The sequence below is a fragment of the Homalodisca vitripennis genome, chromosome 4 (assembly GCF_021130785.1).
Source record: "Homalodisca vitripennis isolate AUS2020 chromosome 4, UT_GWSS_2.1, whole genome shotgun sequence".
NCBI classification, from domain to species: Eukaryota; Metazoa; Arthropoda; class Insecta; order Hemiptera; family Cicadellidae; genus Homalodisca; species Homalodisca vitripennis.
In genome coordinates, this window is record NC_060210.1 from 55,744,903 (window position 1) to 55,816,991 (window position 72,089).

At 33.0% G+C, this 72,089-nt stretch overlaps 1 protein-coding gene across 1 annotated transcript; it reads left to right on the forward strand.

Annotated features, from left to right (window-relative positions):
* Nucleotides 1-31,734: 31,734 nt before the first annotated feature.
* LOC124361029 lies at nucleotides 31,735-54,461 on the forward strand. Its single transcript, XM_046815065.1, has 3 exons — nucleotides 31,735-31,740; nucleotides 32,323-32,491; nucleotides 53,674-54,461. The coding sequence occupies exons 1-3, from the start codon at nucleotides 31,735-31,737 to the stop codon at nucleotides 54,459-54,461; spliced, it is 963 nt and encodes a 320-aa protein (XP_046671021.1).
* The last annotated feature ends 17,628 nt before the right edge of the window (nucleotides 54,462-72,089 follow it).

Genomic DNA, 72,089 nt, shown 5'->3' on the forward strand with positions numbered 1-72,089 from the left:
TTTTTACAAGCTGATGAACAACTCAGTTTTTGGAAAATCTATGGAAAATGTGCGAAATAGATGTGATATCAAACTAGGAAATGAAGAATTTTCAATGAAACAGGGCCAAGAAAACAAACTTCAAATGCTTTAATATCTTTGACGACAACTGTATAGCGAGTCACATGTATAAACAAAAGGTTAAATTTAACAAACCGATCTACATAGGATTTTCAGTTCTTGACCTATCAAAATTGTTAATGTATGAGTTTTATTACGATAAATTAAAGAAGTTTGACCCAGATTTGAATCTGTGTTACATGGATACAGACAGTTAATTTCCTAGAATTGAAAACGAGATCCTTTTAAAATTATTAAAGAAAATATAGATGACTTTGATACAAGTGATTATCCAAAAGATCACGAATGTTTCACTACTAAAAATAAGAAGGTAATAGGAAATTTAAAGATGAGTTAAATAGCGAAGTTTTAGAAGAATTTTGTGGATTGAGATCGAAAATGTACTCGTACAAATATCTAGACAAAAATCCAGTAAGATGCAAAGGGATTAAGAGAAGCGTTGTAAATAAAACAATAAATATCGAAAACATGAAGAAATGTTTGTTCGAAGATAAAGAAGAATTTAGAGAGATGGACAGTAATCAAAAGCTTACAAACATGAGTTGTACACAGTTACCATAAACAAGCTGGCACTGAACGCTAAAGATGATAAGAGAATTGTCCTAGAAAATAAGATCGATACAGTACCGTATGGATATAAAGGCGAAATTAAAACAAATCCAAACAAACATGCAGAAAGGTATGTATTTGTTGGGTAAAATTAGTCCAACATGTTAAAAAGAATAGAAAGACGTGTTTAGAATTTTAAATGTTGTCTTAATCCACTACCATACTTAGAACTTCTAAATCTGTATTATAGAGTCTTCCTCCAGAAACATTTTGTGTAAATCGTTAGAATCTACATCAATTGTGCTGTTAACAACTTTTTTAATAATCTCTAATATTTTTATCTTTCGTCTTCTGTATCTAGTGTAAAAGAATCTGATTCTGTATTGTTTAAAATATTTACAGAGCTTTTACTATTTTTAAACTGTATTTCTACGAGTTCTGGCTTATATTTTTTTCATCTAGAAGATTGTGTAAACTTGCTCTTAAATTCTTAAAATCTGTCTCGACATTTTGTATTAATTCTAAAATTTTATTATTTCTTTCTTCTTCGATTTTATCTTTTTCGCTTTGTAATAATGTTAGTGCTCTATCCATTTATTAAGAAAAAAATTTGGAACGCGGAACGTGAACGTGGAACGTAAACCATGAACACGAAACGTAAAACATGAACGTGAAACACGAACGTGAACCGTAAACACGAACGTGAAACATGAACGTGAACGTGGAACGTGAACAGATTTACGTTTCGTGTTCACGTTTTTACGTTCCACGTTCATTTTTCACGTTCATGGTTTACGTTCCACGTTCACGTTCCGCGTTCCAAATTTTTTTCTTAATAAATGGATAGAGCACTAACATTATTACAAAGCGAAAAAGATAAAATCGAAGAAGAAAGAAATAATAAAATTTTAGAATTAATACAAAATGTCGAGACAGATTTTAAGAATTTAAGAGCAAGTTTATACAATCTTCTAGATGAAAAATATAAGCCAGAACTCGTAGAAATACAGTTTAAAAATAGTAAAAGCTCTGTAAATATTTTAAACAATACAGAATCAGATTCTTTTACACTAGATACAGAAGACGAAGATAAAATATTAGAGATTATTAAAAAAGTTGTTAACAGCACAATTGATGTAGATTCTAACGATTTACAAAATGTTTCTGGAGGAAGACTCTATAAATACAGATTTAGAAGTTCTAAGTATGGTAGTGGATTAAGACAACATTTAAAATTCTAAACACGTCTTTCTATTCTTTTTAACATGTTGGACTAATTTTACCCAACAAATACAAACCTTTCTGCATGTTTGTTTGGATTTGTTTTAATTTCGCCTTTATATCCATACGGTACTGTATCGATCTTATTTTCTAGGACAATTCTCTTATCATCCTTAGCGTTCAGTGCCAGCTTGTTTATGGTAACTGTGTACAACTCATGTTTGTAGCTTTTGATTACTGTCATCTCTCTAAATTCTTCTTTATCTTCGAACAAACATTTCTTCAAGTTTTCGATATTTATTGTTTTATTTACAACGCTTCTCTTAATCCCTTTGCATCTTACTGGATTTTTGTCTAGATATTTGTACGAGTACATTTTCGATCTCAATCCACAAAATTCTTCTAAAACTTCGCTATTTAACTCATCTTTAAATTTCCCTATTACCTTCTTATTTTTAGTAGTGAAACATTCGTGATCTTTTGGATAATCACTTGTATCAAAGTCATCTATATTTTCTTTAATAATTTTAAAAGGATCTCGTTTCAATTCTAGGAAATAACTGTCTGTATCCATGTAACACAGATTCAAATCTGGGTCAAACTTCTTTAATTTATCGTAATAAAACTCATACATTAACAATTTTGATAGGTCAAGAACTGAAAATCCTATGTAGATCGGTTTGTTAAATTTAACCTTTTGTTTATACATGTGACTCGCTATACAGTTGTCGTCAAAGATATTAAAGCATTTGAAGTTTGTTTTCTTGGCCTGTTTCATTGAAAATTCTTCATTTCCTAGTTTGATATCACATCTATTTCGCACATTTTCCATAGATTTTCCAAAAACTGAGTTGTTCATCAGCTTGTAAAAATCTTTCTCAAAGTCACTTGTAGCTTTGGTTCTCATGTTTGTGTTAAAATCAATGTACTTTTTCATAAAAGGCTTCTGATCGAATGCTATAACTCTATTCACATGTTTCAAAATCATACCTTGTTCGAGGTAAAATTTAAAATTTCTTGAATGAACAACGTATTCAGTTTTATCCAGTAAAGTTGTGCAAAGTTTGTTTTTATAATGTTCGGGAGCAAGAGGTAAATCCTTGTGATGTTCATGTAAATTTGTTGGATATCCTAGATCAACTTCGAGAATATAGCCATAATCTTCGTCGCCAGTGAGTTCCAAAATTGTTTCTTGCCACTCTTCTTTTGTATATGTTTTCGGATCCATCCACTTGATTTCGTTATATGGTAAATTTTGCATAAGCCCGTAACCATAAAGGTTATTGGCATCGACGTACAACAGATAGTTTTCATGCTTTGATTCATCGAAATCTTTCAAATATTTGTTATTTGCTTTAACATATCGCTTAATACATTGAGAAATACCTCCACGAATACCTTTTTCAATCATTAAATACATATTATAATCACTAATCAATTGTAACTCTATTTTCGTTAATTTTAACATAGCGTCCCATGCGAGACTTGGAGCTGTTAGATAATGTGCTGGATCAAGTTTGTAACAATTTAGACAAATGTTTCTGAAGTTTTCGAATATATCAGCGAGCAATAGTACATCTTGGATATTGTACAAATCAGAGTAATTTCCAAGATTTTTATCTTTTAATTTGTTCCATACACTCAAGTAGTGTTGATAATCTTTCTCAGATATGCTCTCGTCTGTCAATAGTGAATAGAAATCTTGAATTTTTCAGCTGTTCTGTGTAATCAAGTTTTTCAATACTATCGATAAATTCGTAAGGAAATATGCCTTTTCCAGATAGAATTTTAAAGATTTCTTCTTCGTCATTTGGTTGTCTATCTAGAATTGCGTTCAATATTCGTCCATCTTGTATAAAATGATTTGTATGTTTGAAGTCTTCTTTCTTTAGATTTTTAGCTAACTTTTCAATAGACGATGCCATGAATCTGAACGTATCTACGAACGAAAACTTGATGAATTTTCTAGGCTTATCATTGTCAAACTCATAGCCATATCCAGAATTTACAGAATAATTTATATATTTTTCATCTGTGTTTGCGATCAAATCAACATTTCCATATTGTTTAGCCAATTCTTTTATGTACAAATGAGTATCGTAATTTGACATATTATGACAGAAAACTGGAATATTTTGTGGAAATTTCAAATTCAGATTACAACACGAATGAGCTGCGCCTCGAAATTTACCTGTTAAATGACAATGATCTCTTACTTTATTATAACTCTTATCTTTCCAACTATCAGGAGTAAAACCATACTGAATTGACTCAACATCATAAGCAGACCATTCGCAAATATGACAAACGTTTGCATTTTGGTATGAAATTTCTTCTTCTTCAGTCAATTTCATAGGTTTTTTGTTCTTAGAATTATACTTTTTAGCTATGTATTTCGATTATTTATTAAGCTCTTCAAACAATTTTGCAGGAACATTAGGCAAATCTGCTTCATTTTTGGCTCGATAACATATAGGTTTATACATGCGATTGGTTACGTTCGATACTAAATATAGAGTAAACCCGTAAGGAATATGCTTCTGAATCTTGATTGTAGTCGATCTTTGTGGATTGTTCTTGCATGTCGGAATTTTTTCTAATATGCTCTCAAAATCCATATAAATAACGTACGGATGGCTAAACTTCTTTTGATAATTAGTAAATGTTGTTGTTTGACCTGGAAATGGCATAATAGGTTTGCATACTTCGTGATTTTTACAAATTTCCAAATGCTCTGCTAAATCTCCAGATTTGTAGAAATGGCTTAAACATCTTCTACATAGCAATTTTTTATGTTCGTGTTTAGATAACTGAGAACTCACGAGCTTATTTAAATCGGTTATCAAAACATAATGAGATTTGTCTTCTTGTTTAACATACAATAAGTCAATGTTTAACTCAGCGTCGTACTTTTCAGAAATTTGTAATGGAACAATATTGAGTTTCTCATCAAAGCTATACACATTTACAGACATTTTTGGATAATTGTACTTCGAATTATAACTTCGTTTTTCAAATAATTGTATATCTTTTAAGGACATTGGATACTCGAAACCTGAAAATATCTCGTCATTTACAAATTTTTCATATTGTTTTGATCTTTCGCAGTCTCTTTCAGGTTTTTCAATAGCGCATCGGATAGAATAAATAAAGCAATAATCATCTTTATTTTTGATATTTATACAAGCTTTCTTATCTTTGATTTTCTTTGGCAAATCGATATATGATCCTGCGTTCATAAATTCGTGTTTATTAAGGCTCAAAACTAATTGTTTACAACTTTTAAATGTCCATCCAGAACCTCTATTTGGATGATTTGTCTGTTCTCGATGTGTTAATTTATTAAATTGCTTAGTAATAAAGTCGTTTATGTCAAAGATTTCGTCTGCTTTTATAGTAAAGTACATTGGACACGTTTGTGTTTCACCGTTCACTAAAGTTCTTTCATATTCACATTCCAAAGAGAGATAACCCTTCATATTTTTAACATTTTCTTGAAATTTTTCGATTAAACTTTTAATTTCTGGCCTCATACTTGATAGGTATTTGTAAATTGACATGGAATTGTCGTTTAAGTTTGTTAAAATGTATTGCTTGAAAAGACCGTGAATTGAGGATAAAACTTCTACATCAATGATATTTTTATGTTTTTCGTTAAGAGTTTTGTCAATTTCTTCGATCATTTCAGACTTAGTTTTATCGTTTGTTTCTATGGACAATTTTTCAGCGATTGATTGAATTTTTTCATCATTAAATAGATTGAGATCTTTTTTATCTTCCTTAAAGTTTTTCATTAATTCTCGTAATTTTTCTATATTGTACATCTTTTCATGATCGACAATTTGATTTTCTTTAGCCCAATTCCTCAAATAATCCAGTTCACTTTCGTAAAGTTGTTTGTTTTTTAGATGATTTTTCGAATTATAATGTCGGGTATAATGGTGTTCAAAAATGTCTTTTTTGCAGTATGGACATGATACCTTTTTCCTCTCCATTTAAATAGGGAAAATTTCTTAACTAATAATTTGAAAAAGTAATGATTTTTACTTCAATTTGACAGAAATCAGCACAATTTCTGCTGAAACAGTGATATATTCTTCTATTTATTATAGAAAAATCTGTAAACTAAGACTTAAAATTATTGAAAAAATAGTATAGTTATAGAACAAAATAGTACTTTTATTACTATATTGGTTTGTAGGAGGCAATTTAAATTCTTTATACTATTTTTTCAATATTTTTTTCTTTAACTTTTCCAATATTTTTCATTAAGGTTTTAATATATTTACAACAGAATTTTCGTTGATTTTAAGCAGATATGAGATCAATAGATTGATTCGAAGCAGATTTGACTAAGTTTCAGCTCAAGAAAGTAGAAGCAAACAGCTACAGATTCGGTAATTTTTCATTCGTGAGTTACAGATTTGTTTATTGTCCTTTAAACAGTATTTTCTATTGATTTTCTGACTGTCCCAAAAGTGCGCTAGGACCATATTCATATCTACTTATTTATATATATATATATATATATATATATATATATATATATATATATATATTATATATATATGTCAATCTTTCATGTTTAACCTCAGCAGGATCATATAATGTTTTGTTAAGAAGCTGTGCTGTGTCAAAAACTTCAGTCTTATTGTCATCATGTGAGAACTTTACCACGAGATATCCAACTGACTTCCGTGTGTAAAAGCGGTATGGGGTGAATGCTACCCATATCTTTGTAAAGAAATTTAAATAATCTTCAGATTTTTGAGTTTGCTTTTACAAGTTGACAACTTTTACAGCTTCATTAAATACTTCTTTTAATAAGTTTGGCAACTCTATGGATGATTTTACCGGTAGATGCAGCAATGGTTACATGCTCCATGGGGAGTAATTTATTGAATGGATTTTCCTCCAACTGTATTCCACACAATTTAGCTGAATCTATATCTTTTTTACGAAGGTGACCAGAAATTATATTGAATATGTCTTCTCTTGTAGTTCGTTCCGTTATTGGATTAAGAAAGCAATTATGTTCTTCAAATTCCTTATAGATATTATTATACATTACGAGGAAGAGGATTAGGATTTTCCTCTTCTCCATTAAATAAAGAAGCATATTTTAAATTTTCGATTGAATATTTTAGTTTGTCTGGGCAAGATCCATTATTTGTTTTTTTATGAATAATATTACTCACGAGTGTAGGTACAACCAACTGCTACATCTATGGATGAACCGGTTTTGTCATGTACTGTCAGGTACTGTACTGTCCCTGCCGTCATAAGCGTATCCGGGAAGGATTTGGTGGTTGTATCCTTAATTTCTATATTATTAACATTTAACATATTCCGAGGAGTTCTCCCCTACTCCACTGCGAGGTACGGAAAATTTAGCCACCCCTTACGGTAACACCCCCTTCATTTTATTAGCCCACCCTACATACGCCTACGCTTGCTGGATGGTGTTTTTCACTGATCTAGTTTTCAACCACTTATCCATAATTAATACACTATATTTGTGTATTGTAGAACTCAATCAAACAAACACTTGTAGTAAATTGACAACACTAACATTTATTGTTGAGTTCAGTAAGTAAAGAACACGCCAAATATGTGCAACGACTGACCAGGAATAGTCACGGCAGTTTCCCCAAGCATGCACAGACCAACGACGTATACCGTCACACAGTAGATATTCTGTACCAGCGAAGTACGGCTGAAAGCTACCGACAGGCACTGACACGTTTGGGAAAGTAGATAAATCATGACAATATGAGAGCAACTATGACAGGGACTGGTGGTGGTGAGGAGACGACAGGGTCTTGCACCCTGCGGCTTGTGTCTGTGCCAGTATTTATGACTTCCACCCTTGATTATGAATCCGTCAGATTCATAAACTATGTTAATATTTGATGACAGAAACAAGAATTAAGGTGAAAAATTAAAACAATTTTGACTACCTAAGGCTAACAAGTCTCTATAAGAAGTCTTTCAAATATCGGATAGTTAAATTATTATTAAATATTTATGATGTACCTTTTATAGCGTACAATACGAGACGATTGAAGATGGAGCTTTTATTGGCAACTATAAACATAATCACTCCATTTAGAACACAAACCAATACTTTTTGCCAGACCTTTCGATAGCAAGGCTATCTTCGTCGGACACATCACAAAAATGTCTACTTTGGTGACGAAGCTATCGGAAGGCCTCACAAAAATGAAAATTTAAGTATTGGTTTTTGCTCTCAATGTAGTGGTTAAGCGTACAGTATTGTTTATTTATTGAATATTATTGTAAATAACAGGTTTTGCCAATTTAATATCGTTGTAAAGAAACATCCTCATTAAGAAATACTAGGTTTTATTCAACACAATTATAACAGGTTTATAGATCAAATTCTCTAATCAGCGTTACATCACGCGTTACTCCGTAGAATCTTGATCTCACTAGAATAGGTTTGTAGTCTCCTGGAGCCGACAACGAGCATCAGTTCAGTCTTACAAGTAAACACGTAAAAATACCTGCAATCGAATCCCTTTTCATTGAATTAAAAAATGAAATATAGACTAGCATTACTAACTTGGAAAAGCGAGAAAATAATTTTCTTCGACACAGAATTTAGCAAGCACAACATCCTATTTAAGTCCATAGTATATATATATTAAGTTACGCGTTAACTTTCTTCCGTCAACTTCAAGTTGTTGTCGGGTATCGTTCCATTGTTTAGGGGCAGTCCATTGCCGCACTTGATGCACGTTTACAAGGACGTTTGAAGGTTGTTTGTACCTAAGGACGAAGGCAGATTACTACGAAACCTAGTGTTACACATTTTGTAACATAACTGTGGTAAATGTATAAGCTTATCTTATATTCACAAATTTTAATTTTGCATTTTCTGACACTTGTGTATTACATGATTTACTGTGATGTCTCGATAATCTCGTTTGAGACCAAACGTCTTCTATCATGTGACGAAAACATTAATTCTTGACTTCAAAGCTTATTGTTTCTGTATTTTCATTATTTTTAATGTTTTGTTTCCCTTAAACATACAAAATGTATACCGGACTTGATATATACTAATTTTTTATTATATAAATTTACGTGAAACCTCAGATATATTCCTTTTAATCTCTATCTTCAACATTTACAACCATCGTAATTACTCAACTGTTAAAACTGGTTCACTCGCAGGCTCCAAGTTAATTAAGTGTTATATGGCGTTATACGCTAGTGCAGGATTATACTAGTAGCTGTATTTACGCTTCATTAACAATTGTGTTTAAGATGCCTTTGTAGAACTTTGTTAGGTCTACGTTTCATACTGAATAGCATTAAATATACATACTCTCTTTGTGGTATCGTGATATGATTATCTATGGGTAAGCGTTATTCTTGGAACTGTGGTTATGAGACTTAAAATTTAATTCAACTTGGATTTTAAGAATGTAACATAAACGCAGCAGCCATTGTTCCTTAAAGCGTTTCTTTTGCGGTTTTGAGAGAATTGGTGAGAAGTGACGATAAGATGGAACGATGGTATTGGTGATAACCTACTGGCGACGGTTAGATCGTTATGTGTCGTACTATAACAATATAAATTCATTTTTTCTCTTTTAATAAGTTATACGTAAAAGATAATAGCTAATACAGGAAAAAATTAAATATGTGAAGGGATTTCAACATTTGAATTAAATTATTAAAAAACCAATTCCTAATTTATTAAGTTAACAAGTAATATACTTAAAATGAATAAATAAACGTACGTATGAATAAATAAAAATAGGTTCAGCGAGCGAAGTAAGATTGAAACAGGAAAATATTTTAAATTATATAATACACTGTCTATAAATTTATTTTGCTTTACGGTCTGTACACCTTCCTGGTGTAGCCACAAACTTCTGTCCTTCGCCAAAGTGTGTCTCTCTGTCTCTCTATATCCTTATAACAGTACTCTTTAATAACCTTGGGATGAGGTTCCGTAGGCCTACATCATATCATAATAGATGTTATTAATTAAAACATTATGCTGTTTAATAATTGACAGATTAGTTTTATTTCCATACATGAAGATCTTTCACTTATCTCTTTTAATATTTCTCTTTTCTCTATTCGATTTTTTTAGAAACCTTTCACGAAATCCACATTTCAGCTGTTTCTCAATTTTCTCAATACCTTTTGTCTATAATACAGTTTCGTGTCTATATTTGAGTACGCTTTAAACTAATTTGTTATGCATATGTTATAATATAAAAATTAAAAGTATTAATAGTAACCGTAATTATAAGCATTAATATAATTAGTTAAAGAATATTAATTTATGAATAATAAACTCTTATTTTATGGGAAAAATGATAAAAATAAGTATATGGAAAATAAATTAATGAAACTTATAGCATTATAAAGGTGATGAACTTTCTAGAAGATACCTAAGAATTTTGTTTAATGTAATGTTTAATTTAAAATATTTGAAAATTATATATTTTATTTTACCCGCATTTTATTTTACCCGCATTTTATTTTACCCCTCTCATTTTACCCGCAGTTTTTTTAATATTTAATAAATAACAAAACGATACCACGGGGTATTAAAGGACCCGGCAGAATTTAACAAAAGTTCTATCAATTAGTCTAAAAAGATTTCATATTATATCCATCATTCGAAAAGTCCATCAAATTTGTAACTGTGAATTCATATTATAATATGAATATTTACACATTTTTACTTCGTTAATTTCTTGTTGTAATCATTGTTACGGTACTCATAAGATCAATGTTAAAAACTGTTAACCTTCAACGACCTTTTTATCTAAAAATAATTACCGTCTGCATTAGACCAACAAGACTCTATACACCATGTTATAGTCTATAAGAACTTTTGAACAAATCTATCGCACGGATAGATAGATAGCCTGGCAGGCTAATTGAATAATATATTGTTGATTATCACATAGTTCATAAATAGTGGCAAAACATATTTTATTTTGTGTGCTTTCAGTGTTTTACTATTATATGGCAATTAATAATAATATTTATGTCAGTAAAATTCTGCCAAATAAATCTGTTAATATATATTAAAATAAATACAGTAATAAAACTCGCAGTTGGTGAGATCAGGCAAGGTAAATGGCAAGCGTTGTCTTGTTGCTGACTTCGACTGTCATAAGTCTTGTGAGATAAATCCCTTGTCTTGTTACCTCATTAACGCCATCAGCGTCAAAGTTTTGATTTTCAGAGCTTTGCTCTAATCACGATCTCTACTGTACTGATGGATTGATCTTTACAGGCTGATAATTGACTTCATAAACGTCAAAATTTGTATTGGGGGTTTTAAAAAATCGTCAATATTTGGTTTCTCTCAAAAACTACTAACATGTGTTTCAACTATAATAAGTGGACTTACTTACAGAGAATTTTTATCCTGTGGCTAATTGGATATAAATACATTATTAATTTACAAGATATAAATCAGTTGAGGGACTCGTGCTTACACTCTATTCTTACGCGTACTTCAAGAAGTGACACTAAAATGTTTAAACTTAAGAATGAATCATTTCACTTTTAAAAGATTGTTATAATAGTTTTGTCTGTTTATAAAAACTTCACTGCTTTTTAGATCCGTGTAAATGTGATTACATTAGAACTGTGAATCCTATTGTATATCAGCAGCAGTAGAGTCAATAGTAATGTTTGAGGCTATCACGCATGGATGCAGGTACAGGATTGATTATCCTTCTCCCTATTGACAGATAATTAAGAGATTGGTTCCACCTAGTACTTGTGTGCTAACTAAGTACACGAGGTGTCCAAGTGTTGCTTGTCACAATTAACTTGCGATGACAGCTCTTGAAAACTTGCCTGCACGACTCTCTGAATTTGATTTTTGCGAAATTGCAGCTGTTGACTCTGCAATGTCTCTACATATTGGAAACCACTATGTTTTGTATGAATAAATGTACCTTAATCAGAGGCCAAGACATACACATGTATGAGACACGTGGCAGAGCAAACTACCGAACTGGTAAACACAGAACGGTGGTTTATGAACGCCTGCCTTCACAAGCGGGTGTTCAATTCCTCAACAGACTGCCCAATTCAATCAACGATGCTCCAACGCCAAAGGCGTTTAAGACTCCCCTAAAACGCTTCTTGGTGTCTCAATCATTTTATAATGCAGGTGAGTTTTTGGCTTTCAACTGGGAGGCCGCCCAATTAGAATACTAACACCGGTTTCGAAGTGGGTTGCATTGGCGATGAATGAAAGAGGTGTGATTGTAAACATTGTATCTCTGTATGTGTATTATAGTATGAACGACTGAAATTTTAGGATATCATTATTAATTTACGTTTGCCATACGATTTATTATTGTCTCAGAAATAAAACAGATTTGATTAGATTTTAACACAACATACATGGTAATCTCTATAGAAGACTCTCTATACAGTAATTTTCAATACATACAGTATTTAAAATGTTTGTTTACTGAAAATTTAAATATTTTTTATGGTTTATTGCAGATGATGAACTTAGTATTTGAAAGGTAAATTTAATTAGTTCAAATATGTTATATAGGCTCATCTTGATTCCCAAGTCGCAGAGACAATTTATTCTTCATGAGAAGTGCATTTCTTCGCGTGCCAAATTTGGCTTTATTGAGGTTGAAGTATGAATGTATTTTGTATAAATTGTGAAAGAGTAATTTTACGGTAGTATTTATAAACTCATATTTGCATAAATAGAAGGGAAATGTTCAAATAACTGAACTGTCAAGCACCGCTGCTAATCCGTTACTTTTATTATACACAGAATAATATCTATGCTCAATTATGATGAATTAAATCTAAAAATAAAGTCTTTAAAGATACAATTTAACATTTCCATTGCATTTTAATTAGATTTAAATATTGATAAACAATATTAGTTTTGGTAACAATACTTTACACAAATATAATATTTGGAGAAATGTTAAGCAATGTAATTGTCTGAGCCGTTTGTAGCTTCCTACTAATTTAGTTCTATCCAAATTCAACTTTTGACATTTTAAAATTGTTGCTGTTTTAAATACGTTAAAATGTTCCCTTAGTTCGGTTATATTTTATACAATACTCACAACCTAAAACTTCATCCTATAGTCTACACAGTAGAGCTATCATCGCAAGTTGATTGTGACAAGCAACAAGTGGACACCTCGAATTTTGAAGAATAGACTTCGTCCAGTGTGGAGTCAGCCATGAAGATGGCAGGTCCACACTTGTTGCTCGCAGTGCGCAAAGAAAAATTTAAAACGTTGGTTTTTGAAGAGTTTATTGTGAGGTTGAGGCTGTTGAAGTATTGGAAACAGTTATTGATATCAACAAAAGCCTGTTGTTCCAAAACTTCGCTTGATCTTGCATTGAAAAAAAGAGTCGTATCATCTGCAAACTACACTGTTCTTCCATGCAGAAGCGATGATTCTATGTCATTGACATAAAGCAGGAAAAGCGCAGGACTGAGGATAGACCCCTGGGGGACTCCATAGCTAAGATCTATTGGTTTGGATGATTTATTTGATATCTGGACAAATTCGGATCTGTGGCTTACAAATGAGCTAAGCCATTTAAAAGGCACGCCTCGAATGCCGTGGGACACAGGTTTGTCGAACATTATATTGTACGCAGTAGAATACTTTTGACAGATCCACGAACACATTCATTGTGTGGTTCTGACATTCAAACCCCTCTACAATCATATCGACAAGACCAACAACTGCGTTGGTTGTCTATTTACCCTTTCTGAACCCAAACTGTTCATTTGAGAGCTGATTGTATTTGTCCAAAAAGTGAAGCATTCTTATAAGAAAACGCTTTTCAAAAATGTTGCTGAATACTGGCAAATTGAGACAGGCCTGTAGTTATTTATAGAGGGTGGGGGTTTGCAAACAACTTTTGCAATTTTAAGGAGAGTGGGGAACACTCCTGTTTGGAATGTCTGGAATTTACTAATTCAGTTAAGGGTCTCACTAAATACTTGCAGCATATTTTAATGAGCCACGGGGACATCACATTGAGTTCGTTTGATTTTTTGGCTGGGAGCTGCTGGATAATTAGGTGAAGCTCATCCTCAATAACAGGCGCCAACACCATTGATGCTGCTGGGCTCTGCCTTCGCGAGAGGCGTACTTTAGGGTCAGATGGCCGAGGACCTTGCCCGTCAGCAACGGATGCGAAAAACTCGTTAAACCGACAGGCAATCTCAGTCTCATCCTCGACAAGCCTATCGCTAACTTTAATTTTAATTTGTTTTTGTGCATTCGTTTTATTTTTTATGATGCCCTAAGTTGTTTTCTAAACGTTTTTTGAAGATAAAATTTATTTGGAGACATCGAGTGCTTTCGCAGCTTGGATAACTTTCATATATACTTTTTTATAATTCCAGAAAAATATTTTGAACTGTTCATTAGAGGTGTTTTTATAAATTTCGGACATAAATTTCTGTTTCTCTCTAGAAACTAAAATTCCTGGTGTAATCTAATTGTTTTTTGAATTTTTGTCACAGGCATTAGTTGTTTTTGTAGGGCAGCAGGTGTTAACGTAGAAATTAAGAGTGTCGTTAAACCATTTAAACTGTTTTTCTACGGGTTGAGATGAATTTAGAAAATTCCATCTTTCTTTAGAAAGGGAATCGTTAAGGTGAGCGATGTTTTCTGGCCTTATGTCTCTTATTGTTTGTTTAATTTTGGGCTCCCTTGTAAGTTGTATCCAACTAATGAAGGTCTCTTGCCCGTAGTGGTCAGATATAGCTGTATTCACCACAGACACTGCGACACTTGGGTTATTGGTGATTATGTTGTCAATTGCAGTTTTTGTTGTAACACTCTCGTTGGAGATTTGACTAGCAAATCAAGCTCAAATGACCTAAGTAAATCGACCAATCGAATTGTTGCATGGTAAGTATTGTCCAACGCGTCGATGTTGAAATCCCCCATAATGACAAAATGCTGACGTTGGTTAGTCAGACATGTCAGTAGTTTTTCGAATTTTGAAAAGAAGGTGTCTTCGTTTCCACTGGGAGACCTGTAAATTCCGATCACAAACAATTTTGATGGTTTTGTTTGAATTTTGATCCCGACTGCTTCGAAATCTTTTTTGATTGAATCCTGGATCGGAAAGGGGGCAGACTAGAAATTTTGTTTCAGGAAAATGGCAACTCCTCCTCCTCTGGAGTGGGATCGGCAATACGCGGAAACTAATTTATAATTTGGAATTTCCGTTATTACAAGAATATCTGCTTTCAGATCCTCGCACATGAGTTGGATTTGATCTAATTTGTTGGTTGCAAATTGGGAATTTTTATGCCTTTCTTCCGTTTGTCTGTGATTGTTTGTGTGTTTCTGATGGTTTTTAGTAGTTAATTTTGTCCGCTGATTCAAAGTGGGGTCCCTAAAAAAACCGAGTCAATTCCAGCTTTCACAAGATCTGCAGACCGTCCATTGGTCGTCAATGGTGGAGATTTTACTGCCACCGCGTAGCGGTTGTAAGGCAGCGTCCAAGGCCCATCAGGACTAAGCGGTACACAGGAGACCGCGACGTTGACAGCCGGCTCCGTGACGGCGATTTCCGGAGATTCAACATCGGTAGCAGATGCTGGTAGCAGCAGCGATGGCGGCGGCGCGGCGGCGGCAGTGATGGTGATGGAGGCGGTGGGGGTTGCGATGAAGACGTTAGTGGTGATGGCGGTGGTGGTGATTGTGACCGGTCAGCAGTGACTAAGCTAGCATTCCTCAGGCCGGCCACCACCAGTTCGGCAAGCAGCCGCTTTCCCCTCATAGCCAGGTGCTGGCCTTGGCGAGTGAAGTGTCGCCTCTCGATGGCGTCCAGCAGCTCAGACCCCTTACTCCTAATACACAGCTTCCTTATGTAGTTGTTAACATAAGTCGTCTCTTGGTTAACAAGGTGGGAGGGGGGAGGTCGTGGCGATAAGGTACTGTTGACACCATGACCTTGGCTGTACGAGTGCGCATAGTGATCTGGTTTTCCAATTGCTGGTAGATGGTAGACGACCGACCGGCTCCGATGTCATTCGCTCCAGCAATCAAAACGCTACAGCTTCCCGGGGGAGGAGGTTGACTCCCCTCAACCACTCCGGCTCCAGGCTTGCAGACGCCGAGCACAGCCGTCTCCGCGGTCACTAGGGACTGGACCATCCCAGCCATGAAGCGTGCATGACTATCACCCTCAATAGTTACTGCACGAAAAGCCACTGGTACGGTAGATGTTGTGATATGAGGGGGTTTTTTAGATTCGTTTTTGTGACCAGTGTTAATGTTTTGTTGATTATTAATTATTATTATTATTATTATTATGATTATTATTGTTCTATTTGGATTACTTATAATTAAAATGTGTTCAATGATAATAAGCAGTTAATGGAAAAGATTAATTCATGGTTCCACGTTTAATACGAACATAGTGTTTCAAATCTTTGACTGTTAATAGAGCAGTTTTGTTTCGAATAACAGTGATTTGTTTTTTATTAAAACAGTGTATATATAGTCTATTCTTCTTTAAAACTCTGAGAAAATTAAATTTACCATGTTTTAATTCAGAAACGGGTTACTTTTAAATAAAAATCCTAATTTTTTGTCAGTATTGCAACACTACAGGAGGAACTCGTGTTTCCGTCTGCAGAATACATTAAGTGGCGTAACAAGACCGACATTACGGAGGAGGCTCATGAAAGCTCATCTCTACACGACAAGTAGCTAGCTCGAGGGGAAAGAGAATCTTGTTAACCCTCATTTAGAGGAACCGAGATGTGGTTTCTCTGTTGTACACATTAACACGGTGTGTGAAGTTTACCCAGGAAAACTAACAGCAATTTAAAATGTTATTGTTCATCTTGTTTCAGCACCAATGTTCTAACATTAAAGACAAATTACTTTTATAGTGTGGTAACAGTTATAATTGCCAATAAATTTAAACAATGCTTCTTAAAACTCATGTAGCAACCATTGCAACAAACATAATTTATCTTAATTTTCTGTTTGTTCATCATTAACTGTTATTTGTATTGAATGTAAAACTTGTTTATACAAAACGTATCTTTTTACTCTGCACCGACAGAATGTTTTTATAAGAACACTTAAAAATAGTATTTACCTCATAAAAATTTACATTTAGTTTTAAATAATTTGTACATTCTAATTTAGTTGAATAATAATTTGGAAGTTTTAAAAACAGGAAATTTTAATACTGGATTTATGTAATATTATGAAATGTATGACAGTAGGTTTAAAATTTAATATTAAGAAACGTGCATCAGCAAACTGGTTGAAACTAATAAAATGGCAGCATTAAGTATAGTAGTAATAGTGTTAGTAAGGAGTGCAATCGCATGCAAACATATGCAATGCGTTGCCTAAAATTTACAAACCAATGTATATTTATAATTTTTGGTATGGTTGTATTTTGCCAACCCCATTTAGGTTTTGATCTGCCAGGCAGGAGCCGGGAGCTAACAAAGGCTAGGACCTCATAATGTATAGGAATAACCAAAAGGATCTCCCACGGGTAAAGAGTTCCAGAAGGCTGAAAATTTCCAAAAGCCGGTAGCTATGCAGATTCGGCAAGTGGCAAGTTCCATGAGGCTGAAAGCTATCAAAGACAGACAGTTTCTTAATGTCGGATTCGGACTGAAGCTTGGAGCTGCTAGAAGCTCTCAGAGACCACAAATTCCCAGATACCAAAACCCCCAGACTCCGGGAGCATCTGTATTTTGGAAATTTCCTGAGGATTTTGACTGATGCTGAGAATTCCCATAGTCCGGGAGATGATAGAAGACGGCAGCAGTCAGAGGCTGGGGATCTTTATAAGCTGAGTGTACTCAGCGTCTGGTAGCGTACAAAGACTAAGGCTGGGAGGTTACAAAGACAAAGTCTGCCAGAGGTTTGGACCTGCTGGAGTTTGGAGACGTGGGAATCTTTATAAGCTGAGTGTACTCAGCGTCTGGTAGCGTACAAAGACTAAGGCTGGGAGGTTACAAAGACAAAGTCTGCCAGAGGTTTGGACCTGCTGGAGTTTGGAGACGTGGGAATCTTTATAAGCTGAGTGTACTCAGCGTCTGGTAGCGTACAAAGACTAAGGCTGGGAGGTTACAAAGACAAAGTCTGCCAGAGGTTTGGACCTGCTGGAGTTTGGAGACGTGGGAATCTTTATAAGCTGAGTGTACTCAGCGTCTGGTAGCGTACAAAGACTAAGGCTGGGAGGTTACAAAGGCAAAGTCTGCCAGAGGTTTGGACCTGCTGGAGTTTGGAGGCGTCTTTTTAAATATATTCAACGATATCCATTTACATTATTTGGGGAAAATACAAAAACAATTCTTAATTTCCTCCTTTCATTTTATTATCATACCAAATAATATTACCCAATATGAGTTAATTTACTATTAAAACTAGGAAATATAACCATGCGTTATTTTATTTATTTTAAACTACTACACACTGTAACGTTTATGTAAAGCCTTCACTTGGTGTAAGTACTAGATAAAAGTTGCGAAAACATACATTTTTGTATTATACGCTTTAATTTGTCTGGTAGCAACAGTCTTAAATTTCTCCATCCACATAATACAATATGTTACACTGTATAAATCTTTATGTAACAAATTATGCTGGCTAGAAGATGGCAACCCTGTCTGGCTACAATCCATAATATTGCAGTCAACTTAACAAAACAAAACTATACTCATTCTATGCTCATCACTTTGGACATTATAAGTCATAATAAAGGGAATAAACTATGATTCGACGGCAACCCTGTCTGGCTACAGTCCATAATATTGCAGTCAACTTAACAAAACAAAACTTACTCATTCTATGCTCATCACTTTGGACATTATAAGTCATAATAAAGGGAATAAACTATGATTCGACTCTACACCTCTATCAAAATATAATTTTACATTTAAAATGAATTATTGAGTTGTAAGACAGATTTTATAATATGAGATTATAAAAACCTAAATAGCTAATAATTATATATATATATATATATATATATATATATATATATATATATATATATATATATATCATACGAGTATATCAGCTTTGTTATACAAGTTTTATCACACTACTATGTTAGTTTTGGCATTATTTGTGCAGAAGTTCTTTTATCGTTAAATTTGTTATCACAAAAATATATTACAACTAAACCTCTAATATTAAAATTATTAGTTGTAAATATATATAATATACATATATACAAGCCATATATATTTAAGCAATTTTTTTGTTTATTTTTTATCAGTTTTGGTTATAAAATTATTTCTCCCAATTACTGGATTATGCAAGATTTTCAAATTGATTAAAGATTATTAATACAGCCAATACTGAAGTTTACTAATCAGGTCAGGATGCTTTTATAACATCTAGAGTAATACAAATACCTACTAAACAGCATACAATCACTTAGAAAGACACATACAATGACTGTTTTATTAAACAAAGAATATAAAATGTCTTAGTTGCTCAGGGCACATCTATTAATAAATTATATACTTATCGTGAATTACATACTCTTAAAGTAATTTGTAATACTAAATAATTCTTTGCTGACAGTGGTACATACACCACACCAGCTTAAAAATGCAAAATATAATTAATCATTTTCTGTAAAGCGTAAGCGTACACGTAAAAGTGTCAAAATTAAGCCATTTTCACACGCAAGTAAACTCAATTCATGCATACTTGTGTTAATAATATGTACAAGACAACGTTATAAAAATGTATTATTGTATAGACATAGGTGTATGGCTTTAGAATGTATTCACATGTTTAAAATTTACTAATGCCTAGATTAATTGGTTGAGCTTTAGCGGAATTTTCACACAGTTGATGAGGAACCAGATTTCTGTCTGTGTTTGTACGTTTTTATGTATGATAACTTTCGATACGAGTTAAAATTAGGTAAAATACTACGAGTATATCTCTATTACCTCTATATCTAAAATTTAAAACACCCAACTCCAGGTCCAGGATGTAGCCCGCTGTGAGTCTTGCGTGGTCTCTTAAATATGTATTTAGAATTACCATATTTTGAACATATCATATTTTAGCTCTTGTATCAAATCATCTTTGTATTCCAATTATTTTGTATTGAATGTACTTGAAAGCAAAAATCTGTAGTTACTTCAAATCAATTCAAAAGTTGTCAAAATGTAGATAATTTTATTTAAAAATATTAGATGGGATTTAATAAAAAGTTTATTTTCTTTTGTTTATTTTATTTTTTGGTCCTTAATATTTCTCCACGTATTATTCTATGTTGTAAATTATACCAATTAACGTTACCGGAATCGTTTTAACATATATTTTTTTCAGGTTTATAGTGCTTACTATTGTATAGTATATATTTTTAAGTGTCGTATACTATCTAATTCTAAATAGTTTGTGATATCTAGATGTTTTTATGAAATCTTTTAATTTTTAATAAGATTATACAAGTAGTTTAGTAGGACTAAACAATTCTAAGGGCTGTCAAAAAATTCTAAATTAAAGGATTGTGTGGAATTGAAACGTAAACACAAAATCACTCTAGGCTTTGCGACAACCGTTGGTCATACAAGCAATCTTGTAAGTTACACATACATGTCAAATTTCATAAACATCTAACCATATACATTTCTCAGGCATTTCATAGGCAGCAACACAAACACATAATCTACAGTCATAATCTTTACAAACGTACGTTACTCCAAAGTTTAAATTTCAAAATAATATTCAAAATCCATACAATGATTTTTTACACCGTGAATATATGATAATGAAAGATATTCCATACGAAAAACAAAGGAACAATACACTTAAAATTCAACAATGTTATCATGACAGAGAATGAAATGTTCAATGCATCTTTCTATATAGCGATAGCCAATTTCTGAGAAGAGAGGTTCTTTCACGTCATTCCATAATTTAATCTGAAAAATTGAAAAATATTAAAAGTTAGACAAGTAGCATTCATGTTTTTGACATGCCCTTTATAAACATTTCTAGTTTAATAAACATTAAAACTTATTACATACTTTTAATTTATAATTGCATTTTGGTCCTACTTTAAGTACAATACTTATATAAATTGTTCATTTAAAACTTTTTGGGTCAGTGGTGTAAATATACGTAAGCTGCTGTTTACAAAACTATGCCACTGCAGCGCCATAAGACTCCATTAGAGAGAGTGGCACAGTCGCTGGGGGACTTCCTCGCCACAAATCAGATCAAGCGACTGCACACCCGTGGCCTGGGACCGCGCATCCACCCCCTTACCGTACACACATACTCTACATTGTACATGATTGTTTGTTTATATGGCCATTATATTCATACTGTACATTGTACACGATTGTTTGGTTATATGGCCATTATATTCACACTGTACATTGTACATGATTGTTTGGTTATATGGCCATTATATTCATACACATTGTACACGATTGTTTGGTTATATGGCCATTATATTCATACTGTACATTGTACACGATTGTTTGGTTATATGGCCATTATATTCATACTGTACATTGTACACGAGTGTTTTGTTATATGGCCATTATATTCACACTGTACATTGCACACGATTGTTTGGTTATACGGCCATTATATTCAGTACCTTCCGGCGTATTTTGCCAAACTTGGAAATAGAAAATAACTTAATTGTATAATATATCAAATATAATATTAATACAATATAATTAGTAGCACATTCCACTTAATTATAATTACAGTTAAATATAAATAAGCTTTGAAAATTGAAAATAAGATTACTAAAATGACTGGAAATTACCTGGAAAACAGAAGCAACCTTAAGTTTCCTTATTTCGTTGACTTCATTATTGGAGTACTTGTTTTGGAAATTAGTAATCGGATCCAATAAGAAAGAAGCTGCTACAATGTAGTTATACTACAGTAGTTAGAATTTTAAATAGCTTTTAGAAACATTTTTTCTCCCGACACGTATTGTACAAAGCGCAGAATACCACTGCAGTACATAAGAGGTAACAAAAAAGGACAATGCAATGGCCCAAGATGTGCAGTCTCCGCCGTTAGCCAGTAATCCCTCCAGACGGGGGAAGCAATCTGTCCAACTCAATAGGAACCCTTTCACTTAGGATTATACCTTTATTCCTCCGAATATTTGTTCGAAATCTTCTATTTCTAGTTCCATTTGATGGATAGTGCCTAATATTAATTATTAATCTAATAACTATATCGTATACAAATATTAAATCTGTTGTTGCCATGAAATAAATAAAGATCATTCATTATTATAGTTAAAATACACCAAATAAAATAACGTACAGCTAAGAATAAACATAAACTAAGTATCGTAATTGTGTAGTTTTATTGGTTTATTTCATTTATAATATAAGATCTAGTTGTTCAAAATATAACAGAGTTTAAGATATAAAAAATAACATATAATTAAATGTATTCCGCCGACAAATCTTGATTAATGAAGGTTTTAGTGGAGTCCCAATGACTTTACAAAGTAACATGACTGTTCTGTACATGCTTTACGAATATTAATACTCAAAATATCTGAATACATTATATATAAGTAACTAGTGAATATGAAATAAATTATTCATGCCATTCATTTAAACAAAATAACTGTATTGGGCAGGGAAAGGTGTAGCCATAGTATAGGGATTGGACCTCGGGGGCCAGTATTGTATTATTATGAACCATTCATGTAGTCCTGTAGCAGTAATATAAGCGTCAGAATGAAACTGATTTAATCTATTCCATATTCTTCTGCTTCCATGTAAAACGTGTTATAAAAGGTTTTTCCGTCTGTAAAAAATTAAAAGTATAATTAAATATTGTGAGTATCATATTAAAACCGTAGCTATCGTCACAAATAGTTATCGAAAAATCAGTAAAAATCCGGTTTTTGTGTGTTTCTTTATCCGCAAGATATTTCAAAAATTCTTGAAAGTCGAGTTATGATAGAGTGAATTTTACTCGTAGTCTTCTGATTTAAGCAAAATTTGTCAAGAATTAATTAAGATATGGATTTGAAATGCTTCATGTTTATTTTTATATATGGGCAACATCAAGTCTTATGATCGTGCATGTCCGAATATGGGATTTTCTCAGTGTTTGTGTAGCCTGTATCTTATGTAGACTGTCTTAAGGATATCTTGAGAAAGATCTGACGTTATATTTTGTATAACACTTCATTTGAGACAAGTTCATGTTTGATTACGGTCCTTCAATGATTTTGGAGAGATTCACTAAAGCCTATCGCTCATGAGGAGTCAAAATTATCTTCCTATCCTACGGACTTGGAAACATTTATTTTTCGTCTGATTCACTGTACGTCTTACCGTATTATACATTTAAAATCTTTCATGAATCTTTAGTGAAGCCTGTCACACGTCATGTGGAGTAACATACTCGTGTACTGTTTGCTGAGCAGCGATAATGTAGTCGCATATTATAAATCGACTAAAGATAACAAAGTAAAGCATAATGGATTCATGAATGGATCCTTTGATTAACTTTTTAATAGATTTACATACCCTTCGTCCTATGATGTCTTCACCAGATGTTTGTTAATTTGTATTTACCAGAAGTAAACTGTACCTGGTCTTCCTTGTAGCTACTAATTTTACTAGGCGTTAATGCCAATAAAGTGTTAACATAAAAACCCATAGAATCTGTACTTGACTAAATATTTCCTGTCTCTTGCTCATATGTTAGCTAATAATATTTTTGACTGCATGTGTGATGTTTTACTACCGCGGTAATATCTATTTGCGGTAAAATCTGTTTCCTGTACGGCAATATCAATTATCAAAGTACAAAGAGTATTTGTCTAAATGTTATTAATTTTATGAATTCAAAGTAACAAATATTTCGTCCAGTGTATTTATACAATGCATACAACCTGATAAGAACTACTACTGTTATGTTTTAATGCTCTCAGCTATGCAGTTTCACGTGTCAGATTACAAATGTTAGCATGCGTGTCATATATTGTCAACAAGTCCACTTATAATGCCATATAATGCATATCTCTTTAACAGGATACGGGAGGATTAAAGGAATCCAATAAATCATATATTTCTGCCTCCAATAATATTAAGTAAGGAAACATCATGTTAAATAAATTATGTAAAATATCCTTTCTATTGTATAGAATGTTGAACCCTAATGTGATCACACACATCATAAACAAAAGGTAGTTAGAGTCAACCACCTCCCTTCTTGACTCCTACACTATTCAATGTACCTTGCAGATGACTGCCAAATAGGCTGAACGTATTATATACCTTAAGAGTCTTAATAAACGTTACTATATTTAAGAGACTAGAATATTTTGTTAGTAAATAATATTATACCCAGTTTTATTTTATAAATGTGTTTTTACCTCTTGATATATTATGCGTATACTATTAAGTTACTATGGAGTAATTTATGTGAGTGTTGGACATAAATCAAATTAAGATGAAAAATAAATTATAGAATTAAAGTTTACTTCAACATAAATAATGTTTACCTATTTTGTATATCGCACATTTACCTCTTAAATCAACGATTAATAAATAACATCGAAAATCTCAATCTTAATCTTCACGCAATTAGAACCTTAACAGGAATAATTAAATCGAACCAAGAAGGTCGAGGAAGTAATTCACCCTCAACGTGGCTTGACTTTGTTACGCCATGACTTGTGACTGGATTTATTAAAGTCCAATAATTAGCATTTAGTTCCTCTTTAAGTATTATAATATATTAAATTTTTAATTATTGTGAATATTTTAAAAAATATTCTGTAGATATGAACATAATACTATACACTATAAAAGTTAATCACGTAATTAACTTGTGATATTTACAGTTACTCGTTTTGATCTAACCATATTTATGGTTACTAATACCTTCGCTACTCATCCATAATGTACAAAGCTACTAAACTACAATAAACCAGTGCCTTGCATATCAATGTTAAGAGCTTTAACGTGTATTTTAAACTTATAACGTAACTTCTTGTGTACAAAACTCCAAGTCAGAAAGTGAAATGTTTACATTCAGAAGTAAAGACGTTAACAGAGCGTCCAATTTGTCAGTCTGTAATCAGCACATCATGCCGTGGCAAGTCCTTCAGGTTTTTTTCTAAAGAGTCAGATATTTTGCTGAGTCACGTATTTCATTAAAAGATACGCAATTCGCGTTTTTATTCTCTATTTGCTTCAATTCTGGCGTTATTTTAAACTGTTGTTAAGTTATAAACTTTAAGTTTTCAAATAAGAAATCAACTATTAAAACTTTACTTTTAAATATCTAGTTTTGTAATCTCTTTAGTTTTATACCTAACAGGCAAAATATTTAGTTTGTCATTTTTTTACAATATTTAACTGGGATATAGGCCGACATAATACTGTGTTATTCAATAGCCCCTTTATAAGAATCAAATCTGCAACACTGTAACACATTTATTGGTGGCCAATGTTAATTTATCTTGGAATCCTAAGCATTTAAATAGCAAGATTATTGTACTAGACAAATTAATATTTAGCTTTTAAGTCTAGTAAATGCTACACAAATGCACGTATCAGTAAATGCTACACAAATGCATGTATCAGTAAATGCTACACAAATCTATGTATCAGTAAACTAAGGACAGTCAAATTTATTTGCTCTGAAAACTATTATTCATTTGAAATAAATAAGATACTAAATATTTTGTCATTTTGGTCTGCTTTATTTTTCCTTTAACTGTCTTACTATTACTTCCTTCGGTTTAGTTCAATTTGATGTGAAAGTTCTTCAATACGAACCATGTTTAATCGCGTTACACTATTTTCTTTATTTTTGGTTCATCTAGGTCATATACAACAGAAAAGTACACAAAGTAACAATGCTTTACTTTAAAAGGTTTAAAGTTTACGAATGTTTATGAAATAACACATACAGCCTTTATGTGTATGTATGTTTCTGGACACTTTTTAAATGCAAATAATCAACGCGCTTAAGTTTGATGCAATGTCACGGTGTAAATAGATATAAACTATAAGTAATTTTTAAAATATCAACAATTTAAATGCAAGAGAAATTAATGTGCTTTCCCGATTACTGTGCATTTCATGGAAGTGTTTAATAGGAAGGTAAGAGTAGTTTTATGCTCGTACAGAACTTTATGTAGCACAGAATAATCGAATTACCTTAGTCATTCCGCCTTTTATTTTATTCACTGAGGAAGTTAAAAGAAGTTGAAATACACAAGGACTCCAGAGAGATGTTAGAATTATGACCTCCCAGATTGGATGGCTCCTTTGCTACCTTCTTTTACCAATGACAGCAGAGATTCTTTTACGTTAACTTACAGAATATACAGTTATTAGCCGTAACTTTACTTAATAAACTCAGTCGATCTTCTTATTCATTACTGAACACTGGGCGTGAAAAACTTTTGTTTATTTATCTCAATTCTATTATACTTTTGAATTTGAATAGACCTGTAATTTATTAATGTTCTAATAGTTTTTTTTTTTACTTGTTTAAGATAGATTATAAATAGTTTGTTAAACAAATAAAGTGCTTTAAATAAAACTAGTCAGGGGACTTGCTTCGAAAATAGTTCGTCGTTAGGGTATTTCATGAATAACTAAAGAATAGTTTGGCGATTGTAGTTATCCAGTAATTATAACTATTTTCCAATACTAGCAAAGTTATTGGAATTCATTGTAGAATTTTTTTCTCATAGTCCCTTTAATGCTTGCACCATTAATATTATGCTTATAATAAAATTATGATTTCTTGTTAGACAACGCAATCCATTCAAACATTTCTATGATCCTGGTGTATATCAAAACACTATAGCGAGAGAATCCTGTAATATTGAGGAATAAAAGTTTATTAACATCAAACATTTCATTCGAAAATTTGAGATATGTTTTTACATGACTCGTATCTTGTAAAAGGTATCACCAGAAAAATTCCGATTCAGCATAAAACAGCCAGACACCAAAATTAATGGTAGATACTCTCCATACAGAGAGGATTTTGAAATAAACATTCAGGAATAAACATTTCTAAACATCTTAAGACTTATCTTGCATTAAAAACTGAAATAATAAGTAGAACTAACTATAAATATAAATTAAATAAGAATTATTCACGAAAATTTATCATCAAATCATAATTAGTATCAGCTATAATCACTATTCCTCTAAACTCCGATGCACAATATATCTCATTGATTATTATATTGTATGTTTCTAGAAAGCTTCTCAGGTTTTGTAAAGCAAGTTTACTGTAAGGTTAAATAGTGATTTGTTTCCAGAAGTGTAATGTAACGTTAGTTGCCAATAAAATATCCGTCGACGTTTATGCCTCATAAACCGACTTTAAGCTTTTTTTCGTTTAGAATGAGGTGGCTAAACATTTCACTGCGTCCACACCGTTGTAACTGTGTGCCCTGAAGTTCACACGAGTACACATTTAATTTGGTTCCTGAGCAATACGAGTATATTAACAATAAATGATACCAATAAATCTTTGGGTGTTTCATGTTATAAAACTCGTTACCTGGAAGTCATATTATTTATCATTTCATTAAAAGTATTAATTTGATTACATTAGCTCGATAGAAAATTACTTAGGGAATAGTTATTCATCACGTTTTAGTTGCAAATAAACAGTGATTGGAACTGTAATAATATTGTATTTGTCTAAACTGAGTTATGAACAGATCTGGTTATGTAGAATTTCAGAGCGTAATATCAATGAAGAATAAAAATGGGTATGATATTACTCACGTTATAAAGACCGTTATATAGTGTCGCTGGTTCTTGCTTGTCCTGTAGGATACTTGATGTTGGTTAATACAATAATTTTAATATTTCAATCCACCAAACATACAGTGTATTTAGTATTCTGAAACATTTTTATTTGAAAAAAACTTTTACACTTTCCTGAAATGCATGGTATAAAGTATCCTGAAATAAAGATAAATAAAAACGAAATTATGACTTAAAAATGGTTTAAACATTATGTATTCTTCAATTACTGAATATAGTTCATTCCTTTTACAATAGTATTGTTCATATGATGTTCTGTAAAATTTTTTGAATTTATTCTAGCCTTTACACCTATTTCGTCAGGCGGCCAGCAAACTGCCGCCAAATACGGCAACATAGTGTTCAACTTGAAAGAGAGTTTTGTGATATTTTGGTTTACGTCCCACCCTCTCCAAATCCACACATCTCAACCACCCCAGTACTTCACACAATGTCTCCTAAGGCTGAAATAAATTAATTGAATACTTAAATAGGCTAATAAAATGACTTGTAATTTATCTCGTTGTACATTACTGGTTTAAAATGGAAACAATGAACTTTTACATCATTAGATTTCTCAACTTAATCTAAATAAAAAATGTAATGAACATAGTTCTATTAATTAAACGTATTGGCTGAACGTTAACGAAGCCTATCACTCAAGACGCTGAAAAATCTTATTTTATCGTGTCTTTCTGTCTTTCCGCACGGTATATAAAAATAAACATACATACACACGTGAAATTTTGCATTAAGCTTAATTACCACATAGCCAACATTAAGTGCAAAGATGGTGTCGTTTCATGTCATTCAAGTAAATTTGGCTAAGCGTCAGCAAACATTTGTATGTATCAAAGCAACTAATTAATTGCAGACTATATACATTTATAATAAACTGAGTACAACTACATGACTTTTCTGTATGCGACATAGTAATCTATGTAGCCTAACTATTCGCAATTTATTTCGGGAAAGATATCATCTACAGTCTTTAAACTTTGAATAAAAATTATGGTTGCCTGTAAAGTCGGTTTTACGGGCGAAGATTTTACGTGACAACGTCTTTTTCTCGGTAGAATATTTATTGATATGAATATTATTAAATTGCACAATAGGAACAAGGAATTGAATGAAAATAAGAATTGCACAAATTTTAACTATAGAAATATATTTTGTTTACTAAAACATTGTACATAATTTGAAATTAATTAAAATTTGTTATTGTAAATGGTAAAGTTGAATAAAACATTTACTAAAATTGGAATTTGAAATTCTTGCTAAACACAGTTAAATTCTAACTCCGCGCGTGGTGATTGGTCGGTTTAGTTCGTTTGTTTGGTCGCACTGTTATGACAGGTTAGAGGTTATAATTTGTTATTTTAAATGTTTGACTAGCAATACGCACTGTTTCTTCTCAATCGACTGAATTACGATTGATTGCAGAGTGATTTAAACTAATAATTTACTTAACACTATCAACATTTGTCAATAGTATGACATAACCTATAAACTCAGTTTCTCAACTTTTGTGTCAATCTAACAATTAATCAATCAATCATAGTTTACGATAATGAAATATCAGTGTACAATTATTTACCTTTATTGTTGTAGTTGTTGTAAATGACGAATCTAAGCACTCCACATTTTCACGAATAAACATAGTTATCTGCTTTATCCCGTGCGGCGGACCCACAGTTATCTGCTTTATCCCGTGCGGATCCCGTGCGGCGGACCCACTGGACGGGCATCGTAACGTTACCGGGCGTTACACTTTTTCATGAGTGACTCCGAGCCGCAACCTAATTAAGACGTTGTCACGTCAAAAATCCATTTATACGTAGTGGACAAAAAGTGAAGTCTACGATTGTCCCTGCCCAACATGAAGTTTGGTTGAGCGTATTTTATTGAATAGGCTGGCACAACTTTCTCTTTCTTCTTCCGTGGGGGTTCACAGATTGTTTGTTGATTTGTTTGTCTGTTTTCCTGTCCCAATGACATATCTAGAAAAAAATTATAAATAAACTTGAAATTGTGTATGCAAACTAAAACTGTAATAAGGCACGTAGTGTAACGTTATCCTATCTTGTTACGAGGATTAAAATAATCATTTTCATCTTTATCTTCATATTTGCTTCATTCAAATATAAATACCAATATGCGCATGCAGTTTTTCAATAGCATTATTTTTATTGTCTTTTGTTTATTACAAGTATGAAGTATTTACCAATAGTATTACGCGTAGTACTTATAAATATTTAATACATTTCCACATTTTATTAGAAGACTGCATGTAACATGAACTACATTCGATGCTTCGATGACAAATAATTCAAAACCAATTTACCAATTTATGCATGTCATATAATTTATCCATTCACAGATTACGTTATATGGATAGAATTTTTAATTTGCATACATTTAATTTTATGACTATTCGTTGTACTGTTTGAAAAATTATTTTCCCATACATAATGGCCGGCATAATTTGTCTATTGTATTCATTCCAATCCCAAGAATGTACACTCCTGCTCGTTTTCGTGCATAATTTGTATAAACACCTGAGAGATCTTTCCAGTGTAATATAATTGAACTCACAACTCCGAAACTCAGACATAATTAGAACGAATTTCAATATTTTACATTTCCGACAACTGAGTAAATCGGAAGTGAATAAAGGATATACATATAAAACGGATTAGACCTGTTACAAAAAATAATAATTCTTTATTAAATCACCCAATTCCTACATGTAGGAGGTAAGGACGTGTAAGATTTTGCAGCTGCTGTATATCAGTTAGTGAATGTCCGCCTCGGAGAACTCTACAGCCGATAGATACACCTAGAGTTGCGAGTAACACGCCGCCCACTATAACCGTGACGTGTAACAGGCAGGTCCTCATGCGGGTAACCGCGCCGACTCAACTGCTGTATATCAGTTACTGAATGTCCGCCTCGGAGAACTCTACAGCCGATACACCTAGAATTGAGAGTAACACGGCGCCCACTATAGCCGTGACGTGTGACAGGCAGGTCAACATGCGGGTAACCGCGCCGACTCAACTGCTGTATATCAGTTAGTGAATGTCCGCCTCGGAGAACTCTACAGCCGATACACCTAGAGTTGAGAGTAACACGCCGCCCACTATAGCCGTGCGTGTGACAGGCAGGTCAACATGCGGGTAACCGCGCCGACTCCAACTGCTGTATATCAGTTAGTGAATGTCCGCCTCGGAGAACTCTACAGCCGATACACCTAGAGTTGAGAGTAACACGCCGCCCACTATAACCGTGACGTGTGTGACAGGCAGGTCAACATGCGGGGTAACCGCGCCGACTCAACTGCTGTATATCAGTTACTGAATGTCCGCCTCGAAGAACTCTACAGCCGATACACCTAGAGTGAGGAGTAACACGGACGCCCACTATAGCCGTGACGTGTGACAGGCAGGTCAACATGCGGGTAACCCGCGGCCGACTCAACTGCTGTATATCAGTTAGTGAATGTCCGCCTCGGAGAACTCTACAGCCGATACACCTAGAGTTGAGAGTAACACGACGGCCCACTATAGCCGTGCGTGTGACAGGCAGGTCAACCATGCGGGTAACCGCGCCGACTCAAACTGCTGTAATATCAGTTACTGAATGTCCGCCTCGGAGAACTCTACAGCCGATACACCTAGAGTTGAGAGTAACACGGCGCCCCACTATAGCCGTGACGTGTGACAGGCAGGTCAACATGCGGGTAACCGCGCCGACTCAAACTGCTGTATATCAGTTAGTGAATGTCCGCCTTTCGGAGAACTCTACAGCCGATACACCTAGAGTTGAGAGTAACACGACGCCCACTATAGCCGTGCGTGTGGACAGAGGCAGGTCAACATGCGGGTAACCGCGCCGACTCAACTGCTGTATATCAGTTAGTGAATGTCCGCCTCGGAGAACTCTAACAGCCGATACACCTAGAGTTGAGAGTAACACGACGGCCCACTATAGCCGTGCGTGTGACAGGCAAGGTCAACATGCGGGTAACCCGCGCCGACTCAACTGCTGTATATCAGTTAGTGAATGTCCGCCTTTCGAAGAACTCTACAGCCGATGACACCTAGAGTTTGAGAGTAACACGAGCGCCCACATTATAGCCGTGACGTGTGACAGGCAGGTCAACATTGATTGCGGGTAAACCGCGCCGACTCAAACCTGTTGTATATCAGTTTAGTGAATGTCCGCCTCGGAGAACTCTACAGCCGATACAAAACCTAGAGTTGAGAGTAACACGCAACGCCCACTATAAAGCCGTGACGTGTGACAGTCAGGTCCTCATGCGGGTAAACCCGCGCCGACCGTCAACCTGCTGTATATCAGTTACTGAATGTCCGCCTCGGAGAACTCTACAGCCGATGCACCCTAGAGTTGAGAGTAACACCCTGGCGCCCTATAACCGTGACGTGTGACAGGCAGGTCCCACATGCGGTAAACCGCGCCGATCGGAACTGCTGTAATATCAGTTACTGAATGTCCGCCTCGGAGAACTCTACAGAGCCGATACACTTAGAGTATGAGAGAGTGCCCACTATAAACACGTGTAACCCGGGTGACGCTCTGAACAGGGCAGGTCAACATGCGTGAAAAACCGCGCCGACGTCAACTGTGTATCTCAGTTAGTGAATGTCCGCCTCGAGAACTATGCCGATACACCTAGAGTTGAGAGTAACCACGACAGCCGTTGCGCCGCCCCGACTATAACCGTGACGTGTGACAGGCCAGGTCAATGCATCGGTACGCGCCGTCAACTGCTGTATACGCCTGAATGTCGTTCGACATGTACAGCCGATACACCTAGAGTTGCGAGTAACACGCCGACCACTATAACCGTAGACCGTGACGTGTGACAGGCAGGTCAACATGCGGGTAACCGCGCGACTCAACTGCTTCAGCCTTTATGTTGTTAGCAAGTGTTTCATTACTGGTTCGAGCATGTGTTACAGTATGTTTTTTCACCGGTAATTATAGACAAATGTTGGCATCTTCAATTTCTAAAATAGGTCAATTAAATAATTTAATTTTTTCACATGCCAGAATAACTGTTTGTTTCATGCATAAGTTATAAAATGACGTACTATACATAAAATAAAAATAATAATAACTAAGCAATCTTTAGTTTTGTAATGGCTTTTTAAATTGTATCATAATCTATATATATAAAAATGAATGTTTGTATGTTTGTCCCTTTATGGAATCGTGAACTATTGGACCGATCATGATGAAAATTTGTACGTATATGTATTTTTCCACGGAGAAGGTTTATAAGCTATGCCCATCCCTTTTCCCGATTCAGGATTCCGCCCCACTGGTTACAGAAATACCCATAAGAAATGCATTGCAGCAAACATATGTTAACGTCTTTTCAAATTTTTAATCAGCTGTTCTTTTGTAAACATATATTACACTTACAGTTTTAAAGCATAGAGTAAGCTTAAGAGAAACGACAAATTTTGTTTAAACTGTTTTTGCAATCACTGTTAAAACATAGACTTTACTATCCAGATAATACAATTCAAATTTGACGTAAAAAATTCACCTTTAACTGCAATATTTATTTAATATAAACCATGCTCATGCTTGATCAGAAGAGTAAATGCAGATATCATAATTACTATCTTACGTTGGCTACAAATAGAAAGAATGTTATAAAATCAACCTTAGTTGTTTTTTTTTTGACAGAAGTATGGTTCTCAAAACTCCGTGTGTACATATTCTCTCGATCGAGACAACAAAGCAAGCTCAATCGTGGCATCGGAGATATAACTAATTTAATCTAAAATTTATTATAGTAAAAAAAAAAATTTACTAAGTAATATAAGGACTTCGGTTCTTAAGATTTGCGTGCGAAGCCGTGGGTAACAGCTAGATAGAGGCAGGAATATGGTACATTACCTTCATAATACGCCCAAGAGGCTCACGATGGAACGACTATCAATTATCTCAGCAATGTTTAGAATGTGATAGAAAAAGAATAAGTGAATATAGTGTACTGTTTTCAACGGGAAATTGCGTGCGAAGCCGCGGGCAACTTTTGCAAAAAATTATTGAAATGCGCAGCAAAGCGCGCCGGGCCCGCTAGTCTATCTATAAATATAAAAATGAATGTTTGTATGTTTGTCCTTTATGGAATCGTGAAACTATTGGACCGATCATGATGAAAATTTGTACGTATATGTATTTTTCCACGGAGAAGGTTTATAAGCTATGCCCATCCCTTTCCCGATTCAGGATTCCGCCCCACTGGTTACAGAAATACCCATAAGAAATGCATTGCAGCAAACATATGTTAACGTCTTTTCAAATTTTTAATCCAGCTGTTCTTTGTAAACATATATTACACTTATAGTTTTAAAGCATAGAGTAAGCTTAAGAGAAACGACAAATTTTGTTTAAACTGTTTCTGCAATCACTGTTTTAAACATAGACTTTTTTATTGTGGATTATTAATTGTTATTATCTATCCAGATAATACAATTCAAATTTGACGTAAAAATTCACCTTTAACTGCAATATTTATTTAATATAAAACCATGCTCATGCTTGATCAGAAGAGCAATGCAGATATCATATCATAATTACTATCTTACGTTTGGCTACAAATATAAAGAATGTTATAAAATCAAACCTTAGTTGTTTTTTTTTTTGACAGAAGTATGGTTCTCAAAACTCCGTGTGTACATATTCTCTCGATCGAGACAACAAAGCAAGCTCAATCGTGGCATCGGAGATATAACTAATTTAATCTAAAATTTATTATAGTAAAAAAAAAAAATTTACTAAGTAATATAAGGACTTCGGTTCTTAAGATTTGCGTGCGAAGCCGTGGGTAACAGCTAGATAGAGGCAGGAATATGGTACATACCTTCATAATTACGCCCAAGAGGCTCACGATGGAACGACTATCAATTATCTCAGCAATGTTTAGAATGTGATAGAAAAAGAATAAGTGAATATAGTGTACTGTTTTTCAACGGGAAATTGCGTGCGAAGCCGCGGGCAACGTTTGCAAAAAATTATTGAAATGCGCAGCAAAGCGCGCCGGGCCCGCTAGTTGTATTCATAAATCATAGTTTTCAGTTTGACTTGCCTGTATTTAGGATATCGGTTAAAGTACGTGAAATACTCTAACAGTGGAATGCAAACAAACATTATTTTCTGTCACGACGTTAGTTTTCAGCCAAAATGACAATTTGATTTCATTTTTTACGATACATTCACAAACCAATATTTTTGTGGTTATTTTTTAATTATAAATCTGGCATTTTCAAGAAATTCGTTCACGTTTGCTCTGGTTAAGTTTGCAAAGCACTCGCCATGTTGTTGCCATTGAAAGGAAACACATCTGGAGATAAACAGCTGATGACGGTCGGTGATACATTACGGTGACGTTGACGGAGTGGCCAGCGTCTAAGACAGATGGTCTACAGGAGAAGAAGTCAAGATATAATCATTGTTTCGACTAGAATTACGTCAAATTTCTATCTAAATATCTAACAGTGTTCTCTGCTCCTTCTGTACAACAAGAGTTAACACACGATAATGGGTATACAAATTAAGAAAATATCATAATAGTATGTGCAGGTACTTAAAGAAAGATCTAAATTTAAATAGGCACATATCAAGTCCAAGGAAATTAGAACTATCATGCAAACTAAATAAGTTGAATTACGTAGTGCTTGCAACCTACCTGAAAAATGGAAACAAGTGTCGGGTTAGTAGAGTAGGATGACTATATTAAGAGGGTAAGAAAATACAATGCACTGGTTGGGAATACCAAAATTAACCCAAGGTTTAGTCTTTACAACCATCTTGGCCTATTTTCACAATAAAAATGTAATTAATTTGAGCTTTTAGATTTTCAAAGTGAAATAGAGCAATGAGTTATATTTTTTTTTAAATATGTTAATTAATACAACTTCCATATCTATGTATCTTTTTGGACCTTCGGTGATAGACAAGCTAAAACGTATGAAACAATCTCTCGTTTAGTTCTTTATCTTGATGTGATTGATTGTATATTTGTATTCAATCTGTTTGAAAGTTCTTACAATAATGTTTTTTTTTTTCACTCATTTGATAAAACATAATTTATCGGTTTATGCATTCCTATGGTTTTCAGATTTTTGACATCGAAAATTAATTAATTTAAATTTATATATGGACAATTTCATATATTCTGATGTTTCACTGGATTTTTTCGAAAAGATCATATTTATTTTTGTAAACATTTTAAAAATATTTCAATAGCTAAATTACAAAAGTAGATAATCTTCAATGTGGAGGAAACAATTCACATCGAAACATGGTCGAGGCTTCAAGGATGATAAACAAACTGTTTTTTGTTTCAGCTTGATTACGGCCTAACAATAGCATTTTGCGCTCAAAACGTATTTTGTTAATTATAGAAATAAAATAGAAATCTTTTTATCTATTACCAATGGAAGAAATTGTTAAGGATTGTTCTTCAGCTTATTGAGTATTAACGTAGTAATACTGTAATTAAGTTTTTCATCTGTATATAATTTCAGACAGAACAATCTCAGATTTATTGTTCTCATTCATTATATTAGTATTAAACACTCCGCGAGGGAAAAGTATGCATAAGGGGAAATGGTTAATATTTCATCGAGTGTGGGATAATCCTCCATAAAAGCTTTCTTCCTGTTCAGTTCAGGAGATTGCGTCTCAAAGATGCCAGGATTACAGGCATCTGTATGCTGTATATATACTAATACAGCATGAGGGTGCCGGTAAATGGTGAGCTGTAGCTTTATCTCACCTTTTGAACAGTTCTGCTGTTTCTTTTTGGAATAAAGTTTGAAGTCCATTACTGCACTCATCATTTCATATATGAAGTCAGTACTAAAGATATTCTGGGTGGAAAAACACATCTTCAACGTGAAGAAAAACATTTATTTTTATGAATGTGTGCTTCATTTTTGAAGAACGTTTTGTACCGCTGATCACTCCTTTGTTTGCTTGATATAATAAGAGTATCTATTATTCGACATTTAATTTTATCCAAATTTACATCGCGGCTTCTATATAATACGCAATGTACGCCAATCTATAAAAGTGAATGAGTACGATCAAATTAATACACTAAAGAAACGTAAAGTTTGAAAGAGAAATAGTGTGAATAAACTTTTATCCATATAAAAAATATTTTTATTAACTCGTGTTGTAGGTTTTTATTAATTATTGACATAAATTCTGTAAAACTCTTAAATAATGCCTATTTAACAAACACTATTCCAAATATAACTTGACTGACATTAAACCAGCTGATTGTTTAGTGCTCTGAAACAAAACCGTGAGGCGTTTAATAGAAGATTTGAATCAACGGCTATTAATCAACTATTCTTTAAATATCCTATCTAACTTTCACACATCGGAACAATCCGGAGCTCAATCTCAAAACGAATCTAACAAAATGTACTTTCAATAACTTTTACAATAGCAAAAAAAGTTAAACATCAGTTCAAGTGTCATTTTAGACGACATGGGCATTGACGAAGTCAACACTACTAGATTCCTTGGTATACACGTCGATAAAAGGTTGACATTGGATTGTCACGTGGGTAAAACTTGTTTAAAAAAGGCATTTTTGTTTTGCCAAAAGTTTTAAATTACTGCCCAATGAAAGTGCTCATCATGAATTATCCATAAACATCTCAACTATGATGTTATCTTGTGCGGAGGATGCGCAAACACACACTTCACCAACATTTTTAAAGTACATAAAAAAACAATTAGAATTATTGCAAAACTTCACTGGAAAGAGTCGTGTAGTCAACATTGAAGAATCTTTAACTCTTTCAACAGTTACATTTCTGTCATCTCAATAAGTTCGAAAAACACAACTTCTCGCGAGATTATTAATTATTGGCTTATTTTCTAAGTCAGAATATATATTCAATCTGGTATGTCTAAACCTTAACGTTTAATGAGGAATTAAAATATGAAATGTTTCATTTCGATTACGGGTGGTAGAATAATATGCATTATCCAGCGGGTTTTCAACTGAGCCTTTGCTTTTATAGATAAAGAAATAAAAAGTTCAATATCGCCACTGTGTGGTGCGATGCCCATTCTCCCGTCACAAAGCCATTGTTAGCGGCTCCATGACTTACTGCAGTTTAATGACAGTTCACAGCACTAACTTCTCCTAAATAATTCCCTCCTCTATCGTTAAACGTGTTCGTGAGAAAAGTTCTCTTCCCTAATCTTTCAAGTTTCTAATTTGTACTTAGGCTACTACTTCAAGTTGTAATGCGTCTCAGGTGAGTTAGAACAATTTACCAATCGATAAACACTGATTAAAAATATTATTTAGTCATACACAAATTAATGGACAAGGAAGGGATAGACCCCACTTCGTGGCGCGTAGCATGGTTCGCTTAGGTTGCTTTTAAAATTTCAAATGTATCGATATGTATTATATATTTCATTGACGATATGTCTTCCAGATAAACACATGGGGAATTATACAGAAATGGAAATGTTACATTCTCCTACCAGACAGGGAAGGAATTGTGTTGCTACTGAGACAGAGGTTTCAAAGACACTCAGCTATATGTCTAATTATCTAATTGGATATACACCAAAATAGGACACATTCTTGTCCATCTAGTAAGTTTCATGCAAAATTTAACGTCTATAGATGAAATACTTCCCAAGATATCTTTTCACACGGTATATAATATTTTATTCATTACGTCGGGTTCCATATCAGTTTTCAAATAATACAAATTCCAGATAGCTATGTAGGGTAATTCAGCTCTAGAGTGTACTGAAATACAATCTTCACCGACTTTCAATATTGAATTTTCACAGATGTTTTTCATTTTACTTCAAGAAGAAAAATGTCATATGTTAAAATCTCACATTGTTGTGTTCAGTTTATTTATAAACGTAATTGTTTTGTTTCCTCATTCCCATCATGGTTATCCAAAATACCGATTGAAAATATTTACTAGCGCTCAGACAAATCACATTAAGTGAGTTGTACCATCATCAAACTCAGAACTATCGATACTGAAAAGAAGCTTTATGCAAACATTTAATGGTAAAGGTTAGCTTTTTCACATATCGTGCAGACAGAAATACAGAAATAAAACTTTTACAATCCCTCGAGGGGCTTCGCTAATTAATCAGCCAATTAATAGAGTGCAAGGGAAAACTTGTTGGGATTTAATCAAGTTAGAAATACGGAAAGGGGGTAAATGTTCACGTTATTAAATTAGGGTTAACAACATATTATTCTGTAGCCAAAAATATATCATGGTTAAAGTCTTTGTTTGCCATTGGATTGTGAAATCAATATTATCTCATACTGGTATATTATATCCAATGCGCAATAATCCAATCGTCCGTAACAGTAACGTTATTCCTTAACATTTGATTATAGGATTTGCCAACACTAGTCTTAGAAATGTATTGTCTGCGGCATTTAAAGATTATTTTATGTTTTACTATATAATACATAATAAGCAATAATCATTAATAATAATACAATCTACATAACCATGTATATGATGGTGTCATAACTGCATATCGTATCAGCCTGTCACAGACAAAATTTTACTTGGTAAACACTTAGTTAATTTTACAAAATTCCCTCAGCAATCTTTGGTTGTTTCCTAAGAAACCTCCCTTCCTGAGAGAACAAAGCGTTATGCCCTAAAGATAGCAAAGTTTGTGTGGAAGTAAAGAGAAACTCAACTAAAACATTTATCTTTGAGCCTTACACGAAATATTTTTGCCAATTTTCGAATGTATGCCCCATAAAAAATGTACATATTTATTTATAAACAAATGGGAGCTGCTTCACAAACAGAACAAGTTCTACTTCTAATACCTAAAAAATATTTGTTGGATAAAGTAAATGAATAATAAAGTGTGTATCAAATTCTGTTATCACCTCAATTTATTTCTGTGAAATATTTCATTCTTCAAACTATCTTCAAGATTATTTCTTCCTGTTGATATTCTTTTAATAGTAACATGTTTAATTTAAAAAATCCCAAGTTTTATTTAAAACTCTTTCAAGGGGTATAAGCATTGACAAGCCTGGAACTCTGTTGCTTTATCTTACTACAAGCAGTTAAACTAGTCTTGAAGATTTAATTTTCATTAGATCGTTAGAAATATAATTTATAGTTAACGTCTTAAAATAATATACTTCTGGATCAATTTTTTATGTAGAAAAAGTTTTATTTTCACTTCGAGAATACACTCTATAGAACTTTTAAATTTAGGTTAGGAACATTCTGTAGATTATTTATTCGAAGCATTTCAGTGTTATAATTCTGCCAATTTAAAGATACTGTATACACTTTTTGACTTAGAGAGTTTTAATATAATGAAGTTCAAGGTTACTTGTTAAAAATACTTCAATTATTATACTTGTTAAACATTTATTAGCTTCATGCTCAGTATTAAAATTTTACAGTGCGGTGTAAAAGCACCCTTTCTGCCTTGAGGGTTTCTAATAAATTTTATCGAAAGGCATGAACTACTGACGTTATGTTGTAAATGAAACAGAGAGTCAAGTCCTAGTGTAACCACTCTAGTATAACCGACTCGAGCATAAGTTTCTGAACGAATTATTTTGAGTTTGTGAATATAATCGTCTTCATTAGTACAGATAAGAGTTTGAGAGATTGTACCTCATGTCACCATATCATCATATTCAACATTACACATTAGCAAACGTTTCGAATTGAAATATATAAATGTAACTATGTCAAACATCAGATAATGAGGTCGTACAATAATATATAGCGTTCCCATTGCAGCTCTTCTGTTCAAGTGGCAAAGTCCCTCACTGTCAAGTTTCCAAACTTTATATGTTTGCCAATCACTACTTCAACTCACAACATGATTGATTACAAAATATTATTTAATTTAAAAAGATTTTGTTTTGTATGATTTCATTAAAAGTTCTAAACTACTAACACTGAATACTGTACTGTGTAGTATACTGTGTTGTATACTGAATTTCATAAATTTAAGAATTATGCAGGTTGTTGTATATTTATTAAAATAGCTATTAAGAACAGCTCATCGAAACGAGGTTAGATAAGGAAAACAACAGTGCGAACGCAATCTTTGAAATGAACATTAAAAGAAGGCATGGAGCCAGTAGTTAAGATCGATATTCGTCCTCCCCATTTTGGAGATATTCAATTCAACCCGGGAATCGAGGAGGAATAGTTAAGAAAATATCATGACCGCTCTGAGAACAGGTCACAAGAGAAGTCTTGGCAAGTCAATTCCAATTTGGGTTGATTCAGCAACATTTTCTACAATGCCATTTTTTATATTAGAAACTTCAGATTTATCCTCAACATCACAAACTCCAGTCTATGTTTTGACACAAGCAACACATTATATTATGATTCAAACAAACACATGCATTGGCTGTACAAAATCATTATATAAAGCATGGGATATCTAAAAAAATGTTTCTATTCATGAGTTTATAAGTTGATAGCTCATGTTCCAAATACCGGTTGTTGATATGTATATATATGTGATACGTATGTGTATATTATTTACCACAGACAGATTAGTGTGGTCATATTTAAAACTGCAGAAAATTTAAAGATTAGGATTTTGCATACAAAAATTTGATGAATAATCACAATACAATTATACAATTTTCTCTTTATTACAAATAATTATGCGCAATTTTCCAGTAGAGATTACAGTGACTTTTATTCACTCGAAAATATTGAACTAATACGGTTTACTGATATTTTTTGGCTGTCTAACACCGTGTCCATAAATAGTTAAACAAATAACATTGTTTAAAATATATTAGTATGATTTATTGATGTATTTTTAAACACAAAGAACAATGATTAGACTTATTTGGTTTATTTGGTAAGGCATGATATTTGATCACGGAGCTTTATTACTCATGTATCGATCAATACTCCTGTGAAACGATTGGATGTTTAACAGTTAAGATTTTGTAACATTTTTATAATTTACCCGGAGGGACGTTAGTTTGACTGAAATAGCATGTAAGTACAAACTTTGCACATACAATATATCAGCTGAGCTGCGATAGACACTTAATAGCGTGACAATAAATTTACTCTTGCGATTGTCATTCTTGAGCATTGGGGTCCATTTGTCGGCCGACCATCATACTGTGTTCCAGAAAGCTTGCAGTTGCTTCGGTTAAGAGATTTTTAGTTACAGTGAAGTTCAAATATATATGATAGTGTTCATGCCGTTCAAATGATCCCTCTCCTGTATGTATCCATATTTATAGCACTGCTATGTAGTTACCAAGCCAATTCGGAATTATTAATATTTTTGAGTATTGCTTCTGAGATTTACTAAATATTGGACTACTCCTTTGATTTTGAACTAGCATTATATAAAATCACAACACCTTTCAGGAAGTTGACTCTTCACCCATTATCATCGTTTGATAATCAAACACTTTAGTAATGCTGCTTACCTACTTCGGTAGGAGAAAAAAAATTTGAATTAATTTGATCTCCTTAGTTGAAGAGCAATTTCTATATTTAAATAGTTTATCTAGTGGAACACAGTTTCAGCTAAATTTTCACTTTAATTCTGGTTTAAAGGACTTTTACAAATTTATTTAATTTACATGTTTTTGCAATGGTTAAAGGTAACGTTGGAAATGAACTATTACGGTGTGTTTGGTATTCGGTTTTGCTATGTCTAATGATGTGATAACTATTAATTGATGTGATGAAGGATGATTTCTTTGATTAAAAATCAAAGATTAACTAATAACCTCTTCTCTGACTCTCATATCTAGAAAGCGATTTAATGTTAATGTTTATAGTGGATTCAAAAATTTAATTGTTATAAGTTAAACCATTAATCATGTGTATTTAAACATTCCTGCCATTCGCTATAGTACACATGAAGTGTAGTTAGTTCGGATATGCAAAGCTCTTCAATTTAACAGCATGATCAAACTTTGGTAATTACAGAGAATGTTTCTAAAATATACTTGATCTCTTCCATACTTAAAACTGAGTATCTTTATTATTCTACGAAAAATATTAACGATATTTATTATTCTATCACATTTTTAACAGAAATAAAAAATAGTATGGACTAAGTAAAGAATGTTGAAAACTAGTTTTATAAAAGATTTAAATAAATGTTTATTACTCTCCATAATGTTTCTATGCTTAGTCCAACAGCAAATAATTTTAGGTTAGTAAAAGTAGATCTCAACACTTTTTTATAAACCTTGAAGGTAATATACAAGTTTGAGATTAATGTACTCTATCAACTAGATTGTAATTTCTGCATCAAAGTAAAATGAAAAACGTGAAAGATTCAGATTAAAAGATCTAGCAATCTCAAAATGCGAAATGTATTAAATTATTTAAGGCCCTAAACAGTAATTGGCAGTGAAGTTCCTTCTCAAAGGGAAATCCATCGACCATTTCACGGTCCATACACAATATTGCCATTTTAGCAAAACTTACTTACTAGAATTCCACACGCTGCCTTTTCATTTATATATACACTAAAAATGTAGATTCAATTGGATAGTAATACTGTAATGAGTTAGAACGATACTTTTAGTTATAAACATATTTTACAGATATAATTGTGTTGATGTACTTAGCAAACATATAATTTACTTTAAAAATGTATGTATATAAGTTACTTATAAGGGTTTATAATATACAAACCAGGTAAAAATGTATTTGGTTTATACCTTTCATCAATCAGCCTAATCAGAAGGCCGAAAAGTAGCTCTTATAATTTTGAAAACTATTATTTTGTGATTTTTCTTAATTTGAAGGAAATATATGATCAGTTAATGGCATTAATCTTTTACTATATCCTATGATCCCTGAAGAAGTTCTGGACTACTGATATAGGTGGATTTTTAATCTAAATAAGGATAGTAATGCTACGTTATTGGTTGAAAACATAGATAGGAACCAAGACGAAAAAATAAAAGCCAAATTGACCATATAAGGATACAATGTCTGCACGATGCCTTTAAATATCAAATTAAAAACAATTATGTTGTACCTTTTATCCTGTACACTATATAAATACAGACGCTATAGTATGACATATATTATAGTTTACGCAATAAACAATACTGTTGCAAAATGCGTCACAACAGCAAACTATATTTTTTTCAAGCATTAATTTTATTAGTTAGTTTATCCATCGTAATATTTAATAGTACTTAATTCTCCTACAAATTTATATACTCATTCCCTTATTAAATGTTTAAAAATCAGGCTATTGTAGACTTAGAACAAAATTTAAAATTACTTTTAATCCATATTTGTAACATTTTGGAAGTAATTTCCTAAACTTACTTTCTAGAAAAAATGGTAATGAATGTTATTTGACATGCCAATTTTAAATAAATTTTTTAGTAATCTTACTATACAAATTACGTAGTTTAATTTATCACGATATAGATAAGTATATTATAAAAGGAAACTTGTGAATGTATGGCTATTAGATTAATGTTTGCAAAACATAGTCTCCCAAAGTACTAATAAATCGCTCAAATTTAACCTTATTGTTTTTACCAAACAATATATATTATATATACCAAACATATTCCAACAAAACAGTTAACTAAATAATTTTACTTCTTTGTATCCAATAAATATTCTAGTGATTGTTTAAAAAAAAAGACAATAACACACGTAAAATCAATACAAAATATAAAACTTATTAATAGATTAAACGTATGTAATGTACATAGAATATATCTTTATTAAGTAACCAAACACACTTCAAAGTTACTTAATAACTGTCACCTATAAATGGGCAGACTGGCTGCTTACATTTCAGTCCTGAAAGGATCGCTCAGGTTACCATTCAAAGGACGTCCACTTGCTTGTCTCAGGGACCTTGCTATCTACTCTACTCTACAGGAATGTTTCAATATTAGGCATTCTTAAAACTCTCAATCTAGTTTTATGTTGCGGGCCAGGCTACACATATTTAACAAAACTAAATTACTAATAGTAAATGTAACTGTAAACGTTATCTGTTACCATCTTAATTAAGTAAATCAGAGTGATAATAGCTCTAACTGTTCTTAATTGTAGGTAAAACTTAGAATAAATTACGATTAAAATTAGTCACTATTAAAAAATAAATTAATACAATCGATAGACGAAAACAGGGATCAAGGAATTCTTGGTGTGCAATTTATGTTCAAATTACTATGTAAACTATTATTCAGATCCACACTTAAAACTATTTCTTACTACCTTACAGCGTGTTTTACGGTTACATTACAAATGAGTTTCAAAGTTTATCACTCTATTTTTTTTAACTTCCAACCATCGTTTTAAAATGATACAGTTATCTCTTAAGAAATTAAAATAACTTCTCCAAATGTTAAATTTATGTTAAATATTGTTATTTATGTCAATATTGTATGTTAAAATTTGAATATAATCAAAATTCTTTGGAAATATTAAATTTTATCATTAAACACCGTATTTCTAAATGTTATTAATCATAATTTAACATAAATATCATATAATAAACGTCACGTTAATGTGTCTACTCCGTCGCTTCACTGTTCAATTGCTTGAACATTATTCTTCATTTATGAAAATAAGTAGTTTATAAACACCGCCATATACATATTATATTTCACAATTTATACAAAATTGTTCTAAACTTCAAGCTCAATAAAGAAAGATGTGGCACGCGAAGAAATGCAGGTCTCAGGAAATTTCAATTCATTCTGTGATTTGGAAATCAAGATGAGCCTATGTCAAATATTGATATGTAAGATCACTCAATACGTCTCACTGGGAGTTTGTAGAAGTTGAGTGAGTTCTTTCAGAGTCTGAGAGCGCAGGGAGCTCACGAGGGCAGTAAGGGGTGAAACAAAGTATCTTGTTTTTAGTTATTTCAGTAAAATAAGGTCCTTTTAATATTTGAATGATTTTTAAAATATTCAAAAATTTCCATTAACTTTATTTCATTTAATTTACACACAAAATTATGTTTCCGGACCCAATGTGAGTTAATTCAAACAAGTAAATAAACGTCATATAATGTTTCTTAGTTTAATCTGCTACAACACTGTCTGTTATGTTTAAATCAAGCCTTCACTTCTCATCATATGTAGGAGTTAAGGTTTATTAGATCCGACAGATTGTATTAAAAAGGTTAAGTGATCTAATAGAGTTTGATCTTATTCCTTCATTCAGATAATACAATATTTTTCACAGCATACATCTTGTTGTAACAATTAATGTTGGTTGGAAATTGGCAACCATATCTGGCTACCAGCCATAATAATGTATCCAACCTAACAAAACAAAACTTAATCTTTCTAGACTCATATCTTTGGCCCTTTTAAGATATAATAATACGAAAATACTATCATCCGATTCTAGCCTTATATCAAAATATAATTTTCTGTTCATGATTTTAAAACTCTGAAATTTAAAATGTAATTAAATACTTATGATACTTATTTAAGTTTTTTTTTACAAAATACTAATAAGCAAATATCTTAGCTTGGGCATTATTACTTCAGAAAATGAATAAAATATTATGTAAATCCACAAATAATAAAATTATGAAAGAAATGATAATGATATTCCGTAACGTATAAGATTATACGTAAAAATATTAAAAAATATATCCCAATTCTGCTTTAAGGTTTAGTTTGATAGAATATATATTTTAAAATATCAGCCAAGAATATACGATTAGTTCTGTAAGAGGATATCTGTAAATACCTACAGTATTATAAATATTAAATATCTATAAAACCCACCTTTATATGTACTACGAAATTTGCTTAACCTCGAGGAGTAAAAAATTAACAACGTAGCATTATATTACTAATCAAACAAATTTATATAAAAATATATATTTGGTTCATATTTACTTATGCAACTTTGCATAGCGTAGGTTTAAAATATTATGTTTTACATTTATTATTCTGGAAATGAATTGGATATATTGCTTTAGTCTTCTTGTCTCAGATGTTTCACTCTTCAAATCGAAAATTGTCTACCAGACCTAAGCATGATATTATAGGATACGATTTGTATTGATTATTAGACATTACATGTTATAAATCGCGTCAGAATACTTATACAAACAGCAAAATAATATCTGTCATGGATTTAAGATGCAATAATCTACATGCAAAATTATATTATAATAATACAATATGTTAGTGAGAAAAAAGAGTACTATTTTAGCAGAACGGTACACTAAAAAATATATCACTGACGTCAGATGAATAAAACTGTGACAAGTGATAAAATGGCCTTTCTACCACCCTCTTATAAATAACTGTTTTAAACTTACTTCATGTAACACTCTGAGCATTCAAAGTCAATTTATTGAATACATTTATTTGAACAACCACATTTGAAGATTGAGTTCTAGAAAGTCTTGTGAAAGGTTTGCTGTCCCACATTGCCTAGTTAACGTGGACCTTAGTTATTATTGAGTCTTTAAAATGAGCCATGGATATATTCATGTAATAATATCTGAGTTAGTAATATACATGCCGTAATAAAATAAAGTTCTAATTTAATACTGTTCCAATGAATATTAAAAAATAATATAATGTAATGCATAAATTCTATAGCTTATTTGAAATGCCGAATAGAAACGTGTCTTACTTGTTGCATTGTACACTTATGACTTAAGTTATATTATTACATTAATTCCTTGGTTATATTAATTCCCAGAAACCACTTTATCGAATAAATAAATTTTCTCGCCCCCGCATTTCACTTACATTGTACCGTTATTTAGTTGTACTTCATATAGTACATGTTTCGCAACCCAGTTACTTGTTACTGGTTAGTGTAAGTTACATCCGATGTTTTTGGGACTAAATTCTTGGCGGATTGATAACCTAATTGGCACGCGTATTAATTTTTTCTCTCGGGAACTTTGTAGCTACCGAACTTCGCTACCGAAGCTAACATTTCGCGCGCCTTGTCCGTAAGTAAAATTTATATTTTCGTATTATAAGTTAGCCCTTTCATGCGAGACATCTAAATTTGAATTTAATGTAAAGAAAAATATTATAACTTGTAAATTAACTTACCTTGAATGTGTTTTATTTGTCAGATAAACTTGGATAATATTTGTGGCGATGTCATTCTGACGAGACCACGTTGTCGTGATTATAAGTTGTCTCGATAAATGGCTAATACCGTCGCGATTTTGTTTTAGGCGAGTTGCAGTTCGCTCTTCTAGCTCACTTCTTGAGTTCAAGTCCGATTACTGTATGTTTTAGACTTCCAGTCTGCTAATCTTCCCCTTTTCCGACTACAGCTGCATTGTCGAGCCAAGAATGCTGATACCCGCGTTTGTGAGTCAAGTTCATTGTAAAGGGAAGTTATTTTTAAAGTTTTATTAATTATTAATTTCGAAGGTACAATCCATAAAACATTGAAATATTTAGGCCCATCCCATAGTGTCATATTTTAGTTCATTTATACTCAATTTAGCAGCAACGTGGCAATGCTTTATTTTATTTTACCAACTAGAAGTGGTACTTTTATGTTTATTTGCCAATATTAAACATATACGTAAACTTCGAATTTCGAGTATTCATTACTACGACCTCAGCGGTATCCAGCCCCATGTGTATTGTACATTCGGTACACAATGAACTGATTTTTCAAAAGCATTAAGGAAGTAGGATCCGGGACGAGAAACTTACTTGGGGATTTCATTATTCAATACTTTAGGATATATCCCAACAATAAAGGCAACGCCAACTGATCAAGTCTAGTTCATTTATTTCATTTAATTACTGTTCCCTGCTATATCAGAACGTGTTCTCGTTCTCCCCATTGTTTGAAAATTGTAAACCAATACCAACAGATCTGTATATTTTGTAAATTTAACAATTAATGTGTAACAATATGTAGACTACTGTTTTATATATAAGGACAGCTGATGTGTGGTTTGTACGTATATATCTAACACTGATACATTGGCTATATAACAGTCTAGGAGAATAGATTACATCTCATGCTAAAATATGTGACAATAATAATAAAATCTTTATTGCATCAGACAATATATCATTGTATCGCAATCGTCAAAATATTACCACAGTTAATCCAATACAACCATTTACACACAGTCAGACACACATTTTCTACATTCAAGCAAATACAGCCACACTGACTGCAGTGTCATATTTCAGTAATATAATCGTTTTAATAATTATCCCAGCGACTCATCACGAATTCCTCGACAGAGTAAAACGCCTTTGACAACAATAGGCGTTTAAGACGAGCTTTGAATTGTTTTTGGTTGTTGACATTTTTTATTCCATCAGGGAGCTTATTGATTAATTTGACACCAACATGAAGTGGGAGGTGTTGAGATAGCGTCAGCCTATGTTGCTGAGTTCTTAGGTGTCCCTGCCTCTAGTTTCGTACAGGTGAACGTTTCTACCACGAATCAATTGACATTTCGACACGCAGTACACGATCACCTCATACATATAAAGGCAAGGCAAAGTCAATAATCCAAGCTCTCCAAACGATATCCTACACGACTCTTTGACCGTTTTAAAGGTTGTGGTATCGGAATTATAACTTGTGGTAGCAATATGTAGACTACTGTTTTATATATAATGACGGCTGATGTGTGGTATGTACGTATATATCTAACACTCATACATTGGCTATGGAACAGTCTACGAGAATAGATTACATCTCATGCTAAAATATGTGACCGTTTGTAAGGTTGTGGTATCGGAATTATAACTTGTGGTAGCAATATGTAGACTAATAGCTCCTAATTTATATATGGTGACTGTAGTTGTATAATATATATGTATACACGCAAAAATTGAAGCTTTGGTTATGTAAGTCTGTGAGAATTTACCGCATCCAGTGATCAAACCTGATGGCACTTTAAATTGTGTTTTTGCACCGTCTGGTGGAAAACAAATTAAACATTAATTAGAAATACATTATAGAAAATTATTTAACACGCTACATGCAAAGTGAATGCTGACAATAATATATGATACCCAATATGTTAAATTTAATTAATAAAAATTAAACAATTTCAATAATATTTAAATGGATCACACCTCTAAACAAAAGACTAACTCTAGTATAGCGCTATCTAACTTTATAGAACAGAACTAGCTTTAGCGAAAAAGGTTTATGCTACAGAATCCCCATATGGGTGCAAAGTCTATTGTCTGGAAAGACGAAGACTGAGGGCAGAAGCAGATGTAATAGACACCCCAACCCCTTACTGTAGAGAAGACATCTCCGTCTCTCATCCACTGCCGAGTAACAGAAAGGATCAGCCCTCGCACGTCATTGCGCGGAGCGTAGGTAGAGCAGCTTGGCTCGTGACAGCTTCGGACACTATTCATAGTATTTGGATTAACTTGACCTTCCGTATTCGATCTCTTTCCCTTCAAGCGAGCAAGTTGGTAAAGGAGCAGTAGACTGGTTAATGAGGGTAAACTGCAGGCGAAAACAACGCAATGGTGTTTTACTACCTCTTGCACATCTTCCTCCTTAACACCAGGTGCCAAACGACGTACCACTCAAAAGTAACTTTTTCAATTACGGCCACTTGAACTGTTTTCAATTAAATTACGGGTAGGGGACTTTTTATAAAACAATTTCATGTATCATGTCTTTTTGAATAAAACTCAACATAAATCAAGAAAAAATCTAAAGTCACGCGTGGGACTGACCGGCCCAAGTGACTATTTGTTGTAACGGGCTAGGAATATATATCACGAAAAAGGACGTTTACTAATTGTTAAGTTGTATTTTTCATATTTTAAAATAATATAAGACTCAATTAATTAACATAAAAAGTTGTATATTTCTACTAATTTTGTACATATTTTGAGATATTTATTACATTTTATATATTCAAATGATCAATGATTTCCGAAATAATTAATTCATTTTCAGTGTCATTATATTCTAAAAATAAAATTAAGAGGTTTATAATAACTAAAATAAGAAATAAATAATCCTAGAATAAAATCTTACTGAATGTCTTGTAAACACCACATCTATTGTTTTTCCATAGCTCGCTGAACTAAGTTTTCATCATTTGACGTCTTTAAATTTAATTCATCTTTTCAAAGGTCAGTTAATGGATTTAAAGTTTATATCAAAATTTATATTAGAATCTGTTTTACGTAATTTACTTTTAAGTGAAGGCCCAATGTAATTGAGTAAAGGTTTAATTATAATCAAAAGAAAAACTAATTTTCTTCTCGGATTAAATTACACCACAGCTTTATGAGCTAGAAGAGATCTAATCAGTTTATTTTAATCCTTTTTTATTTTAAATTTATTTAAAGGCAGGGCCTTACATAAAAATGGCCGCGATAGTTTCGTCCCTTTGTATCAACGAAATTCATTCATAGATAGTCATATTGACTGAAATGTTAGCCATGACTCTCAAACTTCTATTAGTAACAATTTTTGTTTTGAATTATTTTATAAATAATTAGCAAGCTATTATACCACATCAGTATCAGATTGGGAATTTCTTCTCTAATTACATGTAAAGTGAACTGAACATCTTAAATATCTCTAGCATTGTGTACAAAGCTTCAAACATTTTTATGATGTTAAGCGCTAAATGACCTACGTATTGAGGCAACTAATTACATGATTAGGACGGGAGCATTTAACCAGCAATAGTTAAGGGTGAAATTGTGGAATAAATGTGTAGTTAGATGTGTTGTAAAACAGCGTTGCTTTAAGGTGTGTTGGAAAATATTACGTATGAAAATTTCTCAGTTCATAGTTAACAAATTTGAACAAAATATATGTAATCTATAATTACATTCAAGTAAACACTTGTATATGTAACTTGAATCTTAAGATCAAATAATTTTATATGACTGATAGGGGGATGTTGTTTACCTAAAATCTGTAAATTCGTCGCACAAAACATTAATTACCTCAGGATAGGAAATTCCACTTAATAACGAGAGAGGTGATCCGGAACAAGTGGAGGAAATTAACGAATTTAAGCAGACACTTGATGCTCTCTCTGCTGAATGAAGGGCTCGGAAGCTACCGGATCCTCACTTCTGTCTGACCGCTATTTATATCATGAAATACTTTCCAACGCGCTCAAAGTTTGGTACGTTTATAATGTGTAGTACACATTTCAGGTACTACATTTCTATACCTAACAACCCGATGGAAAATTTGTATTTAGAAGATTTCTTTATTTTTAAATTACAAATAATTGTGAGATAACATGTGAGTTTAACATGTATAACTTTAATAGCATTTTTAGCCAGAAATTACTTTAAACTTAAGTATTCGAATTTTTGTATTCGTGGTTTTTTCAGATATATACACATATATATATATATATATATATATATATATATATAATTTCAATAAACATTGAATCACAAAAAGTACTTGCTCCGCCGGGAGCATATATATATATATATATATATATATATATATATATATATATATATATATGAAAACAATAAGTCAGTGTAATATATACACCATATATATATATATATATATATATATATATATATATATATATATATATATTTGAATGGGTTAGTACGGAATCACCATCATTTGCAACTTACTTTTCATTGATTCCAAATATTGTAGTTACATTTCTGAAATAGTTTTAAATATTATTCTTATAAATTTCCAGAATCTTTAGAAAATAACTCAATCATGTAGAATCAATTGTATAATTTCTAATTTAAAGATGTAATAAGTGCCATAAAACCTCCCACCGAAGGTCCGACTAAGCAGAGAGCTGCTCGCTTGAACGTTCTGCTGAGTTAATCAGGAGAGAGCGATCAGTAAATGAGCGCTGTTGTGTCGCACAGCCAGGGGCGAACAGTTAGCTTGGCAGACTCATTTCCATATGCTTATGTTTGTCATGTCTTAATTACTGAACCCTTATTCGTGTTATACCATTCTATAGCAATATTCTCTTTCTAGATTGGTTCTTAGAGGAATACACTTTTACTATGTTACTTATTAATTATTATTGTAAGCTCGCAACTGTTCCCCAAAGGGCATTGTTTTTACGTTAACGCGGTCATAAATAAAATACAAACTCTACTATTATTATGTATTTGGATATATTTCTCATAAATCGCGTTACAAATATGTATGCAATTGTTTGAGAGTGTTACCGAAGCATATCACTCGAGCGACTAGAATTTTATTTCTGTAGCAACATTTGATGTATGGTGGATGACGTATCGTCCAGAACATTTTATATTTGTATTGGCTATTTTATTTGCTATATTAGTAAAACATAAACCGATTTCAATGCCGATATCACCCAATTTTTGAAGCGCCGATACAGTTTTCTCTGTAATCTTAAGCATCGGGTATCAAATAACAGTGTGTTAACACAAATACATGTACTTACACTTCGCAAAATCAGAACCATTGAATAATTCTTAAACGCCGACGTATGCATTTTTCCTTTATCAATCACAGCAGAATAAAGTTGTTTTAATTAAGCGTTGACAAAAAAGTATTTTGTTTGTAAAGCTGAGATTTGTGTAAAATTCTTCATGAATACTATATACTCAACATGTTTATCAGTAGTTCGAAAGCCATCTTACTTCATATATGCCCATTATTTCAAGTCCATATACTATTTTGAATGTGGTGTCTTAATTATCTCACAATATAGACAATTAAATTAAATATTTTAAACTACCGGTAATTACTTTTTAATGCTTGTTTATAACAATACGGACCTCTTTAAAGACGTTAAAGGTAAACTTAAACATTTTAGCTCTTAATTCGTCATTATAGCAAAGAACTATTGAATTTTAAAAAGTTTGAACACTGCTGCAAAATTAAACATTCTAATATTTTATTATAATACTGAAATTTATATTGCAGGTCCCAGCACCCCTTTAACAAAGGAGTTCATGCTCAAAGTATTACAGGAACTGATGTTCGATGTTTTTGAGGAGCTCAAAACTTTTAAACTGGACATGAGTTCACTTTCGGACACGGTGAAAACCTTCAGGAAAGATATGGATGAGGTAGCTGCCTCAGTGAAGTTTGCATCGGACAAGCTGGATGAAGCAAACAAGCTCATGAGAGAGATGTCCGCCGAGTTCGTCACTTTAAGAAAGGAGAATGAGGAGCTTCGTTCTAGGAACGCTAATCTTACCTACAAAGTCACCGCTCTGAAAGACAAAGTAAGATCAATGGACCAGTACTACAGGAAAGACAACTTAGAGATAAGCGGACTGCCTGTGACACCGAACGAGGACACCAACAGCCTAGTGAAGGATCTCGCGCAAGCTCTGGGTGTGGAGGTCAGCGAGAGTGACATCTCAACTTCTCACAGGGTTCCTGCTTTTCAGAAGAATCGTACTCCAGCACTAACTGTACAATTCGTAAGAAGATCAACACGGGACAGCATCATTGAGAAGTACAGGCAGAGAAAAGGAGGACTGACGGCGCGGGATGTGAGTGCGGTGTTTCCTGGGGACAGAATCTTCGTGAACGAGCACCTGGCACCGGACAATAAGGTATTTCTTTCTAAGTTGAAAGCAAAGTGTAGAGAAGTGTGGTACGCCTATGCCTGGGCACGGGATGAGAAGTTCTTTGTACGAAAGAGTCAAGGCGCTCCTTTCAAGAGAGTCGAATCTTATGAGGCACTTGAAAGTCTTACTTAAGGCGAGTGGGCTAAGTCGGATAAGGTTTTTAAGAACCAAAGTAGGTAATATTATAAGGTTTATCTGATTTATTTATTTTGCTATGTGCTAGTCAAAAGGGGATAAGTAGAGTTATATCAATAATGGGTTTGTTATTACCAGGAGTGGTATATAATTTAGGTTTTGTTTCATTTTGTGTGTGTGTAAATTACAGTTATTTTTCGTTTTGTTAATTATTCAAAGCTATGAGTTACCTTAGTTCTTCGTCAATTTCAAATCTAGATATTTATGAGTTTTTTCAGTTTTCGAAAATTATGAAAGTACGCTGTCATTTCTATATACAAACATAAGAAGTATGAGGTCAAATTATGTGGTAGAGCTATAACACATAAAGCGAAAAATAAATTTTATAATTCTCAGTGAAATTTGGATTTCGTCTGACGAATCTTGTAATTTTAATATTCCAGGATATAATTTGTTTACGAAATGTAACGATAGATATAGAGCGGGCGGTGTGTTATGTTTTGTTGACCAAAGTGTTTGTAATGAGTTGCGCATAGAAATGGTATCAGCTGATGCTTTACTTCTTGATATTAAATTTAAATCTACCTGTTTTAAAATTTTGTGTTTGTATGGACTTCAAGCATATTCTGAAAATATATTTTTAAATGAGTTGAAGCGAGAAATCGAAAAGTTAAAAAATAATTTTATTTATGTTGGAGACATTAATATAAATATTACTGCAAAAACTCAAACCTCAATTAGTTATCAAAGTTTATTAAATAACAACGGTTTTGTATCTTTAATTAACAGTCCTACAAGAATAACAAATTCATCGAAAACAATAATAGACCATTTTTTTGTTAGGAATAAGTATATAAATAATTTTCAGGCTTCTGTTTTTGATCAGGGTATAACTGATCATTGCTTATTAGCTGTAAATTTTAAAATTGCGCCAACAAAATCTGTAAACCTATCTGTAAATTCTGTTCAAATTTCTGATTTATCGAAAGTAGCTATAGATTTAAATCTTGTTAAAAATAAGTTACAGACAGTCAATTGGAATGATGTATACTTGGATAATGATGTAAATAATTCCTTTTGTAAGTTTTATGAAATTATAAATATATGTATTAGTGGTAGTAGTAAAAGTGTTGAAATTACTTCAAAGTTTAGAAAAGCCAAATTCCGTCCGTAGTTGACGAAATAAATTTTTAACAAATTTGAAAGACGTAAAAAGTTATACAAAAAAAGGCCGTTTGATTTAGTTTTTAAAAAATATTTTGATAATTTCTGTTCAATGTTAAACTCTCAAATTGTGTTAGGGAAAATAGTTTTTATTCAAACCAATTATTGGGATGCATTGGAGACAGTGCTCAACAATGGAAAATAATAAAAATAGCTTGACTGGCGAGAGTAAAAATACAACGGTTGAACGCATAGAAAATACTAACGGAGTTTCAATCTCAGAACCAGCCGATATCGCAGAAGAGATAAACAATTACCTTATCTCTGTACAGTCTGACCGCCCGGGTAAAGTCCAAGCGACGAACCTACCTCCATTGTACGCTTGCCCACGCTCTTTCTTTTTAACTCCTACTACGGAAGAAGAGGTTATAAGCATTGTTATAGGCATGAAAAATAAAAAATCTTCTGGCTTTGATAATATTACTGTGCAACTACTGAAGTTTACTATCCCTGAATTAGCAGCAATTTTGACACATTTAATTAATCTTAGCTTTAGTAAGGGGATATTTCCTGAAAATCTAAAATTAAGCTCTGTTATTCCAATTTCCAAAAATAGTAGTTCAATTAAAACTGACAATCTGAGACCCATTAGTTTGCTTTCAGGTTTCTCAAAAGTAATTGAAAAGATTATGGTAGTAAGACTTCATAAAGTTTTGCAGACTACAAATTTTTATAACCCTTGTCAATTTGGTTTTACAAAAGGCAAATCTACAGAGGATGCTCTCATAGCAGTTTCAGAAAAAATTTACAGTAGTTTCAATAATAAACTTAAGACATCAGGTCTTTTTATTGATTTTAAAAAGGCTTGTGATTTTGTTGATCACGGCATTCTCCTATCCAAGTTGGAGGCTGCAGGAGTAAGAGGGATTCCCTTATGTTGGTTTAAATCTTTCCTCCTTATTGGTAGAAGACAACGTGTTAAAATCGGTAAAGTTTTCAGTACTTCAAAGGTTGTTAAGGCCGGAGTACCGCAAGGATCGGTTATCTCGGCAACTTTATTTCTAATTTTTATAAACGACTTGTTAAAATTAAATTTTGAAGGCAGCATTAGTGCTTTTGCTGACGACATTGCCCTTTTTTATTCTCAACAAAACGAAGCCATGATTGGGCTTTCAATTAATCAAGATCTTCGATTGTTAAGAGAGTGGTGTCTCGAAAATCGTATGCAAGTCAACACAAATAAATCCAAATATTTGAATTTTCATTTTTCAGGTTTTGAAATTCCATTTCCTATAATATTTCAGTCAAAATTATGCAATTTTCAAAATTGTCACTGTGAACCTTTGGAGAAAGTGAAACAAATAATGTATTTAGGTATTGTTTTAGATGAGAAGTTTGCTTTTGAAGCACACATTGATATTCTTCACACAAAAATAAGACAAGCTATAAGGAAGTTTTATTTCTTGAGAAATGTTTGTAGTACTTCGCTACCCAGAACAATTTACTTTGCATTAATTCATTCAAGATTACAGTATGGAATTGTGTGTTGGGGTGGTACCTTTAAATTTTTAATTGAAAAACTTAGAATAACCCAAAATTACTTTTTGCGCATAATTTTAAAGGGGTCAAAAAGGGACAGTTCTTTTCCTTTGTTTTCAAATTTGCGTATATTACCTGTTCAGCATATTTTCATTTATAAAGTGCTAAGGATACTTTTTATTAGAAGCGAAAATTTTGGTTTGGAAAATTTGCATTATGACACAAGATTTAGCCACCAAACTTTAAATTGCCAAAAGTAAACAAGTCATTTTTTCGGCATTTTTTCAGTACTTGGGACCAAAATATTATAACCAGTTATCCAATAGCATTAAATCAAGTGGCAATTTAAATAAATTTTCCAAAAAAGTGTTTGATTGGCTATTGTCTTTGAATGACACAAGTTTTTTAAATAGTATTCTTAGTTAAAGTATTATAAGATAGTACGTTTTTCCTTAAAGTGTGTTTTCTATAAATGTATATTAAATTTGTTAATTCTACAAGTTTTATAGTTATATTGTTAGGTAAACAAAAATTGTTAGCAACAATATTTAAATTATATTGTTATATAGTCATAACAACTGCTTGTCTTTAAACTTAAAAAAAAGTTAAGTCTATTTGTTTTTTTAGTTTAGAATTTTTTCAGATGCTGCTGAAAACGACATTTTTTCAACTATAATTTTAATGCTAGACTCATAATTCCATTTTTAAATTCTATTTAAATTACAATAATTTTGTTTTTTTCACCTAGCCACAATACTTGCAAAATTGGCCAGGAAATTTCCAGATGATTTATGTATGTATATAACTATGTAAAAAAGAGTTGGATATAAATCGTTATTTCGTTATTTCATTTTGAGTTTTAAATATGAATATATTATAATATTCATAAAAAACAAATTTATAACATTAAATATCAATTTTAAAAATATTACGAATGATTTCCTTCTGAAGATCTCAAGACAAATTGTAATACCAGATACAAAGGAAAGATACTTCACTATTCCTACAGTGTGGGACTTTCGGAGCCGTAAGTTGGTAGTGATTTATGACCCAGCGAGCAAATTTGAACACAGTAACCGATGAAGCCAATTGAACTACTGTAACTCCTTACGTTCTACTAACCTATACGTTCGTTTATGGATTCTTTTTTATTCATAAATATTACAGTATACACAAAAAAGCCTGTTTGCATATATAATAAATGTGTATACGCATATGTAACAAGGTAATGCATTTATAAAATTAATTAAAAGTCAAAAATAGAATTATAGAAATTGAAAAATAGAAAGCTGGTTAAAATTGTCTCGTTGCAATAAAAAATGTGATATATTTATTCTTGAGATACAAACCAATTCGTTCAACAAAGCTTCCGAGATACATATTCTAAATATGTAGATTATGTGTAATAAAATTAATAACCAGTATATTACGGAGCTTAAATTGAGTACTTTCGTTATCTAAAACCAAATCAAAAAGTAATAACCTAAATAAAATATTCTACCCTTAAAAACGTTACAATATATTTTGTTCTACTTCTAACTATTAAACTCTGATAGAATTATTAATAGAAAACTGAGACCTTTACGATAGAGAAATTTCTATGACTGATTGTTGTCACATTACTACCTCAAAACTCGAGTTTAAATTGCCAATCAAATACTTATTCCTTTTACTTTTATTAAATTCCACCACAATACACCTGACATCAGAATGTTGAAATATGGCTTGAAGTTAGAAACACATTGGACCTTATGGGTAACAGCGTTGGAAACGAGATAAAATACAAACTAAACAATTTAGCAAACAGAGTACATAGTGAACGTATAACATATTATGAAATATTCCATTAACTTACCAACACATTATAGTATTATATTATATTTCACAACAATAGAGGGAAATGGGGAATTTCCTACTACGAATCTTTTGTTAGAGAATCGCTTAAAAATGATGAGAATTAGATTACAGTGCTATAATATTAAATGTACCAATTTACATTTTAGGTACAATCATATTCATACGAATGTTCGTATATATGCTTCTTAGGATAATGGCCTTAAAAAATAGGCACACACACACACACACACAAATATATAAATAAAAATTATATATATAATATTTATGGCCTTATAACGATACTTTTGCTTTTTCAGGGAACATTTAGTCAACAAAATTTCCAATCCCCATTGTTGGTTTGTAATTTCTAAGTATAGCCTACTAAATTAATATAAATAACAAATCACAGTGGTTGTAATTATATACATTTTTTTCTAAGTTTCAGTATTAACTATTAAAAGCTACTTTTATTGTTTATTTTATATCTTAAAGTATTCAGTTAAATAATACAAAATTATGGTCTTTTACATTTTTCACACATTTATATCTATACTACGAACTCATACAGACCAGATATAAAGTGTTATGAAATTATACATTTTTAAAAACCAAGTGTGCTGTTATAACTGCCTAAATATCTTCTTAAGCATAAAATTGAGTAATAATTACACATTAAAAAAATTAGTTTTACTTAATACTTAAAATATAGCTCTCGATTTAAGAATCCCCGTACAATTGTATACTCAAAAATAATAATTTAGTATTTCAAAATAAAAGTTTTACATGAAATGTAATGACAGTTTACAGTTATACCAGTATAATTAAAATTTGAATAAATTGTATTGACATTATTCTTTACCCCAACATGTATTGCACGAGCGCAGTGGGGCACTGCAGTAAATTAATGTCACAAAAAAGTGCAATGCAATTCCCTGGACATGTAGTTTCAGCCGTTAGCTAATAATCCCTCCAGACGGAGAAGCAATCTGTGCAACTCAATAGGAACCCTTTCACTGGGGATTATACCTTTTTTCATCCGAATATTTGTTCCAAATCATCACACAGAATTGTCTGAACCTTTCACTGCAAAAGACATAAAAAAACTTAAATATATAAAACACAATTGTGTATAATAATGTAATTTAATGTAACTAAGTATATCGTTGGTGAAATATTATGAAAAGTGGTTTATTTAAATAAAATAATTAAACATTGTCATATTTTTTTCATGTTTTACTATCTGGCATGATTTTAGAGTAAACTATTTTGGCTTTTAAATACGTCCAGGATAAACTTATTTTAAATTATGTGCCGTGCACATAGAAATATATATATTTCCACAAATAGTTACAGTCAAAGTTTTCAATTATTATTAAAACTGCGTTTAATCAACAGTTTCGTTGCTACTTATAACGAATTAAGCGTTTAAACTGGGTGAATTGAGGGGTCTCTCCATATTTTAATCCCTTTCGTTTTTTATAACGCCGTTTACATTACGGATCGATGTATCCTAAGTAAATAGAACTGTTTTAATAAAAGGAATGAATATTAGAATCAACATTCGGTTTTCAGAGTAAACTACACTGTGTACATTTATAAGTTGTTGACTCAACGACTTTATGGTAGGTTTACATGTTGGTCAGGAAAGTATACAAAAATGCCAAGGTGAGCACTAAACGGATGTTGAGACAACGAGCCAGTAATACCAACATGATCTTTATAATTAAACAGGGTCGACAACAGTGACTACTGCTACTAAACGATAAAATTGTATTAATTCTTTTAAATGGTAATAAAAATGACAACTTGTAACACATGTATATTCATAACGCCCGAGCTTAGATTTTATTGACTCCAGAAAGTGTGAGTTTCCAGTTCTACAGATGCCGAATTCGGTGTTTCAGGACACTGTCCTTTATATTTAATCTCTTGGAATTCAAATAAATTCCTAAGACATCACACACTGTATAATGTACACTGTAAAAGTGCACAACCTGGTGTTTCTTGAAATCGATACAGGAATTCTTCTTAAGAAATAAATCAAATGTCAGGTTCATAAATTTTGTAAGAAGTAAAGGATTAAACAAGTAAAATTATAATAATTTTCTAAATTTATGATTTTTCTTGTTTTATACATTTTAAATTGGTCGTCACACCATAACCAATATCACTATGAGACAACTAGATAAAGAGCCTCAAATTTGCCACTTTCAGCGTTTGCATAATATGGTTAGCTTATAAAATAAAAATATAATACAAAAGTTTGCTGATTTAATATTATATAACGTCCTCAGGTTAGGTTTTGCCATGTTCAGTTAGAAAATATATGATCCGAGAAGAAATTATCATATCATATGTTTATTACCTTGCTATTCCGACCACCGCCGAAGCTAGTGTTGCTGATGATTGATTTCTTCTCGTGTGAAATTTCTATATCGGTTTAAAGAAAAGGTAAGTTTTTTATACGGTGGAAATTGGCTTTCGCCTTCAACACTATAATGAACAATACTTCCACATAGTTTTACATTACGCGGATTGTATGCACTATCGTAAAGTTTTCATTGTTGATGGCTATTAACCTGGATTCTGTGTTGACAACAAAGCCCTAAGAAACACATGTGTTTAGAGTAATAGCTATTAGCTCATAAAATAAACAAAAACACTCTTATAAGGTCAATATTACAACTTGATATCCCGTAGAGTAAAGCCCTAAAATAGGACGTTTTAAAAAAATACCACAAAACGCACATCTAGAATCTTAAAGCATTTGCTTGATACAAAATAATTTTAAAATTAAATATATCTAAAATCATTAAAAATCACTATTTTTTGTAATGTGTACGTTATTTATAATACATTTATTCTTGCAAGTCTTAACTAAAATTATCTGATCTGATGACCAACAAGTCCAACATGTAGGACCCTTCACTCTTTCTGTAAATTATTCCATTCACAAAACCAATATTCATAAACATAGCTTGTGTTTGGGCGCGCTGGCAGAGTTACGTAGTACGCAGTAGAAAGCCGCAGACTAACAGACTGTTTAGAATAACTACAGGGTTTCTACGTCTATTGAAACAAAGACTATTCTACGCTCGACTACTGAAACAAAGATGTCGAAAACAAGTCCGTTACCCGGATGGATTTAACGACGCGATCGAAAATTTGAAGGTTGCAGCTTAACTATGTGGCTAGCTCTAGACATCTTTGTGTTTGTTTCCTTTTCAACCGTAGTTTTTTTCGATTTATTCTTTCAACTAGGGAGTGCGTAAAAGCAACTGATTTAAGCTACAACGCACTCTATACTAGGATAAGATCTGGAGAGTAAGAAAATACCTTCGTCAAAATAATGTTTCCAACTGCTCTTTTGCACGTATAGCCATATTATACGTCATCCACATCAAACGGTACGTTGTAAGAAAAATGAGTTAATACACATTCCAAATAAACATCAATTCATCCTTAGCAATTAGACTAAAAATAAAAAGTATACCACAAAACAGTAATTTCATTTTTTTAAATTTCTGTGGAAATAATACTTCGTTCCTATTTAAATCCTAATAAGTTCCTTCTAGCATTCTATTTATTGGCTGAGTTTTAGCGACAAATATCACTCGAGGTATATACTGTCTGTCTGTCTGTCTGTCCACACGATATCTCGAAAATGAACTTTTACAATTCAAATTGAGTATGGAGTTTCATTTCTTTATGGGGAACACTGAATTCAATGATATTGCATGTCACTCCATGGTATTTGGCTCAGCTTTAGCGAATATTTTTCATTAGTCTTATGGATAACCATGATGATAACGAGAAAGTAACATAATAAATGAATCTGTAAACAAATTCAGTACACTCAATTTGTGTTACTTGATGTATAGAATTGTATTTACATTTTGACATGCAAGTTTAATACAACTTATCTTTTGTTTACCAGGGGATTTAAAAATTTCTTTTCTGTATGGCTTTCTGTCGTAATCTTTTTCCATAAAGAAATAAGCTAGACTTTATTAATTAATTCAATTAATTTTGCATTCACCTTAGCGTAGCCTGTTACCCAACAGGCTAGGTGTGAGGGACTCCTTTCTTGTAGGCTAAAGCATAGATTTAGGAGTACGAAGCATGTGATAATAAAAAGCTGAGAGGATGAATGAAATAATCAGTTCTCATAGTAACTCTAGATAACAGAGGCAATATTGTGAAAATTTATGGAATGTGTATATTTATATTCATTTGTGCCGCAAGGAAAAATAGGAAAGAATAAGGACAGAAGTTTAATAGTTTAACACAATATGTATTTCAAAAATAACTAATCTTATTTAATAATTCTATCAGTTTTAAATTAGTGCTCACTCGTTAAAGAAAACATGTTTTAATAATGAAAAAAGAGTAATAATAGAATAAATAATATTTTAAAAAGATTATCAGAAGCTGCTGGTCTCCAGACATTTTTCAAAAGCACAAATATATCTTTTTAATACATTAAACCAAAGTAAACGTTAGAACATAGAGTTACCGTTATTAAATCCAATTTAAGAGAAACCAACTGTCCAAGGGAGCAGATTGCGAGCTGGCCGCAAATTGGATCTGGTTTTATTCCGGTCAAATGAAATTGAAAGACGCCCCAAAGCGGTTAGGAACCTTGCACAGCCTAATGACTTCCGTCTGTCAAAGTGGCCGCATATTCCTACGTAGTAATACCTTGTCTAGTTAGAGCTTGTTTCACACAGTTTTTGTGTGTAGATTAAACTACATACGCATTTGTAGATATTACTTGCTGCAATTCTGCAATGGTTAGAGATGGAAAATTAATTTTAAATGTGTAAGTTCTTCAGTTGCGTATGGCTTTTAATTTGATTTAGTATATTTTTAAATTTAAAATTGTTGGGTTAAGGGCGTTATTTTTTTCACAATTTGAATGGGCGTAAGTTATATGGCAATATTTAAGAGTACTGTGGCAACATTTCTATTCTGTATCTGTCCATAAGTTATATTGAGATCTAATTAACCTGTAGACTTTCTACATTTCTACTTGAGTAAGGTACATTTACCTTATTCAATACCATAAATGGGTGTTTTCTTCCCATGTAAAGACATATTAGGTGTAAATTAGGTTCTGATATTCCTTGATATATTCCAAACAGGTTGAGATATCTATGTACAATCTTTACCATACTTATTAAAATCCTTTTCTGGATATGTTGGAGGACAACAAATCTCTACCCTCTTTTCAAAGGCGGTAGTTTAAATTTTCTAATTTCAACCCCATCCTGTGGCATATCATTTTAAACGTATATTCTATAGAAACACAATGAAATTAATAAAACATCTTCACAACGTTCCTAGCAAACTTTATGGGCATATATAATCCCTTAAGTTTCAGGATGTAAATTAAGTCCTGATCCGCCTGGATGTATTTCAAACGGATTGAGATATCGATGTACAACCTTCACCGTACTTTACACCCTAAAATGTAAAGGGTTAGTTGACCATAACTTTTGCGACGTACATTTTAGACATGTTTTATTCATGTCATTGCGTTTGTACCGAATTGATAATACACATGAGGTTGGATACCGCTGAGGTCGTAGTGATGAATACTCGAAATTCGAAGTTTACGTATATGTTTAATATTGGCAAATAAAAATAAAAGCACCACTTCTAGTTGGTAAAATAAAATAAGGTATTGCCATGTTGCTGCCAAATAGAGTATGAATGAACTAAAATATGATACCATGGGATGGGCCTAAATATTCCAATGTTCTATGGATTGTACCTTTTTTATAATTACTAAAACTTTAAAAATAACTTCCCTTTACAATGAACTTGACTCACAAACGCGAGTATCAGCATTCTTGGCTCGACAATGCAGCTGTAGTCGGAAAAGGGGAAGATTAGTAGACTGAAAGTTTAAAACATAAAGTAATTGGGCTTGAACTCAAGAAGTGAGCTCGAAGAGCGAACTGCAACTCGCCTAAAACAAAATCGCGACGGTACTAGCCATTTATCGAGACAACTTACAATCACAACAACGTGGTCTCGTCAGAAGGACATCGCCACAAATATTATCCAAGTTTATCTGACAAATAAAACACATTTAAGGTAAGTTACTTTACAAGTTATAATATTTTACTTTACATTACATTCATGAATTTATACATTACATTATTTATACATTATATGAAATTATAAATTCGAAAATGTACTAATAAATATTGTGATTGTATATCGATATCTCAATGCGTTAGGAAAATATTATCAGGACTTAATTTAGGCATAAACCCTGTATAAACCTCTGTATAAAATTGAATGTCTATTACTATCATGTTTCAAGTCAATAAGGTTTAAGCTATTATTGGAATACTCGATCACACGAAAATAAGCCACCTTTTTATAAAAATACATGCAGGCAGAGTTGTGCTGATAGTGCAGCGGATTCTCAAATAATTGTCTTGCGTACTTCATTCTTTGAAATAAAACTACACATTTTTATTTTATGGTTATTTTTACGATCGCAATCATCTTTGACTTGACAACAACCAATAAAGGAAGGGAAGTGAACTATAAAATTACTGCTGTTATTCCTGGACAATCTAACAGATTTAGGACTGATCTAACAGCTTACGAAAACCTTTTGCTGGAACTGGTATACAATATTTCTAACAAGCCTATATAGTTTAATCTGTCAAAATTTAGATTTTAATATGACAATAAAGATCCTAAAATGAGATTAGTATCATAAGATAAATTATATTCATTACAATTATTACATAACTTATAATGTACTCTGTATATTAGTCCCATTTGTAAGGCAAGTTGGAGTACGTTTGTTTTTGGATATTAAGTAAAGTATTTTACAAATTTCAAAATATATCAGACACTGAAGAATAAACGCACGAATTAACCCAAACAGTCTAGCGCAGTATCTATTGGTGCCAATCATAGTTCTCTACCATATAGTTTTGATAGTATGTACTACCATCATGTTTTATACCAAGTTTTAAATCATACTTCCAACTTATCACATGAGGCCCGTAATAAACCATAATGTGCCTTTTATATAGTAACATTGTGTTTAAAATCCATCTCATCATAACGCGTGTATTAAGATCCATGAATAATTATAAGGACCAGGATTGTTATTTAAAAGGGAGTTTTGCCCCCTGGACTCTGCCTTCCGCACGATATCTCAATAATGAACTGACCTGAAACTTGATTTCTATAAATAGAATACCGAGTTGATGTTTGTCTTAGAATTGGTCTTATCTGTAACCGGGATGTTAACGAAGATTGCAGGATAAATAAATTTTTAAACAAATAGAGTACAATAATATGACAATTTAACACGTGGCAGAGTAATGTATGTGGCTATAGACTTAGATTTGAAATTTAGCATACAAACTCAGTGAAGCCTTTTCCGCAACAATTGGTGTGGCCCACTCGTTTAGAACACTCATTATAGTGTCAAGGAACTTAATGCAAACATGATATGATGAATCATTTCAAAGTTAGCTTCTAAGGTCCAATTTAAATATTTTATTTTATTGAATTTCTCTCCTCTATGTCATTTCATCTGGATTGCACTATCATTAGTATGAAGATATGCGATAATATATAGTAATTCAAAACTGATGTTTCGTTCAATCATGAGAATATTAAGTAAATACATGAGTATCCATAGAAATACACCCAGCTCGTTTAGAACAAATTCGTAAAACGCTTATTACATCAGCTAAATCTATTAGCATTATGAATATTTCACTTTCTGGTTGCTACCCTCTTTTATGATATAACTAGACTATTATGTTTTTCAAAGGTAGACTACTACCGTTTGAATTTCATTTCACCACTAGGTTGGAAAACGTTCAACCTACATTTTTACATTCAGTTAAAGAAAAAATTGTAAACCTTTAAATACGCCATATTTATTATAGCCAAACTTTAAGGGGTACGATGAAATTACGTTTCATTAATGAAATCTTAATATAAAAAATAACTATTACGGAAAATAGTTTAAGAATACTAGCCTAACTCTGAATGTTCACCCAAAACACAGGAAAATAAAAGAGCCAGTAATTAAGAACAACAGTCCCCTTTCCCTTTAGGGGGCTGTTCAATTCATCCCGGGTGTCGAGGGGGAATAGTTAAGAAAATATCAAAACAGCTCTGACGACAGAACACAAAAGAAGTTTCGCCGAGTCCGTTTTAATTTAACTGCGGCTAACAACAGAGGAATCTCGTTATATAAATGCGTAAAATTAAAAAGCTTGTCGACACCGAATTGGCCAGTGTTAATAGTTTAAAATATATCAAAATATTTCGTCAAATTGATTTATAACTACACTATCAGTGTTGTGTTAATATCTATCATATCTATTGTTAGTTATTATTGTTATTGGTCAGAAAGCTTAGTTGCAGTCATTTTACAGCTACTTATATGTGTATAAGTTTTGTGTGTGTGTGTGTGTGTGTGTGTGTGTGTGTGTTGTGTGTGTGTGTGTGTGTGTGTGTGTGTGTGTGTGTGTGTGTGTGTGTGCGTGCGTGCGTGCGTGCGCGCGTGTGTGTGTGTGTGTGTGTGTGTGTGTGTGTGTGTGTGTGTGTGGTGTGTGTGTGTGTGTGTGTGTGTGTGTGTGTGTGTGTGTGTGTGTGTGTGTGTGTGTGTGTGTGTGTGTGTACAATTACTCACACACGTCCATTGTACTCTACATTAAATTTCGAGTACGTGTTGAATAACTTTTAATGGTTCTTAATCTTTAGAAATGTTAATTAATTTGACTTAACCTCTTAAGACAATTACAATTTTTTATAAACATGTTAGAGACCAACAAGTGCTACAGAAACTGCTTCAACACCTACGCTTTCATAAAATGTGATACATTGCCTTATTTTTTACCATTTAATAACAGTTATTTGAGTTGCAATAGTGTAAAACACGATATGATCAAAATTTTACTATCAAAGCACAAGTGGTTTTAGATTTTTTATAGAGTCACGATTTACACTGACACTGAAACATATTTTAGAATTAGATCCTGATTAAAATCAAACATATATAGGTAGTAGTTACTATGTTTAAAACGACATGCAAAGATGGCTAGTCTTAATTAATCATATTTGATTACCCCATCTTATCATTAGAAAAGGTCTGACATTAATGATATATTTGGCTTGGATAATATTTAGGTATTGTAGTGGATTTAGGTCATTTAGATTTAGTTGGCAGTGATTTCAATATGTTGTTTAAAAATCAGGAATATGAAGAGATGCATTTTGTGTATGGTTTCTATGGTGGAAATGCTAGTGCGGCTCACTGTCCAATTTCCTGGTAGGCGAGATCCCAGTACACAAGTGTTTACAAGGCTAAATCAGCTTATGGTAGAACGTGGATCTGTGCACAAGAAGTGGAGAGAATCGGGAGCAGCAGCATTAGATTTGAACACAGAAGAAAAAAGTATTGAACAGAGTTAGACAAGACCCGGAGATTAGTAGCAGGATCTTGCAGGTGACATTGGCGCGAGTCAAAATGCAACTTTGAAAGTTTTACTGAAGAATAAAATCTATCCTTATCATTTTAAAAAGTGCACGGCATTGAACCTAGTATTTATGCTATTTGATGAGGTTTTTTTCGCTATTTCTTAAGTTCTTATATTAAACAATATAATTTTTCCCAAGATATCCTATGGACAGAGGAAGCACTTTACAAAAGACAAGGGGTACTTAACTTTTACAACATTGATTTTTGGAATAATAAAAACCCGAAAGCTGGAAGAGAGCAATCATTCGAGAGAATATTTAGTATTAATGTTTGGGCAGGTGTGATTGGCGATCGTTTCTCGAGACCTCACATTTCTCTGGGAAGCTCAACTGGAGTTATGTATCTTGACTTTTTGGAACACAAATTGCCCCAAATGCTGCCTGCATTCGACTCTATACACCACCAAGATATTATCTACCAACAATATGGCGCTCCTCCTCACTTTAATATTGACGTCCGAAATTAGCTAAATGCTAACTATCCAACTTGGATAAGCAGAGAAGGTCCTGTACCTTGGTCTGTTAAATCTCAACAATATGGCGCTCCTCCTCACTTTAATATTGACGTCCGAAATTAGCTAAATGCTAACTATCCAACTTGGATAGGCAGAGAAGGTCCTGTACGTTGGTCTGTTAAATCTCAACCTATGGCGCTCCTCCTCACTTTAATATTCAATATAATAATTCCTCACTATAATAATTCAAACCTCCGTACAAAAAATAAAATACTAAACGATGAAGTAAAAAATATGATCAATGCAATACGAAACCTGGAAAATGACTTAAAATTTAAAGAAGAAACCATACTAAAACTACAAGAAGAACTGAAGAAATAAGAAGAAAACTATCCACACCCATCTCAACCGACGACTTCCCTCTTTCCTGACAAATCTAATCAAGCCGATTCCCCACACCTTTTAATTCCTTTGTCTGATAGTTTTGAGTCCCTCCTAGCCCTAGAAGAAGATTTCAAAACAGTCAGTTATAAAAAAAACCAAAAAACCAAAATCAAACAAAAAACCTGCCCTAAATAATCACAAAAACCGGAAATCCTTGCAATCGGCTCTAAACTCTAAATCTACAATTTACCCAACAAAAATCCCATTCCTTAACGTGTCAGTGGTAGGAGACAGTCATGCCTGTCACCTGGCGCCTCTCATCTCCGAGAGAACATCTCACCGGACCAGAGTCAACGGGGTCTGCAGGCCGGGAGCCGGCCTTCTTACTATCTCCTCCACCTCCATCCCACCACCGGACCCGCAGGGATGCCTTTTGTTGCTTGCGGGGACAAATGATGTGACTGCAGGAAGACAGTCCGACATTTTCCAACACTTCGAGGAAATCATCAAACAGCACGAGCAGACCTCCAGGATTTTGGTAACTCCTTTGCCTCATAGACACGATCTGCCTCCCTCCAGCCACATTCATGACGCCGTATCCCTTGTAAATCACTACCTAGAAGAGCTGTGTGTTCACTACAAGGGTGCGGAGCTTGTTGACACCAGACACATAAGACGCAAGCACTTCACACAGCACGGACTTCACCTGAGAGCTTCCGGAAAGATTCTGCTTGCTGACGCCATAGTGAGAGGGCTGGCCGGTATGTCTCTACCACGTCGCCCCCCGGCTCCGGCAGCGCCCAGGTCCGGACTCCACCTCGCGGTCCCGAGCCTGCTGCTGATTGTGAGTCTCCTCCGACCCAAGATTTACCGAGAACACTGCCTCACGAGACCTTTGCGGATGCCGTGAAAACCAACACAGCCGCCTCACCTACACGGCAGACTAACTCATTACAGACAAATGACATAAATACTTTTTTAGGGAATCCACTCTCAACCATGACACAAAACTAGCCAACAAAAACAAAACCTCAGAAATTCAAAATCTGAAAAACATATCTGACAAAAAAGTGACAATAATGCATCATAATGCACAAATGGCCACGAACAAGCGAGATGAGCTAACTCTCATGTGCGAGGAACTCAATCCCGACGTGCTTGTTGTTACCGAACACGGGTTCAACAACAGCAATATCAACCAGTTCCAAATTCAAAATTGTCAGTTGGCTAACTCCCACTGCCGGGCTTCCACCAAAGGAGGAGGCACAGCGATCCTCGTAAACAACAATCTATCTTACATTCCTGACATACTCACTGCTTCTACTGACACAGATTTCGAAATTACCGTGGTAAAACTCCAAATGACCCGACTACACCTTACAATCATCGGATTGTATCGAGCTCCCAGTGGAAACGAAACCTCTTTTTTCCAAATTTGAACAACTGTTGTCAAATCTGACTAGGGAAAGTCAGTACTTTATTATTATGGGTGACTTCAACATAGACGTTTTAGACGTAAACAGCCCCATGGTAAAACGGTTTGACGACTTGCTCAGGTCGTTTGGTCTTGATTGGTCCGTGAACTCGCCAACGAGAGTCACCCACCATTCAGCAACGGCCATTGACAACGTTGTTACGAACATGACTGACGTAAGGGTGAAAGTGATCAACACGCCATATCTGATCACTACGGCCAGCAGGTTACTATTAGTGACCATGAGCCAAAGTTGGATCCAGTTATCAACAAAACAATTAGAGACACCAGGGCCCACAAACATAACGCTTCTTAACTATCTGCTTTCGCAAGAAAGTTGGAGTTTTCTAAATTTTAAGGATTCTGTTGATGTACAGTTCAAGAAATTCGAAGAGACTTTCAAATTCCATTTAGACGTGAGCTGTCCCCTTAAAATAGTTAAACAACAACCGAAGCAACAGAAGTGCCAATGGATTACCAAAGGTATCCTGGTCTCGAGAGAAATTATTATTTTACTCCGAAATCAAGAAGTACACTACTAATGAAGATTTCAAATTCTTTTTCAAAAATTACAAACGTATATATAGAAAAGTCATCAAAGCGGCGAAAGCTTACGATGTCAATAAAGCATTGGTCACGTCGAAGAACGTTTCAAAAACTGCCTGGACCATAATCAACAACAAAATTCAAACAAACAAACAAATAGAGCTACGAATTGACAACGAGAAAGTCAAAGGCCCTTTAAGGGTTGCAGACGCATTTAACAGTTTCTTTGCTTCGGTAGGGGCTGACCAAGGCCTCCACTCGCCTAGTAGTCAGCCTCTTCTCACCTTAGTGCCGAGCCCAGCAGCCTCCTTGGCTCTTGCCTCGGTATCAGAAGAGGAAATTGCCCGGGTTATTAGGAATTTTTAAACAAAAGAATCGAACGACTCCAATCATGTCTCAACGTGGCTTCTGAAACAATGCTCTAAGCACTTGTTGAGGCCACTTGAACACTTGATTAACCTCTCTTTCAACTCAGGGACCTTTCCCTCTTCTCTAAAAACGGCAAAAGTAACGCCAATTTTTAAGAAGGGCGGCCCTTTTTCTTTTAAAAATTATCGCCCAATTTCAATCTTACCGGCTTTTAGCAAGATTTTTGAGAAGGCTTTTCTCATGAGAATCGGAGATTTCTTAGAAAGGCAAAACCTACTATCAGCAAACCAATTCGGGTTCCGAAGCGGAAAATCGACCATACAG

Bases quoted from the DNA above. Each gene is read 5' to 3' on its own strand.
- LOC124361029 (XM_046815065.1), top strand. The intron at 32,492-53,673 runs GTACGCGCCGTC...TTTATATTGCAG, and splicing joins CAGGCCAGGTCAATGCATCG to GTCCCAGCACCCCTTTAACA.